A 69,943-nucleotide genomic window follows, 5' to 3' on the forward strand; every position below is an offset into this window, starting at 1 on the left:
CTTTTGGATCTGGGAACGATAATAGCACGGTTTTGATCCATAACTAATGTCCTGAGAATCACAAAAATGAATGATGTAAGTCTCAGCCTATGCCTAAAGGTTCAAGAGCCAGGCTGCAGAAGTGGTGGACCCAACTCAGGCCTGGAGGCATAGTAATATTTTCTCTGTCCTTTTTTTTCCTTCCAGATCCACAGTGGAGAGTGCCCACACACATTTGTGAGGTTGTTCTCATTCAGTGTACCAACTCAAATGCTAATCTGTCCCACAAATATTCTCACAGCCCTACCCACAAAGAGGGATTACAAGGTATATTATAATCTATGTCCATTTGAGCTGATGTAAAATTAACCATCATAACACAGTGGCTACAGTCTTGTCCAGACACCTTGTCGCCATTCCTTACCACTGATCTTAGCATATTATCTTCCAACAGCAATATCCTTAACAGTAAGGAAATGGAAAAAGCCTCTATGTAGGTATCTCTTTGTTGTTGAATGAAAATTAAGAATCCCTTTAAGTCCCATAAAGTCCTGCTAATAAAGATTAAATCCAATGCCCATATTTTAAATGCAAGAAAACCTCAGAAAGAGGTTTTCAGCAGTGGTTTTCAATCTTCCTAATGCTGTGGTGACCGTGACCAGAAAATTATTTTCATTGCTATTTCATAACTACTTTTGCTAATGTTATATATCATAATGCAAACATTAGATATGCAGGTTATCTGAAGGGGTCATGACCCACAGGTTATGAACCACTGCTTTAATGGGTCGTAGATTTGAGCAAAAGAGAGGAAAGTTAGAGATGATTGCTATAGTGATAAACAGTGTCTTGCAAAGCAGCCATTGAGATATGGAACCTGAGGAAGGAAGAAAAATTAAAATAATGGCCAAAGTGTCTGGGTGACATTTGCTAGGAAGTCACTGTCATTTCCTAAGTCAATTAAAGAAGGAAAAATGGATTTGAGTAGGGAGAAATGAAAGCTCTTTGAGCACGTTTGAATTTCTAGGTGGGAAACTCAGAACTTGTTTTCGTAAGTTTTTAGAGCTCAAAATTGAGACTTAAGTACTAGTTATGTTTTGGACAACTAAATGAAGTCACAGTATTTGTTCAGATGAAGTCTACACACTGTACTATAAAACGATTTTTAAAAACAAAAGTAGAAACTTTTAAGAAGTTAAAGTTGTTTGAGAGACTGAAAAGTAAAGTCCAGGGAAGTAAGCAGCACTAAAATGGGAAACACTCTTACGTTTGTGTATGGTATATATGCCTGTGTGTTGTGAACATTTGTATGTGTGTGAACACATCTGTGTGCCTGGGAATGGGGCTGTGAGGATACTCCCACACATGTGAAGAAGCATGAAATTGATATTGGGTATGTTTTCAATCGTTCTCTACTTTATTTATTGAACAAAAATAAACTGAACTGGGAGCTCACCAATTCCATAGTCTAAAGAAGAAGCTGACCCCATGGGATCTTTTGTTTCTGACTCTTGGTGGCTAGTATTACAGCGGGACACCTCACCTGCCTGGTTTTCACTGGGGATTTCAGGGTGCAAATTCTGTTTGTTGTTATTTTTCTTGCAAGTGCTTTATCTATTTTTAAATGGAAGAGAGGTCAGTAGAACTAAACGCTTCGCAGAGATCAAATAAGAACGTAACAATGGCTAATGAAGAAAACTAGTTGTTCCAGAAATGTTTTTGTTATTTGATTATTATACTAATAATTGTTGATAGAAGATGATTTGAGTTCCCAGAGAAGGAGTTGGAAGATAGGGCAATAAGGGTAAGTGGCTACAAATTTTACCTTACGGTTGTCAGGAACCAGCTCTCTGCTGTCCATGAGTAGTCAAGAGCCAGATTAGCCACCTGCCTAGAGTCTACGGTAGTCAGGCAAGCTCTCACAGTCTTCCTAACTATACAGCTGTAGAGGACACTTCTCCACGTCTATCTTGTCCTTATTTATTGGCCATTCTGTGAAGAATGCATTTTCTGTATCAAAGTTAACTTTTTGAAATTAATTTGTTCACTATTCATCAACATAGGAAACAGAGAATATAGGGAATGTGCTACCTAACAAGAGATACAATTACTGAGCAAAATGATCTGAGGTGGAGGCTCAATTTACATGGAAGAAACGGTTAAAGAAACTTATCCCCCTGGCAGGAGACATGGCTTAGATTCCCAGCACCTCATACATCTAGCCTTGGAGCTGGTGCCTGTAATTCAACACTGACAAGATCCTCCAGACACAGGAGAATCAGAAGTTCAAGGCAATCCTGGTCTATATTCAATATAGAGTTCAATATTAGTCTGGGATACATGAGACCTTGTATCAAAAACAAACAAGGGAAAGGAAACTCAAAAGTATACACCCTAGAAAAGTGAAAATGTTGGAAGTTTATATTTTTCTCTTCATTTCCCCTAACAAATCCTTCAGATGTTAAAATGGAAATGGATGTAACATTTTCTACTGTGGCAAAATTTCATAGTTTTTGTTGCATAGTTTTTGTTGACTGGTAGTACTGTTGTGTGAGGTTCTTCTCGGATGACATGCTGTCCACAAATATGAGGAAAACAAGCTCATGCTTTTTTCCTTCCTAAATGTTTTCTTTATTTTAATTAAGATAGAATTACATCATTTTCCCCTTCGCCTTCCTCCTTCTGATCTCTCTCATGCACCAAACATCTTTATTCACGTCTAAATTTTGGGACTTTTTTCTTGGATTCTTTTAGATGATAGGTAAATAGATTGATAGGGAGGTAGATAGGTGGGTAGGTAGATAGATAGATAGATAGATAGATAGATAGATAGATAGATAGATAGATACATACATACATACATACATACATAGATGACATATAGAAAGCTACATAGATGACAGATATATGCATAGATATATGTATATATGTTCTGTGTCAGTACATTATATGCACATATTCAAAAATATATGGATACAGTTTGCTGAGTGTATTTCATGCTGTTTGTATGTACAGGACCCCTTGTTTCAAAGGAAAAAAGAGAGGCATCAGGTCAGTCCTTTGTCTGTCGCAATCCTGCCCTCTTGTGTGAAAGTGTAGCACAGCAACTCTCATTTTAAGTGGAAATATTTGCAAACAGAGCCCGTTTATAATGCTGGTTTTATTCTGGATGACAAAGACAACATTAAAAGTAAGGGTACCACTATGAAACTTACTTAAGGCTTTCCTTACCCATGCTAAAAGTTTAAGTTCAATTTCAAAAACACCTCTGTTGAAAGACTGATGAGTTTATTTTAAGGACAAATAGTTGCATCAACAAAAAATAAATATCAATAATTTTCTTTTGCACAGAATATTCAATTATTGATTCTGTTTGCCCGCCTCCAGCTTTTCTTTAGCATCTAGTGGTAAAATATTTAGGAGACACTGACTTAGTTTAATGAACATTATTTACAGAGGTACATTCTTCGCCATAAAACCCTGTGATGTTTCATTCTGAGGCCCTTATTTAATCTTAGTTGTCACTGAGAAACCCCAGGCTATAATTTCCCATTTTATAACCTCAGGAAAACTCTCCTTGTTAAATTACGGACAAGAGACAATGTTTTATTCTGTTATTAAAATTGAAAGTCCCCAAATCTCATTATATATTCTTACCATCTGCATTTTTATGATTGTTGTCTAAAGACATTTCCGTGAAGTCTCAACACTGATATAAATTCCCCAAATTTTACTATCTGACTTTGTGGCTTTTCAGAACAAAAGTTCTTGTCTTAATTTAAAGGAACAGTGAGTGACTCACTCCTGATGCCCAAGGATAAATGCTTATCACGTGGCTCAGAATGGCACTTTCCGTTATGAATATGGGTACAATAAAATGTAAGCCATGGTAGGAAGATTTGTTAGAATTAGATTTTAATGAAACACTTGAATCAATAGAAACTTATTGTAGCCTTTGATTATAAAACAACTGTTGCTTCTTTATAGAAAGGACTAAAGGAGCTGAAGGGGTTTGCAACCCCATAGAAAGAACAACAATATCAACCAACCAGACCTCCCAGAGCTCCCAGGGGATAAACCACCAACCAAAGAGTGCACATGGCAGGACCCATGGCTCCAGTCACACATTTAATAGAGGATGGCCTAATTTGGCATCAATGGGAAGAGAGGCCCTTGGTCCTGGGAAGGCTCCATGCCCCAGTGTAGGGAAATGCCAGGGTGGGGAGCACCCTCATAGAAGCAGGAGGAGGGAGGATGGGATAGGGGAGTTCTAGAGGGGAAACCTGGAAAAGATAACATTTGAAATGTAAATAAAATATCCAATTAAAAAAAGTTAGGTCATCATATCTCTGTCAAGGGACACTGTTCCCTCATTCATGAGTCTGAAGACTAGTGTGCATTTCTCATTTATTCAATGATCTGTTTCTTCTGAGTCTTAATGTGAGAAGCTTTTATTGTTTTTCAGCTTTTTCAGGGAGAGAGCACACCTAATCTCTTTCCTACTGCTATAAAAGTTACCTTATGCCATGTAATTTAAAAATTTTTTTAATTTTTTTTTTTGGGAGGCTGAAGGTCTGAAATCAGGTGGCTCCAATTGTTCTCTACTCTGGTGGAGCCTCATGACAGACGGAATCATGACAGAAGCAAGTGGCAGAAGGATCACCAGACGAGGATGAAGCCAGAGGGCAGGAACCCTTGCTTTCCCTTTTACAGCAGTCACTTTACTCTCAAGGCTATAACTCATATGCCTGAGACGAACACTGGCTCCTCCTGAGTGTAGAATTCTCAGTGACATCCTTCCTGATTAGACTCTACCTTTCAAAAGCTCCACTACTTTTAATAGAGCCAAATTTTCCAAGCACAATCCTTCAAGACATGAAGTTAAACGTCATTCTAACAAGGTATCTATGGTTGTGATGGTGCCATAAATGGTACCTTAAGGCCTCCCCCAACTGTGCTGAACTTCAATTGGCCCTTCAAAATCTAAAATAAGTTAAAAACAGTGAACCATCAATACAAATGACAATTCATATTTGATTGTCCAATCTTTCATTACAAACACGTGGCCAATGAAAAAAATCAACTCATGAAAAATTGTGCACACCTTGTTGATTTTTGCTATTGTTATTTTTTAAAATATGATATTTTACTATAACCCAGGAGGGCCTAGAAGACACTATGTATCCCAAGCTGTACTCAATTCCCGGCAGTCTGTCTACCTACTTCAGCCTGTTAAGTTCTGGTATGCCTGATGTGAGCTACTATGTCTGGCCTGCATATTATACTTTTTTGTGGGATTGGTTTTCTCTTATCTGCCTGTTCATTCAAATCTCTGGCAAATTGTGTGTGTGTGTGTGTGTGTGTGTGTGTGTGTGTGTGTATGTGTGTGTGTGTATGTGAATGTATATATATATTTTCATATATATGAATATTTAACTAACCCTTAGGAAATGCATACTGGCTTCCTTGCATATGAAGTCAAGTCAGGAGCCAATGATCCTGCTGCTTCAAGATGTTAAAAGTGATAACCATCCCATTGGATGCGTCAAATATCTCTGAGAACCTCATCCCCTCGTGGTCTAATTTTTCAGCATTTTCAAAGCCATATATGATTATATTCCTTTTCCAGGGCATTGTAGAAGATGCGTAATTGTTATAGAAATTTTACAAAATCGTTCACCCAAAAGCTCAGTTACATTAGGAAGAGAATGAATGTCCAGAGGGAAAGAATTAAAGCTATTTTTAAATCAGTAAACCACAAGATACCTAGTAATGGTGCATATAAATTTTTTTTGCAGAAAACCTTCCTTCTTCCATTGTCTTCACACAGGCTTCCAGCAGAAGGTGTGGCCCAACTAAATTTATGTCTCCCCACCTAAATACTGGATCAAAGTTTTGTTGTCTTCCCTCCTTTAGATCCTACTTACAGGGCTGCCCCCATTTCTGGATTGTAGTCCATCCCAGATATAGTCAAGATGACAACGAAGAATAGTCATCACAAAACCCACCAAAGCCTTGGAAATCTGTAAATTGTAAAATGTAATTTAAGTTGTAAAATGTAAATAATATAAAATAATGCTGAGATTTAGCTATTCGTCCAAAACTTATGAAAAATAATGAGTATATTTTACAAAAAACCAAGTACAGTGCCTTTCAAATTATTTTTAAAAATAGTATTGAGGACACCTGCGGATCCCGGCCCACAGCAGCTCTCTGCTCCCAGACCCGGTGAGAGAGAGACCCAACCGCCTGGTCAGGTGGGCACTCCTGAGGCTGCAGAGCGGAAGAGACCAACAACACTGCTCACCCCTGCCCACATCCCTGGCCCAAGAGGAAACTGTATAAGGCCTCTGGGCTCCCGTGGGGGAGGGCCCAGGAGCAGCAGGACACCTGCCTGAGACACCACCGGAACCGGAAAGAAACAGACCGGATAAACAGTTCTCTGCACCCAAATCCCGTGGGATGGAGAGCTAAACCTTCAGAGAGGCAGACAAGTCTGGGAAACCAGAAGAGACTGCTCCCTGCACACACATCTCGGACGCCAGAGGAAAAAGCCAAAGACCATCTGGAACCCTGGTGCACTGAAGCTCCCGGAAGGGGCGGCACAGGTCTTCCTGGTTGCTGCCGCTGCAGAGAGCCCCTGGGCAGCACCCCACGGGCGAACCTGAGCCTCGGGACCACAGGTAAGACCAAATTTTCTGCTGCAAGAAAGCTGCCTGGTGAGCTTGGGACACACGGAAGCAGAATTTCTCTAGGACCGGGTACGTTATGTGTTTACCGGAAGTCCCACACCCGCGGATCCCGGCCCGCAGCAGCTCTCTGCTCCCAGACCTGGTGAGAGAGAGACCCAACCCCCTGGTCAGGTGGGCACTCCTGAGGCTGCAGAGCGGAAGAGACCAACAACACTGCTCACCCCTGCCCACATCCCTGGCCCAAGAGGAAACTGTATAAGGCCTCTGGGCTCCCGTGGAGGAGGGCCCAGGAGAAGCAGGACACCTGCCTGAGACACCACCGGAACCGGAAAGAAACAGACCGGATAAACAGTTCTCTGCACCCAAATCCCGTGGGAGGGAGAGCTAAACCTTCAGAGAGGCAGACAAGCCTGAGAAACCAGAAGAGACTGCTCCCTGCACACACATCTCGGACGCCAGAGGAAAAAGCCAAAGACCATCTGGAACCCTGGTGCACTGAAGCTCCCGGAAGGGGCGGCACAGGTCTTCCTGGTTGCTGCCGCTGCAGAGAGCCCCTGAGCAGCACCCCACGAGCGAACCTGAGCCTCGGGACCACAGGTAAGACCAAATTTTCTGCTGCAAGAAAGCTGCCTGGTGAACTCAAGACACAGGCCCACAGGAACAGCTGAAGACCTGTAGAGAGGAAAAACTACACGCCAGAAAGCAGAACACTCTGTCCCCAGAACTGACTGAAAGAGAGGAAAACAGGTCTACAGCACTCCTGACACACAGGCTTATAGGACAGTCTAGCCACTGTCAGAAATAGCAGAACAAAGTAACACTAGAGATAATCTGATGGCGAGAGGCAAGCGCAGGAACCCAAGCAACAGAAACCAAGACTACATGGCATCATCGGAGCCCAATTCTCCCACCAAAACAAACATGGAATATTCAAACACACCAGAAAAGCAAGATCTAGTTTCAAAATCACATTTGATCATGATGCTGGAGGACTTCAAGAAAGACATGAACACACTTAGGGAAACACAGGAAAACATTAATAAACAAGTAGAAGCCTACAGAGAGGAATCGCAAAAATCCCTGAAAGAATTCCAGGAAAACACAATCAAACAGTTGAAAAAATTAAAAATGGAAATAGAAGCAATCAAGAAAGAACACATGGAAACAACTCTGGATATAGAAAACCAAAAGAAGAGACAAGGAGCTGTAGATACAAGCTTCACCAAAAGAATACAAGAGATGGAAGAGAGAATCTCAGGAGCAGAAGATTCCATAGAAATCATTGACTCAACTGTCAAAGATAATGTAAAGCGGAAAAAGCTACTGGTCCAAAACATACAGGAAATCCAGGACTCAATGAGAAGATCAAACCTAAGGATAATAGGTATAAAGAGAGTGAAGACTCCCAGCTCAAAGGACCAGTAAATATCTTCAACAAAATCATAGAAGAAAACTTCCCTAACCTAAAAAAAGAGATACCCATAGACATACAAGAAGCCTACAGAACTCCAAATAGATTGGACCAGAAAAGAAACACCTCCCGTCACATAATTGTCAAAACACCAAACACACAAAATAAAGAAAGAATATTAAAAGCAGTAAGGGAAAAAGGTCAAGTAACATATAAAGGCAGACCTATCAGAATCACACCAGACTTCTCGCCAGAAACTATGAAGGCCAGAAGATCCTGGACTGATGTCATACAGACCCTAAGAGAACACAAATGCCAGCCCAGGTTACTGTATCCAGCAAAACTCTCAATTAACATTGATGGAGAAACCAAGATATTCCATGACAAAACCAAATTTACACAATATCTTTCTACAAATCCAGCACTACAAAGGATAATAAATGGTAAAGCCCAACATAAGGAGGCAAGCTATACCCTAGAAGAAGCAAGAAACTAATCGTCTTGGCAACAAAACAAAGAGAATGAAAGCACACAAACATAACCTCACATCCAAATATGAATATAAAGGGAAACAATAATCACTATTCTTTAATATCTCTCAATATCAATGGCCTCAACTCCCCAATAAAAAGACATAGATTAACAAACTGGATACGCAACGAGGACCCTGCATTCTGCTGCCTACAGGAAACACACCTCAGAGACAAAGACAGACACTACCTCAGAGTGAAAGGCTGGAAAACAAATTTCCAAGCAAATGGTCAGAAGAAGCAAGCTGGAGTAGCCATTCTAATATCAAATAAAATCAATTTCCAACTAAAAGTCATCAAAAAAGATAAGGAAGGACACTTCATATTCATCAAAGGAAAAATCCACCAAGATGAACTCTCAATCCTAAATATCTATGCCACAAATACAAGGGCACCTACATACGTAAAAGAAACCTTACTAAAGCTCAAAACACACATTGCACCTCACACAATAATAGTGGGAGATTTCAACACCCCACTCTCATCAATGGACAGATCATGGAAACAGAAATTAAACAGTGATGTCGACAGACTAAGAGAAGTCATGAGCCAAATGGACTTAACAGATATTTATAGAACATTCTATCCTAAAGCAAAAAGATATACCTTCTTCTCAGCTCCTCATGGCACTTTCTCCAAAATTGACCATATAATTGGTCAAAAAACGGGCCTCAACAGGTACAGAAAGATAGAAATAATCCCATGCGTGCTATCGGACCACCACGGCCTAAAACTGGTCTTCAATAACAATAAGGGAAGAATGCCCACATATACGTGGAAATTGAACAATGCTCTACTCAATGATAACCTGGTCAAGGAAGAAATAAAGAAAGAAATTAAAAACTTTTTAGAATTTAATGAAAATGAAGATACAACATACCCAAACTTAAGGGACACAATGAAAGCTGTGCTAAGAGGAAAACTCATAGCGCTGAGTGCCTGCAGAAAGAAACAGGAAAGAGCATATGTCAGCAGCTTGACAGCACACCTAAAAGCTCTAGAACAAAAAGAAGCAAATACACCCAGGAGGAGTAGAAGGCAGGAAATAATCAAACTCAGAGCTGAAATCAACCAAGTAGAAACAAAAAGGACCATAGAAAGAATCAACAGAAACAAAAGTTGGTTCTTTGAGAAAATCAACAAGATAGATAAACCCTTAGCCAGACTAACGAGAGGACACAGAGAGTGCGTCCAAATTAACAAAATCAGAAATGAAAAGGGAGACATAACTACAGATTCAGAGGAAATTCAAAAAATCATCAGATCTTACTATAAAAACCTATATTCAACAAAACTTGAAAATCTTCAGGAAATGGACAATTTCCTAGACAGATACCAGGTATCGAAGTTAAATCAGGAACAGATAAACCAGTTAAACAACCCCATAACTCCTAAGGAAATAGAAGCAGTCATTAAAGGTCTCCCAACCAAAAAGAGCCCAGGTCCAGACGGGTTTAGTGCAGAATTCTATCAAACCTTCATAGAAGACCTCATACCAATATTATCCAAACTATTCCACAAAATTGAAACAGATGGAGCCCTACCGAATTCCTTCTATGAAGCCACAAATACTCTTATACCTAAACCACACAAAGACCCAACAAAGAAAGAGAACTTCAGACCAATTTCCCTTATGAATATCGACGCAAAAATACTCAATAAAATTCTGGCAAACCGAATTCAAGAGCACATCAAAACAATCATCCACCATGATCAAGTAGGCTTCATCCCAGGCATGCAGGGATGGTTTAATATACGGAAAACCATCAACGTGATCCATTATATAAACAAACTGAAAGAACAGAACCACATGATCATTTCATTAGATGCTGAGAAAGCATTTGACAAAATTCAACACCCCTTCATGATAAAAGTCCTGGAAAGAATAGGAATTCAAGGCCCATACCTAAACATAGTAAAAGCCATATACAGCAAACCAGTTGCTAACATTAAACTAAATGGAGAGAAACTTGAAGCAATCCCACTAAAATCAGGGACTAGACAAGGCTGCCCACTCTCTCCCTACTTATTCAATATAGTTCTTGAAGTTCTACCCAGAGCAATCAGACAACAAAAGGAGATCAAATGGATACAGATCGGAAAAGAAGAGGTCAAAATATCACTATTTGCAGATGACATGATAGTATATTTAAGTGATCCCAAAAGTTCCACCAGAGAACTACTAAAGCTGATAAACAACTTCAGCAAAGTGGCTGGGTATAAAATTAACTCAAATAAATCAGTTGCCTTCCTCTATACATAAGAGAAATAAGCCGAGAAAGAAATTAGGGAAACGACACCCTTCATAATAGACCCAAATAATATAAAGTACCTCGGTGTGACTTTAACCAAGCAAGTAAAAGATCTGTACAATAAGAACTTCAAGACACTGAGGAAAGAAATTGAAGAAGACCTCAGAAGATGGAAAGATCTCCCATGCTCATGGATTGGCAGGATTAATATAGTAAAAATGGCCATTTTACCAAAAGCAATCTACAGATTCAATGCAATCCCCATCAAAATACCAATCCAATTCTTCAAAGAGTTAGACAGAACAATTTGCAAATTCATCTGGAATAACAAAAAACCCAGGATAGCTAAAGCTATCCTCAACAATAAAAGGACTTCAGGGGGAATCACTATCCCTGAACTCAAGCAGTATTACAGAGCAATAGTGATAAAAACTGCATGGTATTGGTACAGGGACAGACAGATAGACCAATGGAATAGAATTGAAGACGCAGAAATGAACCCACACACCTATGGTCACTTGATTTTTGACAAAGGAGCCAAAACCATCCAATGGAAAAAAGATAGCATTTTCAGCAAATGGTGCTGGTTCAACTGGAGGGCAACATGTAGAAGAATGCAGATTGATCCATCCCTATCACCCTGTACAAAGCTTAAGTCCAAGTGGATCAAGGACCTCCACATCAAACCAGACACACTCAAACTAATAGAAGAAAAACTAGGGAAACATCTGGAACACATGGGCACTGGAAAAAATTTCCTGAACAAAACACCAATGGCTTATGCTCTAAGATCAAGAATCGACAAATGGGATCTCATAAAACTGCAAAGCTTCTGTAAGGCAAAGGACACTGTGGTTAGGACAAAACGGCAACCAACAGATTGGGAAAAGATCTTTACCAATCCTACAACAGATAGAGGCCTTATATCCAAAATATACAAAGAACTCAAGAAGTTAGACTGCAGGGAAACAAATAACCCTATTAAAAAATGGGGTTCAGAGCTAAACAAAGAATTCACAGCTGAGGAATGCCAAATGGCTGAGAAACACCTAAAGAAATGTTCAACATCTTTAGTCATAAGGGAAATGCAAATCAAAACAACCCTGAGATTTCACCTCACACCAGTGCGATTGGCTAAGATCAAAAACTCAGGTGACAGCAGATGCTGGCGAGGATGTGGAGAAAGAGGAACACTCCTCCATTGTTGGTGGGATTGCAGACTGGTAAAACCATTCTGGAAATCAGTCTGGAGGTTCCTCAGAAAATTGGACATTGAACTGCCTGAGGATCCAGCTATACCTCTCTTGGGCATATACCCAAAAGATGCCTCAACATATAAAAGAGACACGTGCTCCACTATGTTCATCGCAGCCTTATTTATAATAGCCAGAAAATGGAAAGAACCCAGATGCCCTTCAACAGAGGAATGGATACAGAAAATGTGGCGCATCTACACAATGGAATATTACTCAGCTATCAAGAACAACGAGTTTATGAAATTCGTAGGCAAATGGTTGGAACTGGAAAATATCATCCTGAGTGAGCTAACCCAATCACAGAAAGACATACATGGTATGCACTCATTGATAAGTGGCTATTAGCCCAAATGCTTGAATTACCCAAGATCCCTAGAACAAACGAAACTCAAGACGGATGATCAAAATGTGAATGCTTCACTCCTTCTTTAAATGAGGAAAAAGAATACCCTTGGCAGGGAAGGGAGAGGCAAAGATTAAAACAGAGACTTAAGGAACACCCATTTAGAGCCTGCCCCACATGTGGCCCATACATATACAGCCACCCAATTAGACAAGATGGATGAAGCAAAGAAGTGCAGACCGACAGGAGCCAGATGTAGATCGCTCCTGAGAGACACAGCCAGAATACAGCAAATACAGAGGCGAATGCCAGCAGCAAACCACTGAACTGAGAATAGGTCCCCTATTGAAGGAATCAGAGAAAGAACTGGAAGAGCTTGAAGGGGCTCGAGACCCCAAAAGTACAACAATGCCAAGCAACCAGAGCTTCCAGGGACTAAGCCACTACCTAAAGACTATACATGGACTGACCCTGGACTCTGACCCCATAGGTAGCAATGAATATCCTAGTAAGAGCACCAGTGGAAGGGGAAGCCCTGGGTCCTGCTAAGACTGAACCCCCAGTGAACTAGTCTATGGGGGGAGGGCGGCAATGGGGGGAGGGTTGGGAGGGGAACACCCATAAGGAAGGGGAGGGGGGGAGGGGGATGTTTGCCCGGAAACCGGGAAAGGGAATAACAGTCGAAATGTATATAAGAAATACTCAAGTTAATAAAAAAAAAAAAGGAAAAAAAAGTATACTACACAGAGGCCTTACCTCTTAGAAAATATTTTTAAATAAATATTGCTAATTGAAAAAAAAATAGTATTGAGGAGAGGAGAGGAGAACATGCTTCTTAACTAATTCTATCAAGTCAATACCACTAAGATGTACAGCAAGCCAAAAGTAGCACAATTAGAACATGTTAATAATTACAACAAAATTACAAAATATTCTCCATAAATAATAAATTCACTTTCATATTTAAAAAGTTCTTAATGAGCAAACAGGACTTATCCCAAGTATACAATTAATCTAAATTACAATTCATAGAACAGAACAAAGGATCATATAGTTAATTAAGTAGACCTAGGAAAAGCACCCAGCAAATGCCAGACTCCTTCATGAGAGGAGCATATGAAAATCTAAGACTTGAGAGTTAGTTCTCAAGCTGATATAGTTATGTGTGGTTCACAACTAACTCCATACTCATCTGCAAAGGGAACCAAGTAAGGTCTGTCCCTCTCACTATTATATAACATGATCATACATTTCTTGGAACAATAAGTAAGGGAGGAAAAATTAAATACAACTCACATTAAGAAGAAAAGTTACACACACACACACACACACACACACACACACACACACATAGACACACACATCGGGGAGGGGTGGGAGTAGATAGGTGGTAGATAAGACAGATAGAAATTCAAAGATGCCGTCCTCCACACTTGAAAATTTCTAAAAAGAATCTATATCCACATGTACATATGCACAATCATACACAACAAACTAATTCAGTTGCAGGATGCACACTCAATTATCTAAAGAATGCATTTGTATACACTTGCAAATAACAATTGAAATATAAGATTAAAGAAACAATTCCATCCCTTATAATAGCATTAAAATAGAGTCTGGAGTAAATTTGACCATGGAGGTTTAGGACTTCTGCACTGAGAACACATAAGATTGCTAAAATTTTAAGAGAAGTCAAGCGAATGTGTGTGTTGTGTTCATGGTTTGAGGATGTGTTAGCTATCTTTTCAATTGCCATGACCAAAATATCTGAGAGAATAAACAAAACAACAAAAGGTTGTTTTTGGTTCATGATATCTTATATCACGACGGTAGGAAAGTGTGACAAGACTGTTCATTTCATTGTAGACAAGAAGAAGGGCGGGAATGAGAAAGGGAAAAGAACTAAGGAACTACCCCAGTGACATACTTCACCCAATGAAATCCAACTTCCTAAGCTTCCAGAACCTTACAAGACAGTTCCAACAGCTAGACAGCTACTTCATATCTAAGCCATAAACACAGGCTACACACTGAGATGACACTGCTGTCTATATTGATCTGCACATTCAAAGCAATTGCTGTAAATTCTATGATTTTTTTTTTCAGAAAGGCTCACAGCTGCTCCTGAAATACATATGGAAATGCAAGTCATCCTAAAGAGTCTAGTCAAAACAATCTTCAGAAAGAACAAACATGGAAGATTTGCATTTCCATATTTTAATCCTCACTAGGAAGCTATCACAAAGAACATATTGTCATTCTGACATAAAGACAAACACACGCAGCTCAATAAAATAGCATTGTGAGTCCGTGCGTCTATGACCAAGAGATTTTCAAGCAGTGTATCAAGACCATTTAATGGAGAAAGAATCACCTTTTCAACACATGTGTGCAATGAACCATATAACAAGAAGCACACAAAAGGATGAAGCCAGTTGTACCCTTGCCCGATATTTTATTTAGCAATTAGCTCAAAGATTTAAATGTAAATAACTAATACTATCACCTTTAGAATGAAAGGTGATAGTATTAGTCCATTCACATGAATTAGCTAATCTCCCAAAGCAGTACATCAAGATCACCAGGAAAAAAAAGATAAATAAATTTTATTCCATCTAATTTTAAAATGCTTTATGCTGCATAGAACAATGCCAAGAAGGTGAAAAGACACATTGTATAGTGATAAACAACATTTACATATTCAGCATCTGATAAAGATCTAGTACTGATAGTGTATTTTTAAGACAAACAAACAACAGCAACAACAACAATAAAACCCACCTACTGGGTGTGGTGCAGTGTGGTGGCTTGAACTTGCAATCTCAGCACTTGGAAAAAAGAAGCATCTGTGTGAGTTTTAAGCCAGCCTGTTCTATAAAGAGGATTCAAATCTTCTAGGAGTACCTAGTAAGACCCTGTCTCAAAAATCAAAACCCTCTAAGAACTCTCCAAATAAAGAATGTACCATAATTTTTAAAGTCATATGAGATTTGAGCAGATAGTTCTTCAAAGCAGATGTAGAAAAATCTAGTAATGACAGAAAAAGATGCTGAAACATCAGGAGTCTTTAGGGAAACTTGAACCAAAACATCCACATGTCATGATCAGTGGCTGAAGGTTTATTCCTACATGCTGAGTGACAAGAATTATCCTAGGAAGACTCTAAAGAATCTATTCAAGGCAGATAGAAAGCCCATTGAACCAAAGTAAAGATTCCACCAAAGTAAACTTGGGGAACAAATGAGTTATATTGGTGTTAGTTACAGTAATATAGGAGAGGGGTAATTTACAGGCGCAGAAATGACTCAAAGGCATCTTTTTCACCAAGGCCACACAGCATGGATGACAGCTCACAAGTGCTGTGTAGCTGGTGCAGTTTGCATAACCTGCAGGCTGCTCAACAGACTGAAGAATGTCCTTTCCAAGTGACTCTGTCGTTCTAAATAGATTCAAGGCAGCTCGACTGTTTCCTGCCTCTTTCAGGCTTCTGATCTTTTCTCAGAGTCTTTTCAGCTCTGCTCCTCTGAAAGTCTTCTTTGCGTTGGGTTGGTCTGAGAGTGACTCTCAGTGGTCTTTAGCTTTCATTCTTGAGAGGGAGGGGTTTGGTGAATTTAGTCAGTTTCAGGAGCTTCCTAAAGCTGTCAGGGACAAGACAAGGCTGCCCACTCTCCCCATATCTATTCAATATAGGACTCAAAGTTCTAGCTAGAACAAGACAACAAAAAGAAATCAAGGGGATACAAACTGGCAAAGAAGAAGTAAATGTTCACTATTTGCAGATGACATGATAATATACATAACCAACACCCAAAATTCTACCAGAGAACTTACAGTTGATAACTTCAGCAAACCAGCTGGATATAAAATTAACTCAAATAAATCAGTAGCCTTCCTTTATACAAATGATAAATGGGCCGAGAAAGAAATTAGGGAAAAAACACCCTTTACAATGTCACAAATAATATAAAAAAATATCTTGCGGTAACTCTAAACAAACAAGTGAAAGATCTGTATGACAAGAACTTCAAGTCTCTCAAGAAAGAAAACGAAGACCTCAGAAAATGGGGAGATCTCCATGCTCATAGATTGGCAGAATTAACATAGTAAAAATGGCCATCATACCAAAAGCAATCTACAGATTCAATGCAATTCCCATCAAAATCCCAAAACAATTCTTCAGAGTTGTTTCTTAAGGAAATCCCTGAAGAATAGAATGTTTCAATCTTAGAACACTGCCACATAAAACTATAAAAGCACTTAAATAAAGTATCTTCCGATTAACTTAACACTTTTGGTGGTGTACCAGACTACACATTTCTGCAATGTAAGTTCTGTGACCTCTAAATACCTTCTACTAAGGTCATGTTGAATGAGTCAATGCATCTCCTCTGAGATCGTTCTCTTTCCTCTGACATCAGCTATAATGGAATAGGATCTCATTCTGTGTGATTTTTGTTGTTAGTGTGTATTCCTATTGGTATCTGAGTTGGTAGCTTTCAATGTCATGATAAATATTGACTGAAACATACTTTAGGCTCTGCCCCAAGAGGCTTGCCCAGATAACTTCAGGCAGTCTATCCTCTACTGAGGAAGATAAAGAATAGCTCATTTTTGTCCTGCCCATCCATAGACAACTGTACTAGACTATCCCTCTGCTCCTGGAATGTTTTCACTCTCTATGAACATAACCTGTTGAAAATGTTCTACCCAACTCCTTTACCTAAAACTCTATCCTTGGAATAGTTCTTCTTTTATGTCATGTTCTCAAGACTTGATTTGGAGAAGACACATTTTTTTCTATTTAAAGTTTATCTCCAAACACAAAGACATGAAAAATGAAGTGTCTTGACCAGGATCACTTTGAGTATTATGATGTCCTATTATGATGCTGGTAGTGACTTATATCTGTATTTCTGTAAGTCTTTGCCATCACTGATGACAGGGACTGTATCTCCTCTACCCTTGTTGGTACTCAATCAGTATTTACCAACATTAAAGTGCTCTCAGCCAATATCGAATGAACAGATAATGACTCAACTTTCATTGTCACCTCTGTCTCTGTCTCCGCAGAAAGGAGCGACACCGTGGCGTTCTTCTCAAAGCAGTTTATTCAGGAACCTTTCTTTCTGCATGCATGCACCAATCTCTCTTTTCTTCCCTTCCTCCCGAGCACACTCCCTTATATCCTCCCTCAACTCCGCCTCCTCAGTCCAGACTGAGTAGTCTCAGTTCATAGGTCCACGTCACATGGCCTGATCTTGCGTCATGGTGCGCCTGCGCAGCTCTCACAATGGATGTGGCTAGTTTCAGGTGTGTGAGGAAGTCAGGTGCTAGACATGAGACTTAACTGCAGTCCCGGGCGCCATCTTGGGACTGCCGCCACACCCGCTCCCCACATCCTTTGTGACTGTATAGCTCAGAATGGCTCCCTACATTTCATGCCCTTGTCCTTGCCAAAAAGCAAGTTCTCTCTCTAGTATGAAAAAATTTCCCTTAAACAGCAGAAAAGATTATGGTTGGGTTGCAAATTTGAGACATGAGAAACTAGGATATAGCATTTTACAATCAAGACAGAGACATCCACCATCAGTATTTACAGCATGGATGAAATTAGTTTTATGTTATAATGTTCAAAACACTTAAGTAAAAACAGTGAAGAGAAAAATCTGATTAAAAATGCTATTAATATAACAGTAAAATTGCAATAATATACAATAAAAATTTCTTTTGATTAAAACCAATAGTACTAAGAAAAGCTAACAACTGCTTTTTAAAATTAGCTTAAATCAATAATCATAAGAAACATTGTTCCTTCTCAAAGTATTAACTGTTCCATGAGACTTCATAACTACTATCAGAACCTCTTGATTTGCCTGGAGGGTTACCCAGACTGATATTTGACCCAGTTTAGGTTTACAATGAGAGTACCTAACTTCAGAAGTCCGAATAAATAGCAAGCTGTATTTATCTTAATTTTGTAGTGTTTAGGGAAACGGGATCCTGAATCAATTTGTCACTGAGTACAACAGTTTTGTTGTTGTTTTGGTTTTTATTAATTATTTTATTTACTTATATTCCAAATATCAACTTCTTCCCAGCCCCCATCTAAGAGCCTCCCACCACACCTTAGCCTCTAAGAAGATGGTCCCCCACCACCCACTCTCACCTCACCCCTCTAGCATGCCCCTTCTCTGGGGCATCAAGTCTCCCAAGGACCAGCATCCCCTCCCACTGAGACCAGACAAGGCAGTCTGCTTTGGAGCCAGGGCCACAGACCAGCCCACGTATGCTCTTTGGTTTGTGGCTTTGTGTATGGGAGCTCTGTTGGTCTTCCTATGGGGCTGCAATCCCCTTCAACTCCTCAGTCCTTCCCCTAACTCTTCCATAGGTGTCCTCCACCTCAGTCTAATGGTTGGCGGTAAGTGGCTGCTGCTTACTTTTTCCTTTACTAAGAACTGAGACATATATTCAAACACATTCAAAGTTTATGTCGGCTTTCTCTACCCCCTTAGAATTAGTAAGTACAAGCCACACAGTGCTATAATCGCCTACGTTCTACTCTGTGAAAGGGTTCTGGGTTTCAGTTTTTCCTCTCTGCAAACCTAACTTTGATAGGATTCTTAGAATTTCAAGCACTCACTGTGCTTGCAAAATATGAACTAAGTTCTCAGAAAAGAACCCGGCATCTATTTTAAGCCTTCAGAGATGATCATAAGTTACTCTTTGTGGAACGTTTAAATGCCGTAGGCCCAGAGACAAATTATCTTGTGGTGTCCCAACGCCAGTATGACCACTTACTGCCTACCTTGTGTGTATGTGACCTAACAGGGAAATGCTCTTGGAACAAACTTAGAAGCCAGAGACATTATCAAGCAACAACTGAGGTATATAACAGACATTTCTCATTTTGTTGGAACTTTCAATCTGATGCTTTCAATGTATTTGAAAAGCATAATGAGTTGTGAGTTTGCTTTTGTTCTGTTACTAAAAATACTGCACAAAACTGTTGCTACCTTGGAAGACAGTAGGCTATCTGGAATCTAATAGCTATCCTTGCTTGACCCCAGAATAAATTCTTTCTTATTCCTTTTAAGTCGAAAACTAGTTTATGATGTTGAGATAAGTATTAAATAATCGAGTAGTTCATATTATCATTCATGGGTATTACAATCCTACAAGGAATCTACCACAATTCAACCTCTGGAGAACTTAACGAAAAAGTAGTGACAAGAGAATGACCAAGAACGGTAGACTCCCCAGCACAGCCCTGTGAAAAAGCCATAGTTAGGAGCATTCCACTCCCCGACCAACTTGGCAATGCGCATGCGCAGCGTCCTCCGGAGTCCTTTCCTGTGTTTGTGTTTGCATCCGGGTTCTCAGGCTTCCTCAATCCTCACCGGCTGGAGTCGCTGGCGGGTTGCTGGGTGTGTTAGGTCCTGCTGTTCCGTCGTTGGATGAGGCTGGAGGTCCGCCGGTGAGTTTAGGGGGACACAGCTCCGAATCGGGGCATTGACGCGGCTCGTTGTCGCAGATTCCCGGGGCCCGACGCGAAGTCTAGCTTGGGCGCTCCTGCCTAGTGCCCCTGAGCCGGGTGTAGGAGATCGGCCTCTGTTGGGCCACCGGAGGTTTCCAGCGCCTGACAGCTCCCTCTCCTCACGCTGCCGCGGCTGCTTAGGGTAGAGCAGTCCTGGCCCAGCGCTGTCTGCCCAGCCCTGGCAGCCCGCAGGTCTGGGGCATCACTCATCAGATCAGGGGAGGGTGCTACAGAAGCTCAGCACACCCCGCGCGCGCGTGGGTTGTTGGACTGCCCCACTAGTAGAAAAGCTGTGAAAGTTCCGTGGTGTAGAAGTTACCACCCCATGGAGAGTTCAGGGACTTGGCTTCAGTCAGTTTCCCGGGGATGCCCTGCCCTAATGAATCAGCACCTGCTATAAGCCCTTAATGGCAATTTTTAATGCTACCTGGTCACGATGCTGAAGTCAGAAAGCATCGACAGTTTCGGTTTCTGATGACTGCAAAACATGGAAAAGGAGGATATTAAACATCTGAATAAATATACAGAATTTATATTGAGTGAGGGGGATTCACTGAGAAATTTTGGAGGTGAACTCAGCTCTTTAAAGAGACCAAACAACTTGCCTGACGTTTGGTTGCTACCTTGAAACTTTTCTCGTTTTAGCTCAAGTCCAAGAATCCCCTGTGATACCTAACAGGTTCTTGAACAACTTTTGAGATCTGTTGGAGCTAAGGAGAGGGGCCCTGAGTCTTTTTACAAGTATTATTAGTGGTTTCATATGGATAAAACATTTGAAACATGTTTTAAGTCCAGCTCTCTCCAAAACATAACACCAGGGTTGTAACATCTGCAGAATTTGAATGACAGTTTCTACCTTGAAAGTGGGGAATAATCACAGATTTAGAAATTATTAAGTTAATGGAATACTCTATAACACCAGGGTCCAACTCATCAAATTTGTGTCTGTGGAGGCTAGCGTAGTGTTTAACATGGAGTAAATCGTGGCACGTGTGAAAAGCTGAAATACACCGACTTCTATCGCTCTTCCTCACAATTCCTTTTTCTTCTGGTTGTTTGCTGAAGAATCGTATTAGAAGTCCACATCTGGGAGAGCTAGCAGCAGTTGGGGAGATTTTGGTGTAACTCTGAAGTTATTTTTCATGTTAGATTATTGGTAGACCTAAATGGAGACAGAGTTCCCTTATGAAGCTGAGTTTTAAAAACTCTGTGCCTTCTTTTCTGTAAATGCTGTTCATCTCTTATTGTCTGAGAATTCTAGATTATAGTGACCATACTTTTCGCTGTTTTGGAATTCCAAGTCCTGTTCCTAAAAATATTCTTTAGTTTCTCTGAATGTGTTAATAGATGTTCTGTTCCTGTTTGAAACGGTTTGATTTAGTGTTCTGTGTAAAGTGCCTACTTCCTGAACAGGAATGCTGAAGCTACCATGTCATTGAAGGGTCGCTATTGGTGATTGACATATTTAAGTGTGAAAATAGAAATTTAAATCTTTGACTTGCGGTTATTGCATATAGAACGTACAGATTTTTTGTAATACTTTTTTTTTAAAGTAAAAGAGTAAACACTTCGATGCTAAATTTGCATTTTTGTGAATTCTCTTTCAAGAGGCCAGTACTTTTAGTCAAGTATGATCTTATTAAAATCCTTTCTCTGCATCGTGTGTGTGTGTGTGTGTGTGTGTGTGTGTGTGTGTGTGTGCATGCGTGCACGCTTATGCATATCTGATAGGTCAATGGTGTGTAAAGAATGATTCTGAAAGTTATTTCTGGTGGGATTTAAACATGTTTGACAGAACAGAAATTTGATTGTTATAGTATTTTTAGCAGCCATTCTGGATTTTGGTAAGTAATTCAAAGGCACTAAACCCTTAGAGTACTTGACTTGTAGTTAAGGAATGTTGCTTCTTTTTGTTCAAGGATGGACGCTTTGATCAGAGACTATATTATATTTGTATACAGTGCAGTGTGATGACTTCATTTGAATTTAAATTCTGTTGTGTCACTTACCCATGTGACCACATGTGAGTCCAGTTTCTCTGAAACCAATTTACAGGATTGTTTTTTTTTTTTTTTTTTTGGTTCTTTTTTTCGGAGCTGGGGACCGAACCCAGGGCCTTGTGCTTCCTAGGTAAGCGCTCTACCACTGAGCTAAATCCCCAGCCCCAATTTACAGGATTGTTATGTGGATTGATGTGTGCATCTAAATGACCTAACCCAGAGCCAAAAGCTCAGTGCCTATTTGGCAAAAGAGAATGCTATTACTATTGTTTGATAAGTATGGATTATATTTTTATACGTGCATGCTTTCCTTAAGTATTGCCCTTTTTAAAAATCAACATATTATACACTGGGTTCTGAAAAATGTCTAAAGTCCTCTGTACTGGAATTTTCATAGGTTTCAACCTCTTGGACTAAGAGCTGTACATCACCAATAATGAGGCTTGTAATTCTTGATAACTATGACTTGGCCAGTGAGTGGGCAGCCAAGTACATCTGCAATCGTATCATCAAATTCAAGCCTGGACAGGACAGATACTTTTCACTGGGCTTACCAACAGGTATCAACCATACTTCTTATTTTTATATACTCACATTCTCTACGGTTGTGGAAGAAATAGGGCTTTTCTTAGTAAAGTACTTTCCATTATTTTCTATAGCTCTGAACATATTAGTACATAAAGCCAGAAGTATATGCAGTCTGTCGCACCCTCCACAGGTGGATTCTACTTGTTAAAATTCTGTTTTACCCACAACCACAAAAATTGCAGTTTCACGAAGTATCCTGACTTCAGTGATGACCGTGATGTTTTTGTGCCTTTTCCTAGTCCTCTGGAGTTTCCAGGACACTGCTCTCATTAGTCATGTGATTTCTCACAGCTGAGCTCTTTTATTGCTAACAGGTGATGACTAAATTGCACACTGCTGCTTTTTGACTCCATGCTACCTTTATTATGAGCCCTTATCTTCTTAGGCTTTTCATTTTCGTTCTTCTGTTGATAGAAGTATTTTCAAGGGGAAATTGTAAAAGCTCTTGTTGCTTTATCACAGAAATAACTCACACACCAACTACATGCCTTGGCTTTCTTTTCAGAGTTGCCTTTTTAAAATGACCAGTTGGTACCACGTGACCATTGGGTACTTTTATATTGATAGGTTTTGAGAGACCCAGACTCAGAACTGAATTTTAATGGCTGCAGTTAATTCGTTCTACACACCTCGAGCTTTGGATTCCTTACATCCACAAAAGATAAAGTAGCCCTAATTATTGTAGCTTAAATACTGCTTTGAAGCGCAGCTAAAGCTATGTGTGCTTGCCGATCTTTTGAATGCTGTCAATGCTGTGTCACTTTAAGCTCCCATGCATGTTTTATTTAAATAGACTATTTTCTCCTGATCCCCCCACAGATATTCTAAATATATAAAACCTATCTCCACGATTCATTTCACTTGGGTGATTTTTAGGAATTACGTTTTTCTGGATAATCAGGTTGGCTATGTTGTTTCCTCACTCTTTGTCCAGGACAGAAGGTCCTGGTGAGAGTGGCAAGGGGGTATTTCTGTTACCCAAGCAAACTCAAGGAGCACATTCACATCAGCACCCTCGAGTAGGCCTTGATGGCTCCACAAAGCCATGCATCCATTTGTGCACCACGAATGGCTTATTCTCAGGCTGCCTGTGTCGATGATGTTGTCTCAGTTATGACACAGAAGGAATAGTGTAAGTTGGGGACCGAGAGACTCCCAAGTAGTGCATGTTAGCAGCGAGCGCTAGGCATGTTTCGTATGTATTTAAATGTGTAAGTGTACACCTGCCAAGGGCGAGCTGAGAAACCCTTGCTGGCATTTTATACCACACTCTTTGTTGATTGTCTCTGCTGCTTCCGAAACTGGAGCGTACAGTTTGAGGTTAAAAACAACATCCTGTACATAAGTTAGTCTCCCACCAAGCGCGATTTCTGGGTCACTTTAAGTGACTTTTTTTTAATCTGCATATTGTGACCTGCCTGGGACCCTTACTTTCAGCGCTCGCCTGCCCCAGATTGGGCTGCTTGTGGTTCCGAGGTTAGGCCTGACCTCTCTGGCTTACTGCTTTTGCTTTACCACATTGCTGCCCTGTTACACCTCTGTATGTTTCAGAGCTAACACATCCAGTTTCACATCCTTGGCTCCATTGCCATTTGGTATTTAGCAAATTATTCATCATTTCAACCTGGAACCTGCCAGTTTTCCAGGATTTGGGATTTATATAAGGGATTTCCATAGCATGTAGCCACATGCTGGGCACATAGATGTTATCCTTGAACCCTTTTCTCCATCTTTTGCCTACCGTACAGATCGCTTTATGGTCATCAGAATGCCAGCCCTTCATGACTCAAGTGAAACGATTTCTTACATCATTCTTTTGGCAAAAAGATTGTAGTCTCTTTCATCATTCCCGTACTCTAAAATTCTCTGAGGTCTTCTTTCTTTACATCACATTTTTTTTTTACTTCATATCTGTCTTGTGAGTTCTTCTCAACAGAAAAAGCCCTAACAGTCTTCGAGCCACAGAAAGCACCTGTTAAGCACAGCTTGTGTAGTTAAGAGTTGACCATCACAAAGCCAATAATAAAATGAGATTTCTGGAACAGGTTCACTTTTATCATCTGTTTCATTTGTTTCCTTTAACTACACGGATTAAATGTCAGAAGTCGAATGTGTTCTTTGTAACTACCTTTGTGGCTACCTCACACTGAAATAAATTCAGATAATCCTAAATCATGTGACTCCTGGCTGTCTATCAGATGCCTGTGCTTCTAGAAATAAAACAGAAGCATTTTATCCATCTGTTTATCCATAACTTATGAGTAACTTATAAGATAACATGCTACATCACGTTGATCATCTCCTTTCTGCATCTCTGAGGTATTGTTTATAGTCACTTGTTACTCTGTCTACTTAAGTGAGGGGGGACAGTCTACTACTCCTCAAGCCCTCAATCCCCTTTGTTGTTTTGGCCAGCAACTTTTTTTTAAACATCTAACAGATGGCTAAATACTGCCTAAGTCTTAACTACTGCACCAGAAAGTATTTATTTCTCTGATGTTTTTGTTTTGTGGTAACGAGTGGGCTAGAAATCTATTCCATCCAGGACTGAAAAAGTCACAGGCTAGTAAAGGTGCCTTTTTTTCTTGTGGTTATAATGAAAACTATAAAACAAATTTAATAAACAAAAGGGGGAGGCCCTCCATAAGATGATAAACTTATCTTTATTGTGTCATATTATGAAGAGAAAACAAAAGCCTGCTTGCTAAATTAATCAAATAATGTTACAGAGCATGTAAAATGAAATAATGACTGCATAAGCGTGACATGTTCCCTCTGAGGATCTCCTAGCAGTAGTCTCTGTTTTAAAGGAGCAATACTTTTCTTTCTCACCTAAGCCTTTTAAGGGAAACTCGTAGGAGATAAATGAGAAACAAGAACCAGAAGCCTGAGCTGCCAAGATTACCTTACCCTAGCTTCTGTCACTACAGAAGTCGCACTAAAACTCAGGATTTTTCAGCAAGTGTTTAATCTAAAAGATTTTAGTTTTATACTTTGCAAAAGCAATTCAAAATACTGAGAACAGTTCAGAATAGCTTTACCGTCCGTGTATGGTGATGGGCTCCCAGCTTTATTAACCAAATTATGGTTTAATGACATTTCACAGCATCTTGGAAAGAAACCACCTCAGCCTATCATGAACATTGTATTTAAGTTGTTTATTTTGAAATGTAGAATGTTACTCATAAAAAATTTAATTATAAATATATTTAAATAGATGTTCAAGTTATTTAAAAATGGTCACTTTATCTTTTTTAGGGAGCACACCTTTAGGATGTTATAAAAAACTAATAGAATACCACAAGAGTGGAAACCTTTCATTTAAATATGTGAAGACTTTTAACATGGATGAATATGTTGGTAAGATACATTGAATATACTATATATTACATGTTGAATATCATGTATCATTAGAATTTTGAGACCCTTTGTGTACTGCTTTGTGGTGAAATTGATAATAGCACAGTATAATGGATACACGACTTGGAAATGTGCACTCATTTTGCTGCTTACCTATGTTGTTACATGGTGCATTCCATTCATAATTCATTCATAGCCATTCTTTCTCTCCTTTCTTTTTTTTTTTTCCCTTCTCTCTCCTTATCTTCCCCTTCTGCTGCTTCGCTCCTTTTTCCTTAAAGGATAATTGTAGAGAATTAAGTGATACATACATATGCAAAGGTAGTTCATATAGCTTTTTTATTTTTTAAATTAAGTGTTGTTCATGTTAGCACCCACAAAGTTGTGTAATCTGTTAACTTGCTTAACTGGAAGGATCTATGATTTGCTTAGAAATTCTTTATTGAAGCATAAATATCAGAATATATTTTCAGCATCTGTATAAGTTACAGTCAGATAACTGTTATGATTCAACATACTTTACATACATGTAGGGTGCATATGAGAGGAATGTGGCCAGCAATTAGTTCTCTAAAACTATAGACATTATGGGTGTGGTTTCCACCCATGAAGTCTCACCCTTGTCTGCCTAAGCATGGCTTTAACAAAGTTGTCGTGAATATACACACTAATATGGAAAGTGAAACCCCAAGGGGCCTCATCGCTACACACACAATTACAGGAACTAAGGAATGCTGAAAGCAGGAGAATTTGTTTTCTACAGGGAAGATCATACCAATTAGTTATTCAATACCAGATCAGATGGTCAGTCCTGAATAAATATATGTACAATTAACATTAAATATGGACAAAGCATGTTGTCGTTGTATATTTAGGAATATATGAATGTACACATACATATGTAACAACAATTAAAAACCATTAAGTCATGAATTTAAAAGAGTGAGGCAGGAAACAGGCAGGGTACATGGAAGGAAAGGGAAAGGGAAATGATGTAATTGTATTGTAACGTCAAAAACAAAAAATAAAAGCTAGTCAAAGGATAACAGTTTGCACATGTTTTAGAAGTATGTAGTGACTGAGTGAGTGAATTAGACTCCCAGTGTTTGAATTGCAGACCCTGCACCAGCTGTATGATTTGGGGGGAGTTCTGTGCTTCCTGTGCTCATCTGTTAAATGGGAATGATACTAGTATTTTCATCTGTGTTTACAAATTAATTGTTAGTGTAGACATTTAAAGTGACACATGTATATATGAAGCATGTTTTAAGCCAAACAGTTTAAAATGTAATGTACTTTAAAGAAGTCTTTTGGGGAAAGTTAGAGTTTTTATTATTAACTTCATATTTAGGACTTCCAAGAAACCATCCCGAAAGCTACCATTCTTATATGTGGAATAACTTCTTTAAGCATATCGACATAGATCCTAATAATGCTCACATCCTCGATGGGAACGCTGCTGATTTGCAGGCAGAGTGTGATGCATTTGAGGAGAAAATAAAAGAAGCCGGAGGAATAGATCTTTTTGTTGGAGGTATGTAAGAACACATTGCCATCAATCATTTGTCTGCTAATATTTGAAGATTGTTTTTAAAAAAAGAACAAAAATGTCACCACTGCATAGTGCAAAAGACACCTGTTAGTGACTGTTAATGTCCAGCTGCAGAAATAGAAGGATGCCAATTTTACTTTATTTTCATTTAAAAAGTACACATAAGGTAAAAATAAACTCAAAATTATAACAGTTAACACGCTGTTTACATTATGCCTTGAGAAGTAGGTCCCCATCCCTGTCATCCCTGTTAAACTATTCTGATTACATCTTAAGGTTGAGAGTTTACCCCAGCCTGAAAATACTCTGCCAGGTCATTGTGTTGAGTGTTTGATTATTTTGTTCTCGCATAGGCTACTTAACAGAGCTAAACACATGAGAAATGGGTGGACTTTTATCAGATAACTCAAATTTCGCTAAGATCATTCAAATCAGTCACAAGCAACGTAAGACTTTTTATCACCAACTCTTAGACCAGTTCATTTCTGTGAGTGCCTTAAATTCCAAAGAGAATGAATGTTTGGTTTACCAAATTCCACTTATAAATTAAAATTATATATTTATGTGTATGTTTGTGTGTGTATAAATGTACCAAAAATAGGTGTCTGTCCCTTTGTAACAGTGTGGCTCCCTATTACCAGGATGAAACAGTTGAAGTTTGTCGCCGTCAGAAAAGTATAAATCAAGTACATTGAAGTCAAAACCATTTTTATCTGTCTTTAGTACTTAACCAGCATACTAGTGCTCTAAACTACCTGTCGGTGGTTTGTATCTGATTTATGAGACAGTTTCCCAGAACTGTGTGCACTAGGGTTGTAGTGAGGTGGATTCATGGTTGAAGTGGCTGAGTGTGATTGAGGTGGTTGGATGCTGGTGGCTTTTACAGTGAGACTTACATTGGCATCTCCAGGTTCTGTGTATGCCGGTTCAGTTTACTAAAGTTCAGTGTAACCAGATCCCGTGTAAGACAGGATTAATTTTCACTTTCCCGACATTGAAAGTTGAGTTTTATGGCATGTTTAAAGTGCCTTAGAATGGTTCATGGCATGCAGCTGGCTCATGGCCCCTTCAATGCTCTTCCATGAGCCGCAGAGATTAATGTCATGGTCCATGGATTCCCTGTAGTTCTTCCCGAACTATTTTTACTTTATTTTTATGACCAAGTGTGACTGAACCCTTCTGAGGGAATTCTTATCTATGTGTAGAGAGCCAGTACTATTCATTTTCTTGTGTAGATAGAGTTGTTATTTGTCTGAGCAAGAACATTTATTATTTTTATTTTAAATAGAATGTCATCCATTTTAAATAAACCTTGCTAATATCACCTTAGTAGTCCTATAGAGCACTTTCATACTCAAGATTTGTAAATATGGTTCCATTTTACCTGCCAGTATTAAGGCTCAGATACCAGATGTTTGGAAATGTATAAACAGACTTTTGTAATTTCCATATCAAAATAAAATTCCTAAACTATACCGTTCCTAAACAGTTTATCTTATTTTTTTCCAAGAAATGTTTTTACCAATTTACTGTTATAGTGAAAACATACACTATAGAGATTAATGATTAAAAAGGCTGGTTGAAAAATGTTTTCATTTATAGACATTTATTTTTCCTGTTAATCTGCTGACTTTATGGAAGGGTCTATGCGACAAAGCCCTTGTAGACTCAGTGCAAGAACAGTTAACTTAGTGGCTAAGAGAATGGCTGATCAAGACTCTTGTGCTCTTATTTAGAAAGCATTCTGAGACTACAACTCTCTTATCCAGTCTTTCTGGTAGAAACTCATCATTTCCCATTGCGTTAAGTCGTGTCTCTCTCTCTCCTCTCTTTTTATTCCATGTTTGTTTTTGGTCTGATTCCTCAAGCACCGTGTCTACCTTCCAGGTAAAGGGAAGTACAGTTAGAATCACCCTTTCATTATAATTACACTTCTCACCGACTCTTACTGATGCTTTGCTTTTTAACCACCTTGATCTTAAGCGTCCTGTAGTTATTTCTTCACTACCCCCAAACCAGGAAACATTTTTAAGAAAATTCTTCACATCTTTCATTGGAGGCTGATGACCCAGGGCCTGACGTTTTATTTGTGTCATCCAGAAAGTAATTCTGTGCGTGGGAAGAGGAGTTCGCCTTCCTGTGTGGGTTGATGGTTGTTGCTCATGTACTTGGTCATGAAAGAATCTTATTTGACTCTTTGCATTTCTAGATATAGGTTATTGTCTTTGGAATTTTTAAGATGAGGCTTGGTATCTGGGTCTTACCACTTACCCTTCTTTTGTTCCAGGGTTTGGTTAATAAAAACACTAAGAACTGTGCCAAATGGGATCAAAATATCAGCTTTATTAAAGGTAAAGTTGGAATAGAGACTGTAGGCTGGGCTTGAAGCAGTATTGGTTCTCCCCTGCACTGTGAATTGGCCTAGGACTAGAAGAGTCTAAGAATATAAATTTGCCACTGTCCACCCAGGGAATTAGAATGTGAGTTCCTTTCTCTTGGTAGGAAAGAGAAAAGAGGAAACGAATCCTCTGAGAGCTTTCATTCTTTCTCTGATGATGACAGAAAGGTAAGGTGTATCCTAAGTGTCTAAGGAGGACCCAGCAGTAAGGTAGAGATAAAGAAACTTAAGTGTAATATCTTAAACTTTGATATTTTATTTATATAAAATTTAAAGAAGACTGGGAAAAACTTTCATATTTTAATTGGTGAAGCTTTTGTTGGCAATAACACTATAACTTGTAGAGGGGGTCTAGTAGTGTGTTCACTGAAATGATTCTGGTATAGTTCACAAAACCTAGAGAGGGGATCAAGCACTGAGTGTTTGGAAAGAACCAAAAAACCTTAGCTCACAGAAGCAATGGCACGTTAAGCAGCAGCTGTCATTAGTCGTGTGTTTGTGTTTGCTTTGTTTCTGTTCGTCAGATAAGGATCAGTTCTAGTGAGGACTCCATTGCTTCAGCTTGCAGTGCTTTGCTCTTGCCACTCTCACTCAGAACGATAGGGACATAAGGAATTGCCTTTGAGATCCTCACCCCCTGACCCCTGCAGCCTGTAGTGAGGAGTGGAGCAGAAGAGGTATAGCAGGAAGAAACTGCTGAGCTGACCAAAGAGAAGTAACGTGCATTAATTCATTCAGCTCCGACTTACTGAATGTCTCTTGTGTGTCATGTTAACTTCTGAGTAGTAGAGACACACAAATGCCTTACTCAAAGGAAGTTTACAAACTACCCACAAGACCACAAGAACTATAGGACCAAAAGTCATTCATATATATATATATAATTTCACCAGTGAGCTCTTGAGAGGATGCTGAGACCCTAATGTAGATGTACGGGCCACAGAGTTAGTGGAGCATAAAGCATTATCCGGAATCAATCAGTCTCTATGCCATTTGTGGCAGAAAGCATATGTAGTGGTGCTCCTCTAACAGGACACTTGACCAAGCTCAGGTCAGCCATGTGCTTTCTGTGGCCCATGTCACCAATGAAAACATTAATAAGACTTACAGGATCTCTGATTTGTTTTCTGAAGGTTTTATGTTTCGAGCTCTAACCTTTCTTTTGTGTGCATCTAAAGACAATTACATGGTGCATTTGTATATCCAAGAGTAAAATGATACATTTGAAAACACATTTAAGTATAATTAAAACGTGCTAGATACCGGTCTGTACTCAGGAATGGAAACAATCCTTGAAAATTAAACATATGTAAGTCCTTATTAAAAGTGTACACCCCACAGTAATCACTGCTAGACTGTTGTGCTTTAGAACATTTGATTCATACTATATTTTTCTTAATTCTTCAAAACTAGATTATAGCTTGCTTATTTTACTATGGCCTGAGAAGCTTAATGATATAGCATGTATCAGTGAAATATACCTGTCGTCTCCTTAAAGTAAACAGGTGGAGTATAGATGTAAAAGATATTTTTATTACTTAGAGAATTGGGTTTTTGGTTGTTTTTTTTTTTTTTTTGAGAATGCTGACAACTATGATACAGGTGTGTAAACTTTTATTTTTAAAGGTTCTTGATTTTTTTTAAGGAAATTACCATTGTCTTCAAATAAGGAATATCATGTTCTTTTCTATATTTTAAAAGCCATCATAAAATATAGCAGGTGTGTATAGGTCACTGTGGTTGATACCTGTATGTCATGAAATCATTGCAACCAGTAACATCCACCATTCTCTTCTTGTACCACTAAGGAAATGAAGTGTAACAGAAAAGACCTTGCATAGATCCCTGTAAAGCCAAGTGTAATTTTATGCATTTTATTTGATTTTATTTTAGATGAGAGAGAGAGAGAGAGAGAGAGAGAGAGAGTATGTGTGTGTGTGTGTGTGTATTACAGTGAAAAATCAGAAAGCTTGTAATATAAAACTGGTATCTTAGGTATTTCTAATGCAATTCTATATTATTTTATGAGGAAATAAAACTAAAAGGGAACCATAGTTAATTGCCTCACCTAAACTGGACTGAAGCAAAGCACGGCGAGGATATCAAACCCTGGAGTCAGTAGTCAGGAGCCTATGATTCGAGTGCATCTCAGTGTTTACTAAACTGTGGTCTTTCACATCAGTTTCTTTTTGTGTTCCTGAAGAGGTGGCCATGAGGGAAGTAGCCACAGAGTTACCAAATACTGTCTGTTGTGAAAATGCCCTCGAAGCCTGTAGTGCTGTGTAAATGTGGTGCTCCCCGCTCTTGGTACATACATGTCATTCCATGCTGTGTACTCAGCAGATATGGGATACTGAATGAAATATACAAATATCTTAATATTGTGAATTCAGTTCTAAAATAAGGTAAGTGTGTTTATGGTGATTTCTTTACCTTTATAACTATGTTGAAATTTGAGAAAATATGATATACTATATGTTTGAAACCTTGTTTATATCATGTATATATGAGTGTGCATATCTGTTTTTGAAAGGAATAGGTCCAGATGGTCATATCGCTTTCAATGAGCCAGGATCCAGTTTAGTATCAAGAACAAGATTAAAGACTCTAGCAATGGACACCATTTTAGCAAATGCAAAATATTTTGATGGAGATTTATCAAAAGTACCAACCATGGCTCTAACTGTTGGTGTGGGGACAGTGATGGATGCCAGGGAGGTAAGTAATGTTGTTTTGAATATTTTTCTTTGATGTTGAGTAATTATGGTGCTTAATATTTTAGATTCATCTAGTTTTCAATAAAAATGCTTAAAGGACAACATTTAATTAGAGCTGCCTCACTGGTTCTGAGGTTCAGTCCATTATCATCACAGCCGGAAGCATGGCAACATCCAGGCAGGCATGGGACTGTATGAACTGACAGCTCTACTTCTTGTTCAGAGGCAAACTGGAGCAGAATGGCTCTCACGTGGCTAGGAGGAGGGTCTCCAAGCCCACCACCACAGTGACACACCTCCTCCAACAAGGCCACACTTCCTGATAGTGCCACTCCCTGAGCCAAGCATATACAAACCACAACAGTAACTGTGGTTGTGTTGGCATTTGCGAAAGGGGTATAGAGAGAATGTCCTACATAGTTTTGGAGCCCATGGGATTGATTAATAAAAAGTGCTTTTGACTACACTTAGGAGGATTGGCTATATTGGTTTCCCATAGTTCAGTCCCCAAGGCGCACACGCTGGAAGGAGGGAGCCGATGGCTATAGACACACACAAATAAGTAAAAGTCCATTTAACATTCTTTAAAAGAAGCAGTAGTTTCAGTTGCCGTCTGAGGACTTCCTGTGAGATTTTGGCTAATGACCTAAGGGACTTTCATTCCTGCACCAAAGCTCCAAACATAATGAATCATTAGAGAAGCCCTGAATCGGCCTATAATGTGACTGCGTGCATGTGGTACACACCCACACATCTCATTTTGGTTGCTTCTGTAACAAATATTTCATTATTAGGACAGCACTGTGGGTAATAATGTTCGACAAGGAGAATTGATTTAGAAATCATTAAATTTTTGCTTGCCTTATATCAAACAAGTTAATTTTTGCTTTAAGAAGGCAAATGGTTTTGAGGTGATGCATTGAATGTTAATTAAGGTTGTTTCCCAATGAAAATTAATTTGAATTATGATTTTATAAAGATACTTTGATCCATTCATGTTTCATTTCCTATACTGTAGAATACTGAATCATAACATATGCATACATGAATATAAAATTATTTCAAATATTTTAGAGCCATAACCATTCAAATTTTTAATAATTGTAAAGAAAAAATTAAGTAAACTAATCTAAATTCAGAAAGATAAGCAATTCATGTTCTCATATGATCAGGATTTGAGGAAGGAAGACTTTCAGGATCATTAGGGGAGAGTGATAAAGAAGGGGCTGCCTTGTCTGGCCTCAGTGGGAGAGGAAGTGCCTACTCATGCAGAGACCTAAAAGTGCCAGGATGGGGATATCCGGGTTGGTGGGAGGTGGGGGTCGATTAGCTTAGAAGAGGAGGAGACAACAGGGTTTGGGGAAGAATTGTGGGAGGGGGTGACCGGGAGGGGTCAGTGAGCAGGATGTAAAATGAATAGGTTTAAAAAAAAAAGTGGAAATGATCCAGGTGGTGGTGGTGGAGCATGTCTTCAATCCTGGTACTTAGGAGGCAGAAGCAGGATTAACTTTGTGAGTTCAAGGGCAGCCAGCTCTGTTCAAACTAGTTCTAGGACAGCCAAGGCTACACAAAGAAACCTTATCTCAAAAAGAAAAGAAAAAAAGGAAATTATTTAAGTATGTTTATTTATGAAAATGTCATAATGAAAAACCATTATGTTATATTTTTAATGCTGATTAAAAAGAATATAAAAACTACAACACTGTGTAAGCATATGTACATTTTTTTCAGATTTGGAGGAACTGATAGCTGAAAAATTCTAAGGTCCCTTCTGATAACACACCCGCATGTTCTTTGAGTTATTTTACTGGTGCCTAGTAATTTAAAACCACGAACTTGCAGCTTCTGTTCTTTCCAAAAGTAACTCACTCCTTTGCTGCAAGGGCAGTCCTTTGTTTCAGGAGATCTGAAGTTCTTAAATGCAGTCTGAGCTTGGAACAGCATTAAAGATAACCACACCCATTAGGTGATGAAGTTCAGGCTCCTCTAGCTGTTGTTCAGATCTCTACCGCAGTTGTTTTAGAGCACTTGCTGTCCAACACAGGACGTATTGCTTAGCTGGACTGGGGACTTAGGGTGTTAGCCTGTATTATATATTATTCACTGAACGCACATAAGCTCTTTATTTTCCAATCAGGAAGCTCTTCTCTCTTTCCCAGGCAGGTATCTATACATCAGTAGTAAAGTGTTAGCTCTGGTCCGCACTTGTCTGTTACAGAGTGTCCTGCTCACTGTTAACACGGGATGCTCATGATTCTGCAGGTGATGATCCTCATAACAGGTGCACACAAGGCGTTCGCGCTGTACAAAGCCATCGAGGAAGGCGTCAATCACATGTGGACTGTGTCCGCTTTCCAGCAGCATCCCCGGACTATTTTTGTATGTGACGAGGATGCTACTTTAGAGTTAAGAGTTAAAACTGTGAAATACTTTAAAGGTGAGCATTGAATTTTAATGTGATATGAGATACTTCTAGTGAATGATAAAACTTAGTAACTGTGGACTTTTAATCTTTCAGGAGGCCTGCTGAAAACTGGCATTATGCTAACAAAATAACCAGGATTTTCAAGGCCTACAGCTTCTCAGTTAATACTTTTCAGGGTTTTCATGACATTTTTCTTTGAAATCACATGAAGTATTTTTGTTTCATATCACATATACAAGGTTAAATAACTCAGTAATGTCCTTTCTGGATCTTTGGGGTTTGTTGTTTTGTTTCTTTTAGTAACATTTGGGAGTTCTGCCTCATCCTTCCAGCTCTCATCCACTATTGAGGCTAAGCTTCCTGATGTCAGACACCCGTGTCAGTGTGCTAAGGTTGATACTACAGTAGGCATGCTTTAAACAGTGTACAATAAGTGGCAGGTCAGTTTGGTTGCTTAGATGTCTGTGTTGATTTTCCTTTTCCTTTTTCCTGAGTATTTATGAAGTAGCAATGAAAATAACTGTATGGTCAGGGTCACCACAGCATGAAGAACTGTATTAGAGTCACAGCATTAGGAAGGTTGTAGAGGTCTAGATGATCCTCTACAAAAAGTACATGGAAATCCATGACTTGAAAGTACTTTTACCTCTGATGTCCAGTCTTGGGCGTTGTGATGGCTTACGTGCTGACTTACAGCTGGCTGTGGGAGAGCTCAGCCTTCTCATTTTCAGTTGCTTTCTGAAGCCTTCTTAACAGGGAACATGCAATTCCAACATCTTTCTCCCAAGTCCAATACCCAATTATCTGAAGGAACTAAGTACCTTCCCAACAGCTTTTTCTTAGTATTAATGGCCTAGAAATCTTAACTGATTTCTTTGCTTTCCAAACTATTAAAATTTTACTTAGTTCATTGATTCTGTCAAAGACAATCTTATAAGATCTTTTTATTTTCTTTTTTAAAAGATACATACTACTTCAGACATGTATCTGGAAAAGAGGCTTTAATATATGATTCACAAGCATACATACCCATTAGAAAATTTCCACTCTAAAGCATACATGCTAATTGTAAAATGGCTATTAAAATCTACTTAAATTTAAAAAACAAGTTTCCATCCCAAATTATTTCAAGCAAATGGCAGTGTTGTTTGGTAAACATTTTCAGTATGCTATGGGTAAGCTTGTAATTAACCAGCTTTGTAGCTGTGCGTTCCAAAGTCAGTCAAGAGGCTGGGGACATAGCTCAATTGAGAAAGAGCCTGCTTTCCAACCGTGAGGAACCAAGTACAATCCCCAGTATCTACATTAGCAGGCAGAACATAGTGATGCATGCCTTCTAACAGAGGGCTGTGAGTCCAGCTTGCTGACCAGCCAGTTACTCACAGTTTATGTCTCTGTAATCAGTGAGAAACTCTAACAGTGAGGAGCAGTGGTAAAGGGAGACCCTTGACATTGACTTTTGAGACTCATACACATATGCACATATTACCATATGCATCCCCCCCCCAAAAGATGCATAGGGTGGTATTTTGGAAGATATCCATCTTATCACAACAGTCTGGGTCACTTATTGTCACCAACTAGAGCAACTGCTATAAAATCATAACCTACATTTCTAGACAAATGTATTGACTGGTGATATTCAACTTTGCCAGCCAGCCAGCCACTCCAGTACTCCTCCAAACAAGCACTGAGGCTGCACTGGGACTCCCAGAGGATCTTCTCTGGTCCACATCTACATAGATAATGTATAAATTGTAGTTCTTAGTTCCAGTATACCTTATAATCATATAAGAATGAAATACACTGTCTTATAAACTTTTCTTATGTAAATGTTCAAAATTAACAAAATTACAACTAGAATTATGCTTTGTTTTTTCTTTAAGGTTTAATGCATGTGCACAATAAACTTGTGGACCCACTATGCAGTATGAAAGAAGGGGACTGAAGAAGACTGAGTCTGACCGCTTGGGAAAAAAAAAAGAACTTTTCCATACTGATAAAATTTCTGCTTATGCAATATGACAAAAATGGTAAAATAGGAAGACTCATTACAAAGAAAAAGCCCACGGTGTGTTAAACATTCCACATTTAGAATGTGTCTGTTTTACACTAGGCCCTAGAAGTAATTGGATCCCAAAATTGTTTAGCTGTTCTAAAGTATAGAAGCTCCATGGCTACCTATAAAGAGTCTAGCAGTGAAATGTTTGCATTTTAAGAGATTTCTGCACTCTCAGGTCCTGTTAGTGACGTAATCTCTTTGACTTATTTGAAGACACTCCAAGCCTTTCCAATATCACCCTGCTGTCATTACAGACCTTCACTCTTGGAATGGGTATTTGTTTGTGCATCAGACACATGCTTTTTGCCTGTAGTTGCCTTAGTCATCTTTCTGCAGTAGCATCTGGACATCAGGAGTCCTACTCATTAATCAAGTAACTCTGAGGAGATGACAGTGCCCTAAAGTAGTTTACATCCTTTCAGAAAGTCTGTGTGAGTGCATGCTTCTATGCACCTTCTTCTGTGGTACTTTTTTACAGATATGCTTATTTTTATTTAATGACCTGGGTTAATGCTCTTAATAATTATATCGGCAATTATGAGCTTTATACTTAGCTACAAACGTAAAGAAATCCTTTTGAAAAACATTTTCTGATTATTGTTAAATTTTGTAAATCATCCTTATATATGTCTAAAGAGATATTAAGTATGTACTAAAATAATTACTGTAAACATTTAAATTGCAATAACTTGCATAATTAAGTTGCAAATAAAAATATTGTTTTCTATCTTTAACTTAAAGTTTACAATAAAACAATTATCTAATTTCCTTTCTAAAATTGAAATCACATTCATGGGGGAGATCGTTAATGGTCCTCATGACACTACATTTGCCTCAAATTCGTTGCCATCACATAGGTAGGAAACTGAAGACAAGGCCTAAGAGGGAAAAGTAAGGGGGCTGGAGAATGGCTCAGCGATAGAGGGTACTTGCAGCTCAAGCGTTCAGTTCCCGGCACTGGCAGGGAAGGTGGCACACAAACCCATTGTAGTTCAAGTTTCAAGGGTTCCTCTAATGCCCTCTTGTCCCTGAGGGTACCAGGCATACCAATACTTCACACAATAAGACAGATGGCATACACGCAGTCAAACCAATGCCACCAATAATGGTGCATTAATTCCCAGTGATGTCTTAACAGCTGTTTCTTATTCATCAAAGTAAACCAATTACATATAAATTATATGTATATGTATTATAAATATTAAAATGCATATGCATATATGTATTTGGGAGATATCAAACAACTATGGAAGTATAAAGGTGCTGTGTGATAGGGTTTCACATCCCAGAGCACGTACATAGATACTCTGGAACCTCTTTGGAGCAAACAGCCTGCTGAAGAACACCAGATTGGGATATTCTGGGTTATACTAAAATTAAGCTGAGTTTTAAATCTCTCTTAGACTATTCTGCCTCCCTTCTTAATATTAAAACTGGTACACCATTCATTCAGATGGGCACCCCACAAAGTGAAGTTAGCCTTAGTAGTGTTCTTCCTCCCTATCACCCTGTCTCAGTCTTCCCTTAGTAGACGTCTTAGTCACACTAAGATGCTTGGACTTCTCACCGCTTGGACAAAATCCCTGGCAAAAACAATTTGTTCAAGGAGTCCCTATGCCCTTAACATATTTTAGTTAACCAGTCAAATCAGTAGCATCAATCCTGCAGGAATGAGTTTGGCAGTAACATGTTTACTCGAGATTACCCCACCTTTGGCTGTATAGCATCATGGTGAGAAGTTAATGGTCTCTTCTGAAGTATCATTCATTCCTCCTGTGCTCCAAAGGTCTAAAGAGATCTATTTCATTCTAGCACTGATGCTGTCTCACAGCATTCTCTCCTCCGCACTTCCCTGGCCACTGGAGCATCCTAGTGCTATACTCTTAAAAAGCTTAGAAACCATTGAAGATGTCATGAATCAATGATATAATCTTTGCCTTTGAAGTAAAAACATCTGGATTCTGTCTGTCACCAGGAGATATAAATGGCAACATCTTACCCTCTGCTGTTAGAAAAAAGTATATAAAACTCAGCACACTGGCCAGCCCATACCAAATTTAGTAAGTTGCAATTATTTTTTGGTCATACAACTATACAAATTGGGATTCTAGAACCCAAAGGAATAAACTCAAAATTTATAACTTAAAATTAAACCTTGCAAATGTTTTCTGTTAGCACTATGTTAATTCCAAAGGATTATGGGTTAAAGAATAGTCGAAATCTAAAAAAGCGCAAGGGTTACGCTGAAGATACTGGATATTAGGACATGTGTACCAGGTTTTGCCTTTCCCTTAGCAATAATGGAAGAGCAGAACATTTTAACAACTGCATTGTCTCAGTTTCAAATATATTGCCATTTAAAAACATACTGCAGTAGGAATTTGGTATTTTCTACCTAGCAAATCAGGCTGGGAGAAGTGAGACAACTTATATAAGAGGATAAACTAAGGCTACCTAACTTCTAAGTCCTCACTTTAAAATCCCATCAAAACGTGAAGACACATCAGTAACCTTTTTTGCTACTAGGTATGTACAAGATAGAAGGCAGAAAGTAAAATCCAGAATCAAGACTCTTTCTTGCAGGAATACATTTTTCAGTTTGTTGTGAATGAACATGAAACTATACCACTTATTAGTTGTGTCATTTAGGTTCGTTTAGGTGACAGTTACTAACAGCTGGTGCTAATATCAAATGTATGTCACTTTTCATGAATGTACTCAAGAGTGTCAAAAACAAGATGGGGCCCTATCCCAAACTTAAGCGGTATGTATAACTTAGTTTCAGAAATGCTTGATTAAATGTATAGGCATAAAAAGCCAGAACAAATGTCTGGTAACACAGTCTTTTGAGTCTCTTTCTTAGTAACAATTCCTATATATCAGATACAGTGATTGAGCTAAAAACTGAAACAAGGTGATTTGGAAAGTTAATTGATGTAATTAGGGCTCCTCTTAGTCTCTGGAAGAAAACCCATGCAGAAGTTGAAGATAGTAGCACATGGCTATAAAATCCCAGCAGTGAGAAGGCTAAGGTGGGAGGACTGTCACAAGTCTGAGGTCAACCTAGCCTGTGTAAGGAATCCTGCATGAAATACCACCTATAAACTCCTGTGTGTGAATGCTGGCCCATAGGGAATGGTACTCTTAGGTGGGGTAGCACTATTAGGAAGTGTGTCCTTGTTGATGAACGTGTGTCCCTGTGGAAATGAGCTTTGAGATCGCACATGCTCAAGCTAAGCCTAGTGTGGCTGCCGCTGCCGCCACCTGCAGATTAGAATGCAGACCTCTCAGCTGCTTCTCCACCACCATGCTTACCTGCCTGCTGCCATGCTTCTCACTATGCTCCAGTCCCACAATAGTGGACTAAACCACTGAAACTGTAAGACAGCCCCAAGGAAATGTTTGCCTTTATAAGAGTTACTGAGGTCACAGTGTCTCTTCACAGCAATAAACTAAGACATTGGGCTAGCCATGCTACATGGCAGGATCCTGTCTCAAAACACTGAAAACAAAAAGAAAAAAGAAAAAAGCATGTGAAAAAGTTAAGATTCACTGTGATTAAATGTATAATAGGCCTGCCTTCATGAATATTTAAAATGTATTAAGCTCCTTTACTTTCCAAAGCTCCCTATGCAGGGTGTAGTAATATAATCTCAATCTGAAAGATAGGTGAGGGATTTTGGGGAGATTCCATGAGTAGAACGTAAGAAAATAAGCAATGTAGCGTACATACATTTAAGATCTTCTCTACCAACACGTCAGCACTTCTCAACCTCAGGTCAAACAACCCTTTCACAGAGGGTGCGTATCTGACATCCTCATTTTAAATATTTACATTATGATTCATGAAAGTAGCAAAATTACAGTTATGAATTACAGCAACAAAAAATAATTTTATGGTTGGGATTACCACAACATGAGGAACTGTACTAAAGGGTGGCCTCTTTAGGAAGGTTGAGAAGCACTGAAGTAGGTCATAGTTGCAGACCCTGAAAGTAATAAGCACTTCAGAGTTTTCAATCTGTTGTCAATGTAAATTACAAGAAACAGAAGTCCTGCTTTTCCTGAGTCATTTATTAGGCTGGGTTTTCAGGACTTTTATAAAAGCATTTTTTGGAATCTCAATGTTGCCAATCTTCCTCAGCTTTTTTTTCCCTTCTGCTTGTCTCTTCAAAAGTTTCATTTTTCTAGTAATATCACCACCATACTGAAAAATAAGAAATCCAAATTGGTTCAAAGGAAATTACAGAATTCCACCAAGAAAACATCAAAACCATAAACATATCATTAGGACCCACAGGCCCCCACTTGACTATCAATGTTTTCATTTAGGATAAGCATATTGTACAGCTGCAGCTTAATACAGACTCTCAGGCAGACCTGTGCCAGAAATTCTGCCAAACACTTAGAAAAGGCCTTTTGTGTTCATACACACAAATAGGCTATCCAAAAATCAATGTAGCAAGGTAGACTTCAATTCCCACTCTCTTCCAACTGTAAGACAGTCACTATACATCTTTTTCATTATGTATAAAATTAAAATTCTTCTTTTGATGATATTGCATAAGAAAAGAGATAATGACAAGCATTTTTAAATGTAGTTAAAATGAAGACTCTAATATGGTTAAATAGAAATTTACCCATTTAAAATGAAACTTGGAGATGAAATGCATGGTACATGAAGACTAAAATAGAAACCAAATTATAACACCTTTGATCTTAAACTCATTAAATATAGTAAAGTAGAAAGATACATACACATTTTGCCAAAACATTTTTCCTATAGGCTTTCACACTGTAAAAGAAGAAATACAGTTTAAAAGCATAATTTCTATACACAGCTTTACTTTTGATAAAATATTTAGTGACAGTGTTTAGATAAAATTGCCTATGTAAGTAGTTCAAATGTTTGTGTATTTATTTCCATATACTTAGTGTAAGAGACACACACACACACAAAATCTCATTTTACTGTCATATCCTTTAGTGAGAAAGGTCATTGCTTGTGGTATGCATAAATAGGAATATGAGCATTCATGACTTTAATAAAACACACTGCATTATTTCCAGCTCAACCTAGACATACTTTGAATAGCACTATTTGAACTAATTAAATCATCATATTCTGACCTAACTGCAAATAGATAGTGACTACTAAAGGACTTACTACTAAACCTAGGATTTTATAAAACCATTCTCAAGCAAACTACTGTTAATAGATCCAACCATCAATTTTACTACAACTGACACTTCCAGATCACTAACTTTGAAAGGTATCTCTTCTTAAGAGATTCTTTTAATAATTGTTTTTACATCCACTTTGTTTTTCTTAATGTGCTTGCAATATAATTTATATAAAAATGACCATATGCTAACTGTTCTACTTTTTAGGATGTTCCCTAGTATTCTGCCTAATTCTGAATTTTCTTGGACACTGGGTAACTGAGACAAAGTAGTGTTCAAAATGAAATCATTCCTATAATGGGCGTGTGTGTGTGTGCGTGTGTGTGTGCGTGTATAAGGTATGTATGGTGTGTGTGTGTGTGTGTGTGTGTATATATATATGTAAATGTGTGTGTATAAGGTATGTATGGTGTGTGTGTGTGTGTGTGTGTGTGTGTGTGTGTGTGTAAATGTGTGTGTGTATAAGGTATGTATGATGTATATATATGTAACTGGTAGGTAACTAGTGCTGATGCATCAGGCTGAGGTTCAGCTATAACTGAATAGCAAGTCGCAGTCTGTTATAACTGAGGAGACAGAATGAATATCCAGGGTCATAAGATTCCTAACAGACCGACAAGCAAGGGGAAGTGCTACCAGAGACTATTCTTGTTGCTGCAGGAGCCTGATTTTATCGACAATGCTAGCTTTCTGCAAAAATTACCATACTTCCCATACCGGCTATAAACCACATGAGGGACCTAATCTGGAAAACAAAACCTAACGTGGTATTTATAATGCTTCAGAGAAAACATTTTATTACTACTTTTAGGTTCTGTTCCTATCAGAGTCTATCTGAATTATTATAACAATTCAGACATTATAATCCATTGAATGGAACCTTAACCTAGAAATTCACTAGAAATAAGTTCCTTAAACTTTCATAAATTATACAATTGTAAGTATCATCACTTAATGTAGTAATCCAAAGTAATAAGACATTTATCATCTCGTGATCTATGTGAATAAAGCATACACCATGATTAATTAAAAGTTTAGTCTGGTTTTCAGGTATATTTCTAAAGCCAGCCTCAAAGGAAAATGAGTTTGAACTCACGTTTCTCTTGCAATTACTTTGCTTCCAATAGCTGCTTGAACTGCGATCTCAAATAGCTGTCTGGGAAGAGAATCCTTTAGACGTTCACATATGCTTTTGCCAACAGTGTATGCTTTCTCTCTGAGAAAGAAAAATACAGCTATCCTAAATATAAAGATTTAAATTATCTTCATAGTCCACTGCAGTAATTAACAGTAAGGGGAATTTTAAGAGGTTCAAATAGAACTCAACACTTTGTACTTAATTGGCATTTTCTGTAATTATGTATTAATCTATACTATAACCTAAAATTGCATAAATATAGCATAATATCAGTCTGCCAGTTTGTGAACACATATACTTGACGTTTTCATTATCATAAATGATTTTCATGGCTATGAAAATCTTTTTATCAGTATAAACCTAAATGATTATAAAATTAAAGAACACTCTCTTATGTTTTAACACAATAAAGGGAAATTATTTCTACAATACTACTCCTTTGGCTATGATAATTCTGTACTTACTACAGGTGTTTTTGATCTCCATAATTTCCTCACCTTGCATATCCGGAAGACAGAGACTTCAAAGAGTCATAAAAGTCTACCACGATTTTATTTAAAGGGAAGAGATATTTAAGCATAACTCTGTTTTCATCAACAAAAGTCACATTTTTTCTGATGTAAAAACAGAAGGAAAAACGAATAGACAAAAATATATTTTAATTATCTTTCCACGTTTTACAAAGCAGGCACTAAGTGAGGACCCATCAACTACAGAAATACACCCAAGCGACTGTGTTCACAGCAGGCGATCTCTTACCCTTCTTACCTATGGACCACAGTCACCAGCTCCTCCACGATATTGCCATTCAGCAGAATATCCATTTTTATTAGATCTGCAGTCTGGTAACCGGCATCTTCATAGTCAAAACTAACAAGGACAATGGAACATGGACAAGCATGATACTGTCAAATACACTCAACAGACTCCTTTCTCCCTACAACCTCCATTACCTGCTCTCTCCTGAAGAAATGGGGTAAAATGATTACCACACATAACGTTTCACTTACTGGATATATACGTCCATAGTAAAGAACCAAATGCATCAACCTTCATTTTGAAATTAGGGCAAGTACAGGAACTATAAATCCATAAAGAAGGAAAAGGAAGTGGCTGACGTAAACTAGGAAAATCAATCACCCAAACCAAATGTCAGCTCCTTTGTAGTGTTGCCAGCTGGTGCTCCTCAGCTAGCACTGTCTCAGTGTGTGGCCATGAGGTTTCTACTGCCAATGACAGCACATGTAGACAGTGTGCTAGATAATGCACTGGCAATGCCATTAAGAAAGGGCACCTGGTGTCCTACACAGATCTGTAGTTTGAACATTAGTTTTTGTCAGAACCTAAAGACATGTAACACACGTGAACCTAGTACACACAGAGTAGTTAAAGCTTTATCAACCAGAGACAAGCACTCATGTTAGCTGCTATCACGAGAATGGTCAAAGCAACCGTGCTAGTCAGATGTTTAACTCATAAAGCCATTGTAGCCAGAAGACAGTATAAAAGGCTTTTTTTTTTTTGGAGCTGAGGACTGAACCCAGGGCCTTGAGCTTGCTAGGCAACCGCTCTACGACTGAGCTAAATCCCCAACCTATAAAAGGCTTTTTGCTACTCACACTCAACTCTTGTATTTTTATTTGGCTAGGTTTCATGTACTCCCTTAAGATACACAGATTTTGATTAGATGGACCACATATTCCTGGGAGGACCCATTCTTGACCACAACATTGTTAAGTGCTGTAGATATTCAGCATTCTTCATACTCAATATTTATATCCAGTTTTCAATTATAAGTATATGCTCTGTGAATCAATTAACATACATAGATATTTAAGTGTTATTCAGTCACAGATATTTTTTGAAATTATATACAACTCTTAAGCCATGGGGGCTATAAATAACCTCTTACTGATGAGGGTACTTCCCTTTCAGAGTAACAGTCTGACAAATAATAAGCCCTTTTCCTCCTAGAAGGAAATGTCAGTGCTGTGTAATATCTCTAACACTCCAAGCTTCCTAACCTTATGATCCTCAACTGTCTTCAAGAGCTGCAATTAGTAAAAGAGCAGAAGAGTAAGACCTTACAGTCATCCATTTTCAAACCTTTGAGATGCTTGTGATCACCAGAATTTCCTCACCTTGCATATCCGGAAGACAGAGACTTCAAAGAGTCATAAAAGTCTACCACGATTTCATTCAAAGGGAAGAGATATTTCAGCATAACTCTGTTTTCATCAATAAAAGTCATATTTTTCTGAATTGCTCTTCGTGCCTAAAGAAAGATAAGTTTGATGATAATCCACGCAAATATTGATGTGAATAAACTACAGACGTTAATGTCCAAAATGTAATTCTCATAAATAAAAGTCAACAGAATGGAAGAGTATTATTTGATGGTCTACCAAAAATTTATGAGCAAGAGTTTTTAATATGGGAAGAAACAACACTACTTTGCATTTCACTTATATTCCTTTTAAACTAAAGCTTGCAATCTCTATTCTTAAAAATCACCATGCTCACCTTTGAGTGCACAAATAGACTAAATCATAACAAAAGTCCCTTCAGGATAAGTCTGTAACTTTTTGTCATTCCTTTAACTAAAGTATTCAGCGGATAATGATAAACTTAGAACCAGTGTATAAAATGAAATTTCTCAGCAGAAGGACTCCTATGAAATACAAGCTGATAAGCATTGTTCCAGTACCCACTGTTGTTCCTACCTGACAAAGCTCCATTATTTTTCCAGTGTATTCAGTTGGTGTAATGACAGTGCCCAAAACAACAGGTTCCAAATATTCTGTTACTTTGGACTTATCAGGGAATTGTGCAGGGTTGATGATAGTGATTTCCTTTTCTTTATACTCCTAAAAGTGAGGAAAGGGCAGAGTATTTAAGAACAAACACTAACACAGTTACGTTTCTTAAAGTTTAGCTTTTCACATAAGTACAATTTTAGAACATACTGAATTTACTGCAAATAACAAAGGAGCAGCAGTAAGGACAAACACACCTGAAGATTAGACTAGTGCCCAATACAGCTTTTCTTCTAAGAAACAACAACAACAAAGTCTTCTAATCACCACCTTTTAATTTTGTTAGAATGATAATATATTACAGCATTTTGGCTACTAAAATTTATAAAACATACCATGAACCATCTAAAAAAGCATGAAAATACTACGTTTTAACATGGGTACTATAACTAGTGTATAAAATCAGTTTATTTATGCTCAGGGTAGCAGTGGTCTGGATGAACTGTAAACTGCCACTTATGTGGAACACAGTACGGCTTCTATCACTACCTTAAAATCATCCTGTGAGAATGAATGTCTGACTTTTGATAACATCAATTATTTTTGACCAACATTATCGTTCAAATTGTGCTGAATTATAATGGTCCTCTCATTACTAGTTCTTTTTACTGTCATTACCAGACTAATTTTGATAATGAAGAGACTGAGCTAAGAAACATGAAACATGAACTCGTTTTAGATAAAAATTTTTGTTACCTTTACTCAAAAATAAATCACTCTTAATAGTGATTTACTTACAACTAAATAAAACATTTTTATTTAGTATATACATGTACATACCTTTATTAAACTTTGTTTTAGGCTGATACAAAACAGAAATAGTGAGGTACCTTTATTAATTTGGCAGAGGAAAGAACAGCCTTGTATGGAACAGTGGGGGTTGTCAAAATAACAGAAGCATTATACTCTTGCTCTAGTCGCTGGTTAAATACCTCCATATGTAAAAGTCCAAGAAATCCCAACCTAGAGACAACGGGGAAAAAAACCCACCAAAACTCCTTTAAATCTCTATGTTTTATTGGGCTGTTTGCTGTTGTGAACACAGTGCTACTTGAGGTAAAGGGTGGAATCAAGAATCATTCCAGCAATTTGCATTTCTTGTATAAACTTATAAAATAAGACCCAATTCTTCAGTGAATCTGTTTTAAATTACCCACAAACATTGGTGCACTTGAGACATAAGCAGACAGTAAGAGATCTATTTATTTTACTCATAGAAATGGATCTTTAGGGCCCGTGAAAGTGGCTGAGTGGGTATTGTGCTCACTGTATAAGCATAAGGACCCCAAATCTAGATCTCCAAGACCTAGAGGAAAAGAACAGGAGCTGCGGGATGCAATTGTGACCCCTGGGTGGGAGGAGACACAAGGTACCAGGGTAATCTTCAGAGTCAGTGACAGATACTGTCTTAAAAAATAAAGTGGAGACAAAGGTTGCTCTCAGGCCCATGAGCATGCACACATGGTGTGCACACCCAAACATACATGCGTACATATACACAAAAATATATTTGTAGAGACAGGTGAATCTCTGTAAGTTTGAGGCCAGCCTGGTCTACCACAGCTAGTTCTAGGATGGCCAGGGCAATATAGTAAGATCCTGTCTCAAACCCTCCACCCCAACCCCAAAATATTAAAAAAAATTTTTAGTCTGATCTTCAGAAATGTTCATGAACAACACATCCAATCAGAACGTATCTTCTGTGACTCTGATGCAATGTCCTTACCTCCAGCCAGCACCCAGGGCCAGACTACTGTCCCGATGCACTGTCACACTGGAGTCATTTAAGGTCAGTTTTTCTATAGCACTCTTGAGGTTATTATATTCGGATTGGTCTATAGGGTACACTCCTGGGGATACAGACATAATAGAAATACTGTCACATTCAAAAGTAACCATCTGGCATTCATATCCTTTTTCTGTAATTGGTTGCAAGCTTATCTTAGAATCCATTAGCATTAATGATGTACAATTGTGATATGCTACAGTGATTCTATGCTTTCAGAGAAATACAAAAAGAAGAAAAACATGTAAACCACAAAGGGAATCAAGTTTACTAATAATTAGGCAAAGCATGTTTATTTTAAAAAGCAAAAGTACACACTCTAAGTACTACTTACAGTGCCACTCTAAGTAGAAACATCAGTAGGTGGGGAATAGCACCAGAAATGAACAGGACTCTGGAGTTAGTTTCTGGACTAATTACTACAGGAAATGTGGCTCTGGGTTCAGAAATTTACTGCTTAGAACTACGGGAGCTACTGCTAATCACACCGACTGTCTTTACCTCCTGCTTAAGTTTACACTTTACAAACCTCCTGAAATCAAATGACTGAGTCTATCTAAGCACAGCAACCATAAAGTTATGGCCTCTGCTGAGAGGGCACTGTGAGGAGAAAGCAGGGGTCAGACAAGCTGGGTGGGTTAGAGTAAGCAGAGGCACCTCAGTCAGTCCTCTCTATATGTGCAATGCTCAAAGGAACGGATGGTCTGATGTTACACAGTACAGGCTACACAGTGGTCTACTTCATCCACAGGAACAGAGGGTAACTAAGAGGAGGGAACTCATTAATTCCACTGAGAACTGTAATCAAAACAGCCTAAATTAGAGAAAAAATTTCAAATATGATCGACTAACTTCTCAGAAAAATAAGAAAATTCATGTTACTAGGATCTCCTAATTAGTCACTTAATTCTTAAGGGATCCCAAATGATCGCATATAAAATGTCACCATGATATATAGAAATACCACATACAAATATACAAGCAAATGAAATAGCATATACATACATATATTATACATGTATATGTATAATATATATTACAAACAGATCTACAAACATATATATTATCTTCTATTACATTTGTTTTCATCACAAAACAGAATTTTAATTAAAAATATTTTGGCCCCTTGTCTTCAATTTTTGAGCTCCTCACCTGCAAATACCATTGGTTTCGCTGATTTAAACCCAGGCAAGGGCTCCACTGGATGATTATGTAAATATAATGTGTCTCCTATTTGTGCTTCAGTGACATCTTTCATCCCAGCAATCAGAAAGCCCACCTGTCCTGCATATCTAAATAAAATTAGTATATGCAAATATTTACTGCTTTTCTGTTGTTATGTGCAAATTCCCTAGGAAATTCCCAAACAAGTAAGGGTCACATACCCATCTTCAACCTCTAAAGTTCAGCAGAAAACAGCAGCATGTCTTATCCATTGCCCAGTGTCTAGAGACCTAAACCTGTCTGTGACTGTGCCTGCCTTCTGTAAACTACACATGCCCCTATATACACTGTAAAACTGTACTACTGGAGAAAATTTCAGGAGACTGTCATGTCTAGTATTATGTGATGTAGGCTCATTAAGAAGGGGAAAATGATAAATGTTCAACCAAACAGAAAAATCTAAGTATGTAACAAGTCTATTACACACCTGACTTCCACATGAAAAGGTCAGATTCATAGTAACAGACTCAGTTGCATGTAGGTTGCAAGGAACGCCTTCAATAAAGATGCAGTAATTAATGTTGAATACCTGTATTACTACATATTTGTGTGTATATAACATATATATGTATATGTACATACATATGTATGTATATATGTATGGACTTAATTTAGAAAGACTCCACCAACATTAAAATGAACTGACTCTAGCATGCAGTGATTCGCATGAGGCTTTATAGACACAGCATGTCACTGTGCGATATGATCCATGTACTCAGAATATTCAACGCCTTCACTTTCACCTGAGAAGCATAAACTAAGGGCCTGATGTCATGTCTTCTCAGTATCAGTAGCCACTCAGCAGCTGTCTCATAACTAACTCAAATATGGTTTCAATATTTAAATTAAATATTAATTAAAATACATTTTAATTAATCTAGGCTTAGGTTTAATCCTAAATTCCACAGTGAAGAAAAGAATGGTCTCTTTTACAGTTTATAGTATCTTATATTGCAAAATTTAGTTGTAATGAGATTAAAAGTAAAAGAAAAAAATCCACTGGATAATAGTTGAGGAGCCCTAATTAGTACTTAACTGTTCTATCAAATACATTTAAAAGACAAGCCTATACTAGATCACTAAGTTATTTCTACTAATTAATAAAACCTATCATCTATATATTCATAAACTACCTACTGTTCACACACATGATCCTTTTAAGTATCTGAATGTATATTTGCATAGAGCATCAGTTTTCTTAATTCTACATTATGATTATTCTGAACACACTGAGAGAAACATACATAAATTTATTACATATCTTATAATAAATTACTTACAATTTATGAGTTGGTTGTTCATTAGGATTCAAAATGCCTACTTGATTGACTTCATATGTTTTTTTAGTGTGTGCAGACACAATTTTATCTCCCTTGGAAAGCATTCCATCAAACAGTGCTATGCTGGCTACCACACCTCTGTACTGGTCAAAGGTGGAGTCAAATACCAAAGCTTTCAGCGGGTTTGCACGATGTACTTTTGGACTATTATAAAAGATAAAATTAGGTATATATAAGAAAATGCCTATTTTCAACCTAAGAAGTATGTTTAACTTATTTTAATTTCACAAAAGAAATCACTCAAAAGCCAAAGCAAAATTTTCTATAAACTGTATTAAATTCAGCCATCAGTTCTACAGTTTGAAGTTTATGGCTGTGTACTCATCAAGAAGCAAACAAATGCTGATGTGCTCCCTCCTACACCGCGGCTACCGACGGCAGCACCACCACTGTTGCCTTTTCCTGCCTCACTATACTGACCTTGACCTCATTACATTACTAAACACAAAACTTCATCCCAACCCACTGCACGATTACATGCCATATTCACCAGTTAAAATTGACAGATCGATTGATGGCTTATTAATCTAAACTAGTACATTATAAATGTCTACAAATCATTAAACTCTAAATCTGCTTTAAACTAGTAAATATGAGTGAACAGTGAAGAATGCTTACGGAGGTATTCGTTCAATGACTGCCTGGAGCACACTGTCAACGTTTGTCCCGAGTTTCGCAGAAATCTGAAAGTGTGTAGAAATCAAAGCATTGAGATGTAAGGCTACTCTCATCCTTCCTGGGGGCTCCTTATTTATAATCACAAGGAAGGATCCTCTTATTCTTTGGTATGAACACAGAAAAAGATTAGGGATTTCTTCCCATCATTAGGTGTTCGAAGCAATATGGTTCCAGGATTGAAGTATAAGAATATTCTTTGTGTAGTGTGTTCAAAAAGCAATGGAATAAGAATTGAAACAACAGTTTTTGTGAGTAAAATACCTTTCAATTGAATGCATCACTCTAGCCAAATACCTATCAAGTCCGAAAATAACTGCTCTTCAAAGACAAAATTTCTACACAGACAAAATAACTTATGAAAAGTGATGCTAAGGGCTGGAGAGATGGGCCAGAGGTTGAGAGCACTTGCTTCCTCTTAGAACACACCAGGGTTCCGGTCCAGCATCCACATCATACCTCCTGAACCTCCATTTATATGGGATCCAACTCCTACATCTGCCCTTCTTGGGCAACTATATATGGCGCAGTTTTGGTGCTGGTACACACATGTACACATAGATAAAATTAAGTAAATAGACCCTTAAAAAATTAATTCTAAAATGAGTTTCAAAGGCTTTGTTCTAGTCCTGACACAGGCTAAATCTGTAAGTAATGCAGCTACGTGTCTATCCTCACACTGTAAGGGGGGTTTTCTCACCTGATCTAATGAAATAATAAACAGCACTCTAAAACTAAAAAGGTGTTAGGAGTGCAAGGGACTCAGTCAGGTCAATCACCTGACATTTCCCAAAGAGCAATCAATAGTTGTGCTGGCTAGTTTTATGTCAACTTGACACAGAGCAGTCGTCTGAGAGACGGTAACCTCAGCTGAGAAAATGCCTCCAAAAGATCAGGCTGTAGACAAGAATGTACAGCATTTTCTTAATTAGTGTTTGATGGGAAAGGACCCTGCCCATTGTAGGTGGTACTATGCCTGAGCTGGTGGTCCCAGGCTCTATAAGAAAGCAGGCTGACTGCCCCACATGTGGTCCATACATATACAGCCACCCAATTAGACAAGATGGATGAAGCAAAGAAGTGCAGGCTGACAGGAGCCGGATGTAGATCTCTCCTGAGAGACACAGCCAGAATACAGCAAATACATAGGTGAATGCTAGCAGCAAACCACTGAACTGAGAATAGGACCCCCATTGAAGGAATCAGAGAAAGAACTGGAAGAGCTTGAAGGGGCTCGAGACCCCATATGAACAACAATGCCAAGCAACCAGAGCTTCCAGGGACTAAGCCACTATCTAAAGACTATACATGGACTGACCCTGGACTCTGACCTCATAGGTAGCAATGAATATCCTAGTAAGATCACCAGTGGAAGGGAAAGCCCTTGGTTCTGCCAAGACTGAACCCCCAGTAAATGTAATTGTTGGGGGGAGGGCGGTAATGGGGGGAGGATGGGGAGGGGAACACACATATAGAAGGGAAGAGGGAGGGGTTAGGGGGATGTTGGCTCGGAAACCAGGAAAGGGAATAACACTCGAAATGTAAATAAGAAATACTTAAGTTAATAAAAAAAATTAATAAAAAAAAAAAAAAAAGAAAGCAGGCTGAACCAGCCATTGGGGCAAGCCAGCATATAGCACCCCTCCATGGCCTCTGCTCCAGCTCCTGCCTATAGGTTCCTCCCCTGACTTCCTTCAGTGATGGCTTAATGAAGTAGAAGCCAAATAAACCATGTCCTCCCCAAGTTGCTCTGGCCATGGCATTTCATCACAGCAATAGGACAACCAAGAAGTATTTACCTTAATACATTCCTCACTAGGGATATCGAACACTTTTTCAATCTGCTTCCCAACCCTTTCAGGATCAGCATTCTTCAGATCTATCTTTAAACAAAATTACTTAGTGAGCAAAGCAAGAATAAAATTAGTCCACAGTAATACTCTGAGATCAATAGTCTTCTGTGATTTAACCTAACTGACCTGCCCATGACTTTTTCAAAAATATGTAAAATAATCTATATATCATCAACATGATTTTAACAAGCATGACAACTAAAGAAAATTCAAGCAACTAAACAGTCAAAAAAAAAAAATGTAGGCAGGACAGAGTATATCAAGACCATGAGATCAGATTTTGAAAAGAAGGTCAGATATAAAGCTATTTAGCCTTATTTTTCACTTGTCAGTGATATCAAGAAATGCAACTTAATGCGGTTTGAAATTTTAAATTAAGATCTTAACTTTACACTACAGGCAGACTTATGTGTCCCATTTCATAGACTGCACTGATTCTTAGCTCTAAGCCCCTCTTCTCAGGACAGTGTAACTGGCACCTCTTTCTTACAGAATGGCCTTTTCTTGGCCCATGCACTTCAGACAAACCTTTTCAAGTCTATGCAGGGAATATGTGACCTGCAGTTCCATCACATGAACTTCAGAGGCACATCCCACTGATAGTCTGAAAGAATGGTAACTAGCTGTACTTCACAGTGAAACACTGGATAGCTTTAGAAGGTACAGTAAGTAATAGCACTGCTGCCCCGTTTGGATTACCTTGTTTATAACTGGAATTACTGACAACTGTGCTTCAAAGGCAAGAAAGAAGTTTGCCACAGTTTGAGCTTGAATACCCTGGAAATATCAAGACAAGAGAGACCAAGTGACTGTCTTGACACTAAATGTACCACAAAATTACTAATTCAACATATTCCATATATATTCACCGAACTGATATTTTAGATCATGATACAATATGCCATCTGCCGGCCAGAGCCAGGTCCAGCAACGCCTGTAAGACCTAGGCCTTACTACTTGTGCTTGCTGAGTGGTGAGCAGTTCTGTCCCCAGCCCCAGCTACAACACAGGCAATGAGGCCTATGAGTCATGGACTACAACCTCCAAAATTGTGAGCCAAAATAAACTCTACAGGCATTTCACAGATTTCTATATTGTTATAGAAATCTGACTCATACCACTTCCTACTTTTCTGTGTCATTTACATTTTAGAGTTCAAAACCAACAATACTACTGGTAAAGAAACAGCCAAGCTAAACAGAGAGACTCAGCACCTCAATATAAATTTGATCTAGAGTAATACAATAAATCTGTTATTCAAATGTAAAAGTTGTATTTTTAAAGTGCACTTTAAGAATTTTATGAAACAACCAACTGGGCATGTCAGATCATATATAATGCAGGATCTTACCTCATTTGCATCAACCACCAGTAAAACACCTTGGCACGCAGAAAGGGACCTAGACACTTCATAACTAAAATCAACGTGGCCCTACAAAAGCAAATGTGGGTACTTTTAAGTATTAGCTATATATTTTAAAGGAACAGATGTTATAGCTAGTCTCTGATATGACAAAAAATATAAAACGTGGTTCTTCTATAAACATTGGAAACAAGTTTTACTGGCATAAAAACAAAACAAGAAAAAAATCTAAGACAGTTGTGCAGAATTTAGCCCCCAAATGAGATAATTTTGATTGAAGTAATAACAAGATTAAGTAGCATCTTCGAGGAGATGATATGAAACTTACTGGTGTATCGATGAGATTTAGAAGGTACTGCTTTCCTCCAAAGCTGTAAAACAGAGACGCTGTCTGCGCCTTCACAGTGATTCCTCTTTCTCGCTCCACTTGTAATTTATCAAGAACCTGCTTGTTTTTCTGTGTCTTATCAATTGTTCCTAGAAATAGAAGCACTTACTAATTTCTCTGGGCTTTAAAACAAAATCCATGAATCATACAATTAACAGAAAACATTGAAGATGAAATACCAAAAGGTCAGATATCATCGCAAAGATAAATTCCCAGTTACTCTAGGTAATCACGAGCATATGATATACAATAAAAATTACCTGTTAGTTCCAGGAGCCTGTCAGCTAAAGTACTTTTGCCATGATCCACATGTGCAATGATACTGAAATTCCTAATATCTTCAACGGGAAATCTAGACATGTCAGGTTTCTCCTAAGAAGGGAAGGGAATATCACAGTTAAGTTTCCATAAAACAAATCACAAATTCAAAGAAAATTCTTTCAATCTATGGACAACTTCATTTATTGCAGTGTTTTACGCTCCCCGCTCCCTAATAAAGATGTATGATTCCACCTAACTACAAAGAACAAATTACAAAAGACTTAAAAATATATATCAATTCCATAAACAAAGCTAAATATGAATAAAAACTCCTTACTTAATACTTCCTCACATATGGAGCTAAGTGCGCATTACTTTCATGAATGGAGAATGAAAGTCATACATAGCTAACTCCTCAGGAATCCGAGAATGCCTTATCAAGCGAAATCTCTTAGACACATCACGTACTGCTGGAAACTGGTGTCCAAGTTAAATTCAGGGTTGTGTGTGTGTGCTCTCTAGGCATTTCCACCACAGTTGATATTTCAGTTGATGAAACTGTAATGATTGTAACATTTGTTTTAGCTTTCTTCTATGTGTTACTCGGTATAAAGCAGATAAAGGTATAGGGGAATTAGTCAATCAAAACTGTAAAAGCTACATTGTAGTCTTCCTTCCGCATTTATGTCAAAGCGATGCAGAATTGCGCGACTTTCAAAAGCCTTGAGTTGTGACGAGTACAAACAAATCCATTTTTCTAACGACAAGTCCCTTGCCTGGGACTAAAACGCTCCACGACTTTGCATCCCCTCAATCTTCAAAAATTGATAACTATCTCAACGCAGCATTGAAGCTGCAAAATCGGATGCAAGTCAAGCGAGTTGCCCAAGAAACTAAAACTTAAGAAAATCGATGCTACAAAGAAGCAGCTTCTCGGAGGGTTTTAGAAGTAACATCTGCTCGTGACCTACACCAGCCCTAAGCAGGCATGAAACTGATGGAGGTGAAGCACAGCCCACCCCACTCCCGCTCGCAGCTCGCCCACGGTGCACGTGCGGAAGCCCTGCACCTTCCTGGGGTGAGCCTGTCACCTTGAGCTCGGCCGCGCTGAAGAGCCTGCAGGCGACCCCTGGCTCCAAGACACCCGCGTGCCGGGGACAGGGAGGCAGCAAGCGCGCAGCCCCAGCGGCCCACGGCGCGAGAGCCCGCCCCGCGAGCGCCCACATGCCTGGGCGGCTCAGGGTCGGGACTGCCAGGGAGACCACATAGTAAGGTCTGAGCTCAGGCCTGAGCCCACAGCCAGAACCAGGCCTGTCGCAAACCAAACGCGCTGCCAGTCGGTCGCTCCGCTTATGACGTCAGCGCGTCTACGCCAAGGTCGAAAGGTTAGCGGTGGGAGAGCCGCGGGAATCGCGGGATAGCACTGCCTCCGCAGTGCTTGTCTTGTAGTGAGCTCCTTGGGAAGGTCTCGGTTTAGGCGAATCCCGTCACTCCCTGCGCTACGAGGCGAGAGATGCCCTTGGCCTGCTCCCAGAATGCAGCGATGGGCTCCGGATGTGGAGTCCCAAAAGTTTAAGTTTGAAGTCCTGTTTCTGTCTTCTGCCAGATGGGAAAACAGCTCGAAGCCCCTCCATTCTGGGGCCCTCAGAGCCTGGTGACTTCTTTTAAGAGTCTTTCAGGAAAAACTGTAGTTCGTAGCCAGTATGAAATATAAATTTATTAATAAAATATGATTTTATTAATAAATTAGTATAATTAATAAAAACAAAGCACGTCAGAGGACAAGGATGTTGTCTTCTGTGTCTATACAAAAGAAATTCTCACCTTAAAATAGGAAAGAGAATTTATTCTGGAACCACATTTATATTAACCCATAATTCTATGTTTCAATGAATTTTTTTGAAGTAACAGAACAAAAAAGTCATAGGTAAAAGCCTTTTCAAGTACATTGATAAAACATTGTTATAGCACAGAAGTCTCAGCTATATGCTGTGGAAGCTGAGAGAGCATTCTTAGCCTCTGTGATTGGCCGAACTAGACTTAACTTAATACTTTTCAATAGGTTTTAATCTGTGTGTTAGGATACTAAATCTACCTTTATCTGCTAATCACAGGATAAATACCTCTCTGCCCTTCAACTGAGTATCCTGTAGTAGTTTTTCTACCACTTTTCCTCAAATAGTCAAATTTACTATCCCTTCTAGAAAGCCAAACGAGGTCTCCTAAACATGGTCTAAAAATTCGATGTAGCTGTAACATTTTTACCTTCTACAGTTCCTCAAAAACCTTCTTCAAAATACTAACATGCAACTGCCAATCTCTAGATTCTGCTTATCCCTGACATTTATTTGCATGCCTCTCACAGGACTCACCTAACCAACATTGTGGTAGTCGAGGACCCTGTTTCAGGTACCACTTACTGTAAACTGCACAGCTTTGGGATTGTCCTGACTGGGGCAGTGGGCAATGAAGAAACAACAGGCAATAGTACAGAGAAGCTAGGACTGAGTGGGCTGTGTGTTCTCGTGACACACCAGTAGCCTGGAAACTAAGAAGGCTTACATACAGCTGAAGGAGAAAGTAGGTTAGCTAATCTTGACAGAGGTGTCTCTGAAGTGCAGCAGTCTGCGTTGTAGTCACTCAGGAGGAAGAAGTTTAGTTGATAAGCCTTTTGCACACACTGTCAACAACCTTGTGGGACCTAAGGGAAGACCTTGGCATTCCCATGGGTCTGAGGCATTGACAGTCATGAGATGACCATGTTCATGTTAACAATACATATTCATTAAGGACTTCGTCTGCCTCCCACAGCATCTCCCTACCTCCCCAGGGAATGATTTTGCCCAAGGTGACCTGGGTTCTCCTACATCAATTAACAATCAAGACAAACTCCTCAGACACACCCACAGGCCAATCTGATCTGCCTTACTACTCAAATGAGACTCTTCTCAGGTGACACTAGGCTTTGTCAAGTTAATAGTAAAAATCTAACTGCCAGAGGAGAACCCCTTCTGGGGAGCTCATAGTTTAGGTTCTCTTATGTCTTAGTTAGGGTTCCCATTGCTGTGAAGAGACACAATGACTAAGGCAACTCTTAGAAAGCAAATATTTAATTTGGTCTAGCTTACAGTTTCAGAGGTTCAGACCATTACCATCATGGGAGAAAGCATGGCAGAGTCTAGACAGGCACAGTGCTGAAGGAGCTGAGAGCTCTACATCTTGTCTGGAAGGCAAGCAAAGGAAGACTGTCTTGCAAGCAGTTAGGAGGAGGGTCTCAAAGCCCACCCCCACAGAAACACATTTCCTCCAATAAGGCCACACCTTCCAACAATGCCACTCCCTATGGGCCAAGCATATTCAAACAACTGCATTTTTTAAAGAATTTTTTGTTTCAAATTTGGAGATTTTGGTGAGTAGAGTGTTACCCCTCAGGTTGTCATTCCTTTGTCCTCCTGGAGAGAGTAAGATTTTTCACTTTGATGTTACTAATCTTAACAAGTACAGTTACTTTGTCCACATAAAATGGCTTGGCCACTTTCCTCATCAAGCTACATTTTTCATACATGTTTAGTTTATCATAATCATACTAAGCACAGTAAATAATACCATTTGTGCTGGACAGCTTTATGTTTACTTGACACAAGTTAGTTTGTGGCACCTTAGTTGAGAAAATGCCCCCGTAAGATCTTGCTGTAGGCATCCTGTAGGGAATTTTCTAAATGATTGATGAGGGAAGACCCATACCATTGTGGGTAATGCCACACCTGGGCTAGTGGTCTTCAGTTCTATAAGAAAACAGGCTGAGCAAACCAGTAAGCAGCACTCCTCCCTGGCCTCTGTATCTGCTCCTGCTTCCAGGTACCTGCCCTATTGGAGTTCCTGCCATGTCTTACCTCAATGATGAACTACAGTGTGCAAGTGTAACCAAATAAACCCTATCCTTCCCCTTCTTGCTTTTACTGGTAGTCCTTTATCATAGCAATAGCAACCCTAACTAGGACACCATGCAGCAGTTGGACATTACGCTGTCTTGAAATTTCTTCACCCATCCAATGTAATCCATTATATTTAGATTCAGCTTCAAGTCTAAGAGTCCTTGTACTGTTCTGAAACTTTGTGAACACAATCTTTCTTGTCTTTCTTTCTGTCAAGATTCTAGCTTTCCACACCCCCATTACAATGATCTGATTCCAGGCCTTCTCTAGGTTTTGGCCCAAATCATTTCTCCTGAAAACAAGTTCTAAAAGCATAAGAGCCGTGACAACAGCAACCTATCTTTTGGTACCAAATTTTTGTATTAGTTATTTTTATTACTGTGGCTTTAAGGGGATACATCAAGAACACAAGACAAGGTCTTGAGAGATAGCTCAATGGTTTAGAGCACTGACTGCTCTTCCAGAATACCAAAGTTGAATTCACAGCACCCACATGGCAGCTCACAACGGTCTGTAGTTCAGCTACATGTGATTTGACACCCTCACACAGACATAATGCAGGGCAAACACTAATGAACATAAAATAAATAAATCACTTAAAACAGGTTTTGTCCAAAGCCATGAAATACAGGATGAATCCTGATATCCAACTGTCTTCCTCTTTTTATGCCTTTAATTTTATTCTGGGACCCCATTCCAAAAGATAAAGGTACTGTCTTCTAGTCTCATTCAAATTGTTTCGTAAACACACACACACACAGGGGTATGGAAAGAGGGAAGGAGGGAGACAGACACAAAGATAGAGACAGTGAGATACAGAGAGGAACAGACAGACACATAGCACACACACACACACACACACACAGAGAGAGAGAGAGAGACAGAGAGAGACAGAGAGAGAGAGACAGAGAGAGAGTCAGAGACAGAGACAGAGACAAAGAGACAAAGGTAGACAGACAGACACAAAGACACATACAGAGATGAGCACAGAGAGAGAAATGCAGACAAACAGACACCTTGGACCTCCAGATAGAGTTGCATTCCCAGGTACTGGACATTCATACTTCAACTTATGAGGTAGGAGGACAGAATTCAGTCTGTAATGAATAGAATGATGATGAAATCCTAATACCTTCATTAAATCTAAATTCTGTATCAAGATTATTGGCATTATGGGACATTTTTCAGCTCTAGTAATGCTTATAGAGTATCTATTGATGTTGAAACAATTTAACATTGCTACTCTGCAGCTAAACTGTAACCATCAAGTGTTGATAACATAAACTACTAGTAGCCTGATTTTAACTCTTCTATGAGTAGTTCCAAACTTTTTTCCAATATTTGAACAGAAATTGAGGGTTTAAGAGAACTTTTATGTCATAAACTAGACAGTGCTTTGAAAAGAGGAATGGAAAACTACTGCTAACCTTTGGCCTTCAATATGCACACACCAGTCTGCATACCCTTGTACACACACACACACACACACACACAGAGAGAGAGAGAGAGAGAGAGAGAGAGAGAGAGAGAGAGAGAGAGAATAAAATAATAAGTGGTTTAATGAATAATACTTGTTCTTGGGGTGGCCCAAAATCAGAGGCCAGGAAATATCTATAAAGAATGTGCCAAACGATCCTGAGGTGAGGTCAGCCGGGAATACAGAGAAGGAAGTACTGTCTCAGGGTATCAGCACGTTGAATTTACTACAAAGTTTGCACTATACAGGGGTATATCTTCCAACAACAGTGACAGATGATTGTTCAACTAAAGTATTTTCCAAAGAGGTATTAAGGTCTGGAGTTCACATGAAGTGAGTTTGGGATTGGTGATCAGGATGTAAAGTGAATAAATAAATAAATAAATAAATAAGGAAAAAGAAATTTGGCTCAAGGTAGTAATTAATCAGTTTCTATTAGAGATCTGGAAAACAGTTTAATGTCTGGTGCTGTTCCACAACAAAGAAGCAGCTGGTGTGATCAAAGGGTGATCAATATACCTGTGTCTCCTGGTCAGTCTCAAAATCTGTGAGTGGATCTGGAAAACTCTACAGGGTGGGCTCTATAATTCGTTCTTGGTGCCTACCTCCACATTTTAGTTTAATCCTGTGTTGATAGCTATAAAAATGAACATTGGGATGTGTTGAAACATGTATTTCCTCTAATTCAAGAAGAAAACACCAATTTTCATAGCTAATGCGTAATGCCTTTTGTGATGAGAAGTTGAACTTCCTAGAAATTTTGGAGAATAAACCTCATGGCTCTTATACAGTATTAAATAAGGATTTCTATTGTGGTGACAAAACACCATGACTATGAACAACCTGGAGATGAAAAGGTCTAGTTCGCTTCCACATCAAAGTCTGTCAGTGAAGGAAGTCAGGCCAGGAACTCAAGGCAGGAATATGGTGGCAGAAAGTAATACAGAAGCCATGGAGGGGCACTGCTTTCTGACTTGCTCTCGACTTGCTCAGCCTGATTTTTTATAGCACCCAGGACCACAAGTCCAGGAGTGATACTGCCCACATTGAGTTGGGCTCTCCCATATCAATTATGAATCAAGTTAATGGGCCATAAGCTTTCCCACAGAGTAATCTGGTGAGGATGGTTTCTCCTTCTTCCCAGTGACTAGCATATGTTGAGTTGACATAGAACTGACCAGCACACACTGTGTGTCTCAGCAAGAAATTCTCTGTAAGAAAGCCAGGTTTATAGGAAACGAAGAGGGTTGGATATGGTGCATCAACTGTACTCATTACAAGAATTGCAAGATTCAAATAATCTAAAACAAACAAACAAAAAACAAAAGAGAAGAGGAAAAAGAGGAGAAAAAAAACCTTAAGTGCACATATGCCAAGGAAAATTGATCTTTCTCTTAAAGGATTTTATTTTCTAGCCATTTTATTTATCTTTAAAATTATCACTTTAAATGTAGGAGCTGCAGCCTCGGTGCAGAGCCATTGCCTAGCCTGTCAGAGTAAGTTTGGTGTCCTAAGTGCTGTAACGTGCTCTTGCTTTGAGATTTCAAAGGAAAAGAAATAACCTCAGGGCTTAGGTGTTAATACTTCGCTTTTTACTTCTTTCACTTACTCTATCCTTTCCTATGCATAATTATTTATATAACACCCGCTAATTTTTCTCTTCTGATTCCTCGGATTTGTTGTTCAACACTAAACATTAGTATTCATTTGTTTGAGGCCATGTTACCTCAGATACAGTTTCTTCCCAATGTGTTTATTTCTCTGTGACAGTTGTAAAAAAATGTTATTTATTTTTGTTCCTAAGAAATGGAATTGTCACACCTTGAGTAAAGAACATGCGAAATAAACAATGATTTTAAAGTGGCTCTAGGAGCATGAGAAAAAATAATTTTCAAAAAAATGCATAGGTATCTTTCCGACTTTATGCTCTGACACTCTGGACCATGCAGCAATTTTAAGTCTCTTTTTTTACAATTATACATCAGTAGTTTTAGAAGGCGTATTTTAAAGTCATGTAGTCCAAAATTATCATTGTTCTGATGAGAAAACCATGACACAAAGAGGCTAAGTTAACTCGTAAGGTCACACAGGAGCAGTGAGGACAGGTCAGAATACTGCAGAAGGAAAATGTGAGCTGACATGTTTGCAGCAACCTCTGGGACAAACCACTGTTTGTCAGCAAACCACTGTTTGTCTCCACTTGAGGAAGGGGAGAGCCAGAGGAGCCTCTGTGTTGCGAAGTAACCAATAGTTGAGTGACTGGTATCTTTCCTGTCTTTCTCCTGAGAACAGATGATATGGAGAGAAAGCACGTGATGTTAATACATCTCCTCAAGAAAAAGCATAATGCCTACCAATTTGGTTTGCAAGGCAAACTATCTTGATTTTCCAGAAGCTGAGAGTTATATAACTTTGACATGATATTTGTGAGGGTGCATTTTTGTACATTTAACTATTAAAATTAAGTTGATTGATAAACTCAAGTAACAGTATTTAAACATGACATTTCCTGCCATCATATTACTCATGTGTTGCTTCGGAACAAAATACACTCATTTACTAGATTCTATGTTTCTTGAAAAACCAGAGATTAGCTGAATTCTCCTGCTCATAGGCATTATTTTGAGGGCCTTTGGGAACAACAATTTGTAGGGCAGTATCCCACCCATTTGTCTATTGAGAAATTAAAAAAAATGTTTCTACCTCCCACTGGTTCATTGGCATCTAAGAAAGAAGTATCACTTAGAATTTTCAAAGAAGTCAATGCTTTCTCTGTGTAATGTCTGTCGGTGGGGTCTCTGTTTTCATTTGCTACAAGAGGAAGGGTTTCTGATGAGCAAGCTACTAAGTTTAGAAGTCCTTTATAACAACAAAAAAATATAAATTACCATGAAGTTTCATATGTCTGCATGTTGGGTTCTGAATATGCAGAATTCCTCTACAAGGTACTTAACCGAGTATGATATGAATGCATAATTGTCAGGTATAAAATGAGATGTTGCAGACACAGATGCTGCTTACAGTCTCGTCAGCTCCTGATACTTCACATAAAAGATGCTAAAGAATTACAAATGCCACATCAGCACAACATCATAATTCATGCTGCTGTCTTTGTCTTCTCCTCCTCCCTTTCCTCCTTGTCATATTGAGTCTGATTGGCACAGCCCATATGCAGGGCTATAGGGCAATCCACTGAAATAGGGGCAACGTACCACAGGCAACATTCCTGAATAAAACTGATTTTTCCTTCCAAAAGGACAAAGTGAGTATTATCTAAATGTTTTGTGCACATATATGAATTAACAAAGACTACTAAAACACATGAAAAATGACATTTGAAAAAATGGTATCATTAAAATAAAAAGGTAAACAATGTTTTTTAAATTTAAATATTGAGGGATTTTTATTCATCTGTAATAAAATAAGATCAGAGAAAAAAAGAATTATAGAAAGTATTTTTCGTGTCGATTTTTGCTGCAGCTAGCAACCACAGAAGGTTCATTTCTGGTGTTAGTAAATCATTGTAACAGTAAAAGGATGCTTTTAGTTTGCTTGTATGGGATATATTACTCCCTATCCTTATCCTGCTTATGGTCAATACTTCATATTGTTGAATAATTACAATATAAAAAGCCTATAGAATTATAACCAAAGGTTATAGCTTCAAGCAGGCAGATAGAAGTAGAAACAAAGGGAACTGGTATGAGATGTAGCTTAGAATCAGAGATAATAGAGCTTACTGAGAAAGTGGATGATTTTTTTTCATTTCTGTGAATGGTTATGTTTTAGTATCATTTCTTGAGAGGGAGATGACAATGCAGACGGGAAAGAAATGAAATCATTTTGGGTTTCCATGTGCTTGAAATTGTGTATCAGATAGATTGGAGCTGAGGAGAAAGGTCCAGGTTCTGAAAATTGTCTCTATATACGTAGATACACCCATGAGAATGAGTGAGTTAAAAGAAAGAAAGAAGGAAGGAGGGAAAAGAAAGGAGTTAAAGAAATGGATTGTGAAGGGGAAAGGAAGCGATTGGGAAGAAACCATGATGTTCTCTTTTAATCAGAAGAGATCTTTGGTCAGATTCACTTTGGTCATTGAGAACTTAGAAACGATTATTTAAATAGATTAGCTAGATTGATCAGTGATGACTCTGTGACTGTCCTTTTGATCGATCTAAACTCTGTCCTTTAAGATAAACTAAAGCAATCAGATGATTTGTTAATGGAGGAAAGCATTTAAGTCCATTTTCTGCATGTAAAACATTACATTTATAAGAGTAGCTTTAAAGGACTCTAGCATCTGTATTAATGATCCGTTAATGTACTTCTCAGGAAATTGAAGTCATTTGGTCTTCAATGTTTCATGGCTTACAGTACACTTGAGGCTTAGATTAATTTCATTTTTATATACCCTTTTTGGTTGATGTATTTTTGGAATCCATTTAATCAAACCAGACTTTCATGAAGGAAATTGAATTTAAAAATGTATAGTCACAAAAGTTTCAAATTTATCTAGATGGAATGAAATTTTAAAAAAGCCTTGATAAACTTTTCAGTGAATTTACTTATCAGGAAAAATGTTCCTTGATTTTCTGCAGTTAAGAGAAAAGATCCATGTTCTTTCGAAAGGAACCTTGATGCCAGTTACCCTGATTTAATCAGTGCACATTATATGGGTATATTTGTCAGACTAGACCCAGTTAATGAATAAAAATGATACATTTCAATAAAAATAAAACAAGAGAATAAAATACTAAAAGGAAGAAAAGAAATTGCGATCTAATTGTTGCTCCTGTGCATAAATTTAATGTTTTTATCACCAAGAAAGAAAAGGTCTCCAAATTTTAGAAATCATCTTCAAATATCGAATAGAAGCAGAAGTCTATCTTATGACCAAATAAATGACATATGATTGTAGGTTTGGATTTTTTAAACCTACTTTTAATATGGGTTCTCATGTTTCAACCCACCTTCTAGCCCCCCATCCAAAGGTAGGGGAGAAAAGTTGGTAAATAGGGCAAGGGGATATGGACCTGTCTAAAAGTAGTTCTTTGGGGGCGATTCCAATCTCTGTCAGGATACCAGCAGTCCAGTTCAGTACGGTCAGTATACCAAACAGGAATCAGCATCTATGGCATGATCCAGCAGAAACTTCCAGGCCTCTACAGAATTGACACAAGTCAGCGAGAGCAACCAGAACCAGCAGGACTGTTTTGGGAGGTACTCAGCTGTGTCTCTCTCAATGACGTGAAGACCAGCAAAGATGTGAGACTAGCGAAGCATTGCACAGCTAAGCTGTGCAAGGGCTGTCAGTGTCTGTTGGGTCCTATTTATACTCTTTCCAAACATCACATGTCCTCTCATGGATCTCACCTCAGCTAAACACCAGGGGAACCTGCACTTTATGACATATCCACAAACTTTCACTTCATATGCTTACGGTATTTCCAGTATGAAATTATCATTTAGTATATTATACTTTCTCACTCCTCTCGACTTTCATTGGTCTTCCCACATTTTCCTCATCTGAATCCCCTCATTGATGCTCATGCTCCGGCTAGGACCCCTCGATTCATCCTTCAGCTGCCATGATTTTATAGTATCTTATGCTCTGTCACTGCGATGGCCTCCACTAAACTAGTGTCTCCTTCCCATTCCTGCGTAAAATGGATCACATCTTTCTATTTCCTAAAACCTTGAATAGCTCTCATTTCAATTACAGCAATTATAGATTGCTTGTCATGACCTACAACCCCCTTTTATTCTGGTCTACATCTCAGAATCATCTTCTTAAACCTCCCCCTAGTTCAAAGGTACTACTGATTTTATGTTTAAACCCAAAATGGCCAAACTCCTTGTTGCCTTATAGCCCTTGATGGAAATACTCTCCACACAGCCTCCTGTGGGGCTTCTTTCTCTTCAATCAGTTCCGCACTTAGATAAGCCTTTTCATAAATCATCACTAAGATTCCCTTCCCTCATTACTCTTTTACATAGTTAATTTCTAACATTATCTTAAATGATCATTGGGCTAGCTAGTTTTATGTCAATGTGATACAAGCTAAAGTCATCTAGGAAGAGGGAACCTTAGATAAGAAAAAACCTTCATAACATTAGGCTGCAACCAAGTCTACAGGGCACAGCCTTAATTAGTGATTGACAGGGGAGGGCATAGCCCATTGTTGGTGGAGCCACCCCAGGGCTGGTGGTCCTGGGTTCTATAAGAAAGCAGGCTGAGCAGGTCATGGGGAGCAAGCCAAAAAGCAATGTTCTTCCATGGCCTCTGCATCAGGTCCTGCATCCAGATCCCTGCACTATTTGAGCTTATGCGCTAATTTCCTTTGATAATGAACAGTGCTGTGGAAGTCCAAGCCAAATAAATGCTTTTCTCTTCAAGTTGCATTGGTCATGGTGTTTTGTTGCAGCAGTAGAAACCCTAAGTCAACCATGAAAGCTTTGAACTCTGCTACACTTTGACTCTTCTACTGAATATCTGATGTCTCTGAGCAAATTATTCATTTTTATTTCTTTTTCTATAATATGACACAGTAAAAAAATCTCATGAAAGCGCAATAAAAATTAAATTACCTATACCTAAAGTTTGTAGATAATGCTGAGTAATTCACTGTTAGTTGCAGATGCTGTACTAAAATATATGACTTTTAATTCAGCATTGCACATCCATTTCTGTAGTGATGCATCAAAGCTGGAGTCTGCCCAGGAATACTCCTTTATTCCATTTATTGCAGAGGTAGAGGCCAGTGGATCTCTGTTAGCCCAAGGCTAATCTGGTCTACATAGCTCTAGACCATCCAAGACCCCTACCTCCAAGTAAGAAGAGCAGACTCTGTCCTCGATAAATGTGTGAATGTATGCTATTTTACCAGTGCCATAGAACTACAAGAACAAACACATTTTCTGAACCAGGATTAGGATATCTGCAGTCCTAGCAAGGAAACATGGCAGAAAGCAAACCATAAGAAAATTGGTTACCAACAATATCTGGTCCAGGAAGAAGGGAGAGTACTAGCTAGAACAGTTTATCTGTCTAGAGCCAGAGTGAAGTTTCCCAGTAGAGATTTGGAAATATACTACAGGTGGCTAATCATGTACCTTTCTAGGGGAAGGGTGAGTTAGAAGCCTCCACTGGCTGGAATTGAAAAAGGTACAGAATAGTTCTATATATGAAAACACTAGATCAGGAGGATAGGATGGCACATGGTTAAAAAGCACTTGCTCTGTAAGCACAAGGACCTGAGTTTGGATACCTCATACCTATTTAGGAAGTCAGCTACTTCAGCACACCTGTAGTCCCAGTGCTAAGAGATGGAGACAGCAGGATCCTGGGGGCTTGTTTCCCAGCGAGACTAGACAATCAGTTAGCCAGGTTTAGTACAACTCTGTCTCAAGAAACAACCTGGAGAATGATGGAAGACACCTATAGTCAACTACTGGCCATCTGCGAAGCTTCAAATGCCCCCTCCCCCACCCCCAATACATACCAAAAACAAACATACAAAAACTAGATAAGAGTAATATATCTTTTTTTCTTTTTTCTTTTTTTCTTTTTTTTTTTTTTTTTGGAGCTGGGGAGCGAACCCAGGGCCTTGCGCTTGCTAGGCAAGCGCTCTACCACTGAGCTAAATCCCCAACCCCAAGAGTAATATATCTTAATCTGAGCAGCAGACATTAGAAGCAAGTAAAGTCAAGGCCAAACTATAATTCACCTTCCTAAAAATGTTCAGATCTGGGTAAAATGGTACCATCTCCTTTTATTTTGGTGCTGAGATCTTCATGTTAAGATCAAGTACTGTATACTTATTTTTATCACAGACAAATCATCAGATAAATCTTGCTAGGCTGAAAACCAGAGTGGAAGAAGGCCTATCAAGCCCCTTGTTCTCCCTAGGTTACTTCTTTTTTTTTTTTTTTTATTAACTTGAGTATTTCTTATATACATTTCGAGTGTTAATCCCTTTCCTGGTTTCCGGGCAAACATCCCCCTCCCCCCTCCCCTTCCTTATGGGTGTTCCCCTCCCAACCCTCCCCCCATTGCCGCCCTCCCCCTATAGACCAGTTCACTGGGGGTTCAGTCTTAGCAGGACCCAGGGCTTCCCCTTCCACTGGTGCTCTTACTAGGATATTCATTGCTACCTATGGGGTCAGAGTCCAGGGTCAGTCCATGTATAGTCTTTAGGTAGTGGCTTAGTCCCTGGAAGCTCTGGTTGCTTGGCATTGTTGTACTTTTGGGGTCTCGAGCCCCTTCAAGCTCTTCCAGTTCTTTCTCTGATTCCTTCAACAGGGGACCTATTCTCAGTTCAGTGGTTTGCTGCTGGCATTCGCCTCTATATTTGCTGTATTCTGGCTGTGTCTCTCAGGAGCGATCTACATCCGGCTCCTGTCGGTCTGCACTTCTTTGCTTCATCCATCTTGTCTAATTGGGTGGCTGTATATGTATGGGCCACATGTGGGGCAGGCTCTAAATGGGTGTTCCTTCAGTCTCTGTTTTAATCTTTGCCTCTCCCTTCCCTGCCAAGGGTATTCTTTTTCCTCATTTAAAGAAGGAGTGAAGCATTCACATTTTGATCATCCGTCTTGAGTTTCATTTGTTCTAGGCATCTAGGGTAATTCAAGCATTTGGGCTAATAGCCACTTATCAATGAGTGCATACCATGTATGTCTTTCTGTGATTGGGTTAGCTCACTCAGGATGATATTTTCCAGTTCCAACCATTTGCCTACGAATTTCATAAAGCCGTTGTTTTTGATAGCTGAGTAATATTCCATTGTGTAGATGTACCACATTTTCTGTATCCATTCCTCTGTTGAAGGGCATCTGGGTTCTTTCCAGCTTCTGGCTATTATAAATAAGGCTGCGATGAACATAGTGGAGCACGTGTCTCTTTTATATGTTGAGGCATCTTTTGGGTATATGCCCAAGAGAGGTATAGCTGGATCCTCAGGCAGTTCAATGTCCAATTTTCTGAGGAACCTCCAGACTGATTTCCAGAATGGTTTTACCAGTCTGCAATCCCACCAACAATGGAGGAGTGTTCCTCTTTCTCCACATCCTCGCCAGCATCTGCTGTCACCTGAGTTTTTGATCTTAGCCATTGTCACTGGTGTGAGGTGAAATCTCAGGGTTGTTTTGATTTGCATTTCCCTTATGACTAAAGATGTTGAACATTTCTTTAGGTGTTTCTCAGCCATTTGGCATTCCTCAGCTGTGAATTCTTTGTTTAGCTCTGAACCCCATTTTTTAATAGGGTTATTTGTTTCCCTGCGGTCTAACTTCTTGAGTTCTTTGTATATTTTGGATATAAGGCCTCTATCTGTTGTAGGATTGGTAAAGATCTTTTCCCAATCTGTTGGTTGCAGATTTGTCCTAACCACAGTGTCCTT

The 69,943-nt window shown here is 38.8% G+C and overlaps 2 protein-coding genes across 6 annotated transcripts; one reads left to right on the forward strand and one right to left on the reverse strand.

The window, feature by feature from the left end:
- The first annotated feature begins 19,854 nt into the window (after positions 1 to 19,854).
- On the forward strand, positions 19,855 to 37,880 carry Gnpda2 (glucosamine-6-phosphate deaminase 2). 4 transcript variants are annotated; one of them, XR_015636533.1, is made up of 8 exons: positions 19,855 to 19,940; positions 22,398 to 22,560; positions 25,847 to 25,948; positions 27,300 to 27,482; positions 29,788 to 29,851; positions 32,432 to 32,616; positions 34,878 to 35,052; positions 36,927 to 37,880. XR_015636533.1 is itself a non-coding variant. In XM_087582500.1 (7 exons), the coding sequence occupies exons 2-7, from the start codon at positions 22,437 to 22,439 to the stop codon at positions 36,986 to 36,988; spliced, it is 825 nt and encodes a 274-aa protein (XP_087438626.1). In that variant the 5' UTR covers positions 19,855 to 19,940; positions 22,398 to 22,436; the 3' UTR covers positions 36,989 to 37,880.
- Guf1 (GTP binding elongation factor GUF1) lies at positions 37,097 to 56,497 on the reverse strand. Of its 2 annotated transcripts, NM_001107215.1 has the most exon segments (17): positions 37,097 to 41,309; positions 41,861 to 41,897; positions 43,383 to 43,502; positions 44,193 to 44,294; positions 45,566 to 45,699; positions 46,148 to 46,291; positions 47,071 to 47,203; positions 47,967 to 48,090; positions 49,179 to 49,318; positions 50,531 to 50,734; positions 51,209 to 51,273; positions 53,065 to 53,148; positions 53,818 to 53,895; positions 54,470 to 54,550; positions 54,810 to 54,958; positions 55,130 to 55,241; positions 56,222 to 56,497. In NM_001107215.1, coding segments are annotated over 17 exon segments (1,980 nt in total). In that variant the 5' UTR covers positions 56,357 to 56,497; the 3' UTR covers positions 37,097 to 41,171.
- Positions 56,498 to 69,943: the final 13,446 nt, after the last annotated feature.

The sequence above is a fragment of the Rattus norvegicus genome, chromosome 14 (assembly GCF_021556685.1).
Source record: "Rattus norvegicus strain SHRSP/BbbUtx chromosome 14, alternate assembly SHRSP_T2T, whole genome shotgun sequence".
In the NCBI taxonomy this organism is placed as follows: domain Eukaryota; kingdom Metazoa; phylum Chordata; class Mammalia; order Rodentia; family Muridae; genus Rattus; species Rattus norvegicus.

Bases quoted from the DNA above. Each gene is read 5' to 3' on its own strand.
- Gnpda2 (XM_087582500.1), top strand. From the start codon at position 22,437: ATGAGGCTTGTAATTCTTGATAACTATGACTTGGCCAGTGAGTGGGCA. The intron at 25,949-27,299 runs GTAAGATACATT...CTTCATATTTAG, and splicing joins TAACATGGATGAATATGTTG to GACTTCCAAGAAACCATCCC. The intron at 32,617-34,877 runs GTAAGTAATGTT...ATGATTCTGCAG, and splicing joins CAGTGATGGATGCCAGGGAG to GTGATGATCCTCATAACAGG.
- Guf1 (XM_087582995.1), bottom strand. From the start codon at position 53,135: ATGCTGATCCTGAAAGGGTTGGGAAGCAGATTGAAAAAGTGTTCGATA. The intron at 48,091-51,208 runs GTAAGCATTCTT...CTGTATCCCCAG, and splicing joins GTCATTGAACGAATACCTCC to GAGTGTACCCTATAGACCAA. The intron at 47,204-47,966 runs GTAAGGACATTG...CGTTGTCTCTAG, and splicing joins GCCCTGGGTGCTGGCTGGAG to GTTGGGATTTCTTGGACTTT.